The sequence below is a fragment of the Taudactylus pleione genome, unplaced genomic scaffold (assembly GCF_031769625.1).
Source record: "Taudactylus pleione unplaced genomic scaffold, aTauple2 ptg000541l, whole genome shotgun sequence".
Taxonomy (NCBI): domain Eukaryota; kingdom Metazoa; phylum Chordata; class Amphibia; order Anura; family Myobatrachidae; genus Taudactylus; species Taudactylus pleione.
Window position 1 is genome coordinate 2,830,574 of NW_028284943.1, and position 72,089 is coordinate 2,902,662.

At 44.8% G+C, this 72,089-nt stretch overlaps 1 protein-coding gene and 1 pseudogene across 2 annotated transcripts; one reads left to right on the forward strand and one right to left on the reverse strand.

Moving 5' to 3' along the window:
* Nucleotides 1-11,784: 11,784 nt before the first annotated feature.
* Nucleotides 11,785-30,656, reverse strand: TXLNA (taxilin alpha). Of its 2 annotated transcripts, none has more exons than XM_088451225.1 (11): nucleotides 30,556-30,656; nucleotides 30,070-30,258; nucleotides 29,218-29,421; nucleotides 24,505-24,596; nucleotides 24,243-24,413; nucleotides 22,738-22,932; nucleotides 22,287-22,406; nucleotides 15,792-15,866; nucleotides 15,473-15,565; nucleotides 15,280-15,375; nucleotides 11,785-14,006 (listed from the first exon to the last, which is right to left on the reverse strand). In XM_088451225.1, exons 2-11 carry the CDS (start codon nucleotides 30,233-30,235, stop codon nucleotides 13,725-13,727), a joined length of 1,494 nt encoding a protein of 497 aa, XP_088307351.1. In that variant the 5' UTR covers nucleotides 30,236-30,258; nucleotides 30,556-30,656; the 3' UTR covers nucleotides 11,785-13,724. The 2 variants fall into 2 exon arrangements, with proteins under 2 accessions (XP_088307351.1, XP_088307349.1); XM_088451223.1 differs by having other exon boundaries at nucleotides 29,218-29,514.
* Nucleotides 30,657-38,428: 7,772 nt separating this feature from the next.
* On the forward strand, nucleotides 38,429-38,527 carry LOC148500889 (U6 spliceosomal RNA; annotated as a pseudogene).
* Nucleotides 38,528-72,089: the final 33,562 nt, after the last annotated feature.

Consider the following 72,089-nt stretch of genomic DNA (forward strand, 5'->3'; position numbering starts at 1 on the left):
TAATCGTTCAATCGTTCATCTGACAAATCTGACAAGTCTGACAAATCTGACCGTGTGTATGCTCCAATACTCTGATGTTAAAATTAATTTAGGCTTACATTATGACATATTATTTCATGTTATTTATGGGATGGCACAAGGAGGTTCTTAATCCATCAATAATGTGTCTCTAGGAGGGGACATAAAACTACCCCTATACGCACACCGCAGATCTTGGAAGATCATGGGAAAGATGTGGGGATGCACCAATCCTATAAAGGAAGTCTTGAGGGGGAATAGGGACTTACATTATTTAAGATGTTTTCAAATAAAATTTTAATAATACATTTTATGCATGTCTAAATCTTATACATTATATGACGGTACCTTCTAGTTCAGGGTTGTAATGCAGTTCCACATTTACCTCAGTATTCACATTGTTACTACTGACCACCATCATAATTTAATTCTTCCGGTTTACCTTATCTTTACATTTTCCACATTAAAACACAGTAGGAACACACCTGACACATAAGCCAATTACTATGATGACAACCAGTATGAGGATCAGGAGTTTACCTATGCTCGCAATCATTTCCTGGACCCACTCTCCTAGACTTGAGAACCATTTCTCTGGGTTCAACCATGAAACCCATTCCTCTACCTTCTCCTCTACTTCAGCCACTGAAGCATTATGGTTCTTTCGAAATTCCCATTTTAGCTGCAGAATTTCATCCATCTTCCGGTCTATCACCTCCTTGGGATCGCTGGTATCATTTGTAATGTAAGTGCAACACTTGACTCCAAATTGGGTGGCCAAAGTTACGCAATACCCTCTGGTGACAGCTGTTAAATAATTTAACACTAGTCTATGTTGAACCAGTTCTTTCTTGTATGCTTGCAATTCCGTACCTGTATACCTGAATGTGTCATCATACATCTCAGTGATATTATCTATCAATTTAGCAAGGTCTTGGATATATCTGAAATTGAATATACCCCGAGCGATCCTGGTGGGATCCAGTGCTACCAAAACTTGAAAGCCAGTTTTCTCACTAATTAACTGAGTGGCTTTATGTACGTCACCAGGTATCATATTTCTTTTGTCTCTGTGTTCATGCTGTGTGTGAAGATATGGTGATGGTGTGTTTTTATGAATACAAAGCATTTCACCATGTGTAAGGGTCATAACCTCTGGGACTACTCTTCCCAGGAAACACAAACCTTCGGAAATCGGAGAGAGCCACTTATACGCTTTGCTTCCACATATAAAATAGACATCATCGTTGAGAACATAAGGAATAGTATGCATCATGATCATCAAACACATTTCCCTCACAAATGATCCTATCTCAGGTTCTCCCACCTGGCAAATACATGTTTCTGGTTGTATAACCTTAACATAGTACCCTTCTGATATTCTACCAATCATTTCTTTGGTGTTACTCAGTGTATATTTATACTGGAAGTGTCTTCCACCTGACCTAATTTTGCGTAACAGTTCATAAATCATAGGCTCACGGTCAGCTCTTTTTGAGAAGTCATCGTCTGGTTATTCCCAGTCACTTCCCAACTTCCTGGTTCATTGGAGTTGGTGATGTTTAAACATATAAGTGTTTTATCTGACTGGTACTAGTGGAGTTTAAAATGGGGTGGTTTGGTATTAAGAAATTTTCCATCCAGTGTCTTCCCTTTTTGCAATTCTAAAATTTCAGAGATATTTAATGGGAATGGCACTAATCCTACATTATGCTGTCCTTGGGGCACATGAGAGCACACCCAACAGTCGGCTTGGTTAAAAATTTTGCCCACCATGGTGTGATAATCCTCTAAAGGATACCCACCCCAATACTGGTTATACTTAGAGATGCATCCAACAGTGTCAACCTCATTGACTACAGACCCACAGAACTCACACATACAATAATCCTCAGACGACAGACCTTCACGCTGTCTCCGAGTATCCAAAATAGCAGATCTCTTAACAATTACAGTACTAAGATTGGTGAAACACTCCCCTGATTGGCATAGCACTCCTCCTTTCGACTCCACTCCATCAATACTGCCATTAGCTCCCATCTCCTCTATCGATCCCCCGTCACAGAAACCAGAGATCCCCGAACAAACCAGGGTGATGGAAACTCTGGAAGAGAATACAAAAATGAACACAGCAGACCAGTCCATTGCCGTAGCAAGGACCTGCAAATTTCTTTAGTTCAGATATTTCACTGCAACCTTTTAACCCTCCTGGAACAAGCTCGCGATCGACAGGTCCACGTTATCAGCCTCGTCTCCGCCTTGTTTCTCCACCGGTTGGTTGACCTTCTTGCAGTGAGTGGAATGGACCCAGGTATCTCTCTCGGCCACCTTCTAAGATGTGGTACTTGTCAGCAACACCTGATACAGACCTTCCCAACGATCAGTCAAACAACCTGAACGCAAGAAATTTCTGATCATTACATATCCTCCAGGTTCAATATCATGACAGTTTGTTTCAGGCATATCATGGGACAACAATTTCAGTTTCTGCTGTTGCTGTTTTAACTGTTTACTCATTGTTATAAGATACCTTACAGTTACCTCGTTGTTACCTTTCAAATCTTCCTGCGGACTTATAATCAAATGAGGTTGTCTACCAAACAATATTTCAAAGGGGGACAGATTTAGAGGGGGTCTAGGAGTGGTCCTTATGCTATGTAGGACCAACGGTAATGATTCTGACCATCCTAGTCCAGACTCTACCATGATCTTACTTAATTTATTTTTAATAGTACCATTCATCCTCTCCACCTTGGCACTGGATTGCGGTTGGTAGGGGGTGTGAAGTCGACTATTAATACCCATCAGTTTACACATATTTTGAAAAACATCACCTGTGAAATGAGTACCCCTGTCACTCTCGATAATTTTAGGGATACCGTATCTGCACACAAACTCCTGAACATTTTTGGCAGTGAACGCAGCAGTATTAGTGGCAACTGGGTATGCCTCAACCCAATTGGAAAACACATCAGTGCACATTAATATATACTTGAGATTCCTGCAGGGTGGCAATTGGATGAAATCAATTTGTATTACCTGGAAAGGTCCGTCAGTTGGAGGAGTGTGGGATGGTTCGGTAGGGATCATTTCCCCAATGTTTTTCCTCAAGCGGGTCAGACAGGACATTGCTCTCTTTTCCGCTTGAGAAGAAAAAGCCGGTGCGCACCAGTATGCTCTCACCAATTTACACATACCTTGCTTTCCCAGATGAGTCAGACCATGCACTGTCTCAGCCAGGCTTGGGTAATATGTCTTGGGAGCCACTGGCTTACCTTGTCCGTCTCTCCAGAGTCCAGAGGACTCTTGCCCACATCCCTTGGACCTCCAGACTGACTTTTCCTGGATAGAACACAAATTTTAGATCTCAATTAATTTCAGCATATCAATTGTTTGAAAAGTCATGATTTGTTCAGTTGGTACATTCATTTTTAACCCTGCTGCCCATTTTGCAGCTTCGTCTGCCCTGTTGTTGCCCAGTGACACCAGATCATCCTCACATGTATGGGCTTTACACTTAATTACTGCCACTGCCTTTGGCAATTGGATTGCTTTTAGTAGTCCTTTTATATGTTTGGAATGTGCAATTGGTGTGCCTACTGCTGTCATAAATTTTCTCAGACGCCATAAGGCACCGAAATCATGTATTACCCCGAAGGCGTACCTAGAGTCAGTGTAGATATTAGCAGATTTACCTTCTGCTAATTCACATGCTCTCTTTAGTGCCACCAGTTCCGCCACATGGGCCGAGTGTTGTGGGCCTAAAGGTTCGGCTTCTATAACGTCCTCGTCATTTACCACAGCATAACCTGTACCTAACTCTCCATTGTCAGTTTGTCTATGACAACTCCCATCCGTGTAAAATGTCACATCTACATTTTCTAAAGGTGTATCCCGTATGTCAGGTCTTGCAGTAAAGGTTTGATTCAGATATTCCATACAATCATGTGCATCAATATACCTGTAGAACTCACCTGTTGCCAGCGGCTCACCTCTCTCCACCCTTTGTGCATCATGTTGTACATGTGGTAAATACGTAGCTGGATTTAACGTACTGCACCTTTTGATGGTGATGTTTGCAGGTGCTATTAAGGCTAGTTTCCATTTTGTGAACCTAGCTGAGGAGACATGTCTGGTTTGGGCAGAGTTTAGCAAAGCAGATACAGCATGGGGAGTATAGACAATCATATCATGGCCTAGTACCACATCCTGACTCTTACTGACCAATAGAGTTGTTGCTGCTACACTTCTTAAACACATTGGGAGTGATCTTGCCACAGTGTCCAATTGTGCACTGTATTATGCTACGGGTCTACTGGCATCACCATGTTTTTGTGCACTGTAGTATGCTACGGGTCTACTGGCATCACCATGTTTTTGTGTGAGGACACCTTCTGCACAACCATTGGATTCCATACAATACAAATCAAAAGGTTTTTTATAATCAGGTATTCCCAATGCAGGTGGTCTTTTCAGACTATCCTTAAGATTAAGGAAAGCCTGTTCTGATTCCTCTGTGTTTACGACACGATCGGGCTTTGAGGAAGAGACTAAGTCCTGTAATGGCAAGGCCAAAATAGAAAAACCTGGGATCCACATTCTGCAGTATCCACACATTCCCAAGAAGGTACGAATTTGCTGTTGGTTTTGCGGCAGTGTCATGTTCTGTATGGCCTGGATGCTGTCATTTGTGAGATGTCGTAACCCCTGAGTTAGGCAGTGTCCCAAATATTTAACGCTGGACTGGCATGGCTTTAGTGTGTCCTTAGCAACCTTGTGTCCTGTTTCCGAGAGATGAAGCAACAAAAGTTTAGTATCATTTAAACATGACATAAACGAATCAGAACATAACAATAAATCATCCACATATTGTATTAGAACAGATCCATTGGCAGGTTGAAAAGATTGTACACAGTCGTGTCAGGCCTGGGAGAAAATACTGGGGCTGTCTATGAAACCCTGGGGAAATCGTGTCCATGTGAATTGTACACCCCTGTATGTAAAGGCGAATCAATGACAGTGAAATAGGTTGCATTGGGTGGGATCTGCATAAGAATGACAGCTGGATTTGGCACTACAGGAAATTGGCTCTCTACCACTTTATTAACCCCTCTAAGGTCTTGTACCAGCCTATAACCCCTCACACCACTCTTCTTTACAGGAAAGATGGGACTGTTGGCTACACTTGCTGTACGAACTAAAATTCCCTGCTGTAACAATTGCTCAATTATGGGATAAACCTCTAATTCTACCTCCTGTTTTAATGGGTACTGGGGAATTTTAGGAGCTTGCCTACCACTTTTTAGATTTACCATTACGGGACTTACGTTTGCCATTAATCCAGTGTCCTGTCCATCCTTGGTCCAAAGTGAATCTGGAATTTGGGATAACATTTGATCTACCTGAGATGGATTTTCACTTAAACCAGCAGAGTGATACATTATCCTTTGGGGAGTGTCCAACATATCCCTCACCTCGTGCGCAACTCTCTCTGGGATATCTAGAAATACACCATCAGGGGTAGAATATATGACACATCCCATCTTACATAAGAAATCCCTTCCCAGTAGGTTAGTAGGAGCCGCTGCTGCCAGGAGGAAAGAATGCCTTGTATGCAATGGCCAGATAGTGACCTCTGTGGATTTTGTTAAAGGATAATGTTGCACTTTACCCGTTACATCCATTGCTGGTATCGTCTCGCTGGTTACCTGTAAGTTAGCGGGAAATTTTATCACTCACCTGGTCGCCCCTGTGTCTACAAGAAAAGGATATTTAGTACCAGCTACATCAACCATCATCACCGGTTCTTCCCTAGTACTTCCCGTTAACCTGACTATCTGTAGACTACAGGTATGACCTGACCCCTAGCGTTGACTCTCACTCTCCAATACAGCATTTACGGCCACAATTGGAGCTGGTGACTGTTGTAGGTTTCCTGTACTCTGTGTATATCCCTTATGGGGATATCCAGGTACTCCTTGGTTAGGGGGTCCTACCTTCTTCACCCTACAGTTCCTACTTACATGTCCCACTTGGTTGCAGTTAAAGCACCTTCATGAGTGGGGTGGGTGAAAGGATTGCTGGTTGAGAGGAAGGGAGAGATGGTGGGTGTGGGTAAGATATTGAGGGAAATATGCTGGTTGTAGATAGTATGGGTTTTGTGGCTGTGTGTGATAAGTGGATTAGGGTTGTGTTTGAGGTGGTGCAGGATTGGTGAGGACGTGTAGCTGTGCAGGTGCATGTGTGTCTGCTGGCTGTGATGTTATAGTCATTCCTTCTAAAGCTTGAATACTAACAGCCATTAGCTTCTCGCTCTGGGTCTCTCTCTTTTTAAGGATGTTCTTATCGTGTTCAATAGCGGATTCTATGAGGGTGTCTACAGTGACTCCCCTCCAGCCAGGTTGTGAGGTCTGAACTCGGGTCTTTAGGCTCTCTTTTAGACCATCCATAAGTACAGTGACGATCATTCCCCTTTGGTGAGTGCTATCTTTAATATCCTCTAACCCAGTGTACTGGGTGATAGCCTGCAGAGCTCGGTTACAATAATCCTCTGCAGATTCACTCTCTTTTTGTTTTATGGTGAAAATTTTGCTCCAGTTAACTACTACTGGAAAATATACACCCAATTGAGTTATAATGCGGGAAATGTTACCTTGGTTAATTTCGTCTGTTAAGGGAACATCTCCATCCAATACGCAACCGTGATAAACTTTGTCACCTCGGTATTGCGTGGAAGACAAGCCCTTAACACCACTCTTTATTGGTTGGCTCGTGAGCATTACCCAAATTTTTCAAAAATCTTTGGCATTTGGCTAATTCCTTTTTAGGATCGGGGAAATTATTCATTATGGAATTTAGTTCCGCTCTTGTCCAAGGACAATGCATTGCTACCTCCCTTGTGGGCACTACACCGTTCGCATCCGCATTCCCATTCTGAACCATTATTGTCCGGATGGGATGCAGACCGGCCGCACTGCTACTTTTGACCTTGTTACCTGGCTGGGGATTTAGTCTATTACTGCTACAAATAGGGTTAACAACTTCCTCTAAGGGTGCAGTGGATGTTAACACTTCCTGTACTATCACTTATGAAGATGGCGGCACCACCTGTGCTTGTTGTGGTGGAGCATCTAACATGTGTATAGCATGGGAAATGGCAGACATAACAATAGGCTCATCATCCGCATCATAAACATTTTATTTATGATTACTTAAGAGAGGGTACAAGTTACTTGTTCCATTTTTATGTTTTTTTTCAACAACTGTACCTGTACCCCCATCCGCATAGGGCAGTGGTGGTGCGCGTGAACCACTGGCAATACCTCCCGCGGTATGCTACCTTGCTGCACGTGCGCGCTATCTTGCGTCGCGCACGCACCGCAGTTTAGCTCTGCATGTGTACACTCCAGTAACCTGCTCACGACGCTAGTTTGCCACGCATCCCCCTCACGCTGCCATAATTTTAAACACTCGTTATATTTTATTTTTTTCATTCGAGAGCACACCATACAAATGCTATCTTGGACATTGTTCAATACCTCCTTATCAAAGCTGCCAAATCTGGGAAACGGTCTAACACTCTTCATCGTCATTTTAAACCATACATCACAGTACCTAATTGCATAAGCACTGTACTTAGTATGCATAATATGGCGTGCCGACCCAAGCGGCACTTCCAACAGCGGCACATCATCTAACATCTCTACCGTTTGCTTGGCCCCAATCTGGGAGAACCCTAAGCTTTTCATTAGATTTAAACTGGTGAAAGACAGTCAAGATACTTTCACTTACCTGCGGACGATATTAACAGGATGCGCCTACACACCTATGGAAGAATAACCAGGCTGCTTCCACGCACCTAATACCTTTTTGACTACCTTTCAACTGCTAGCATGTAGGTATTCCAATAACACCTACCCTTTTCAGTGATTTCGTCCACCCTCTACCCAGTTCACAAATCACAATTTAGCCAAAACTGTGCGGTTCAATTACAATGCTCAAATAACCCTAACCGATCACTGAATACTGTAATCACACTGGGAGCTGAACTTACAACAAAGACAACAACTACACCTGCTTGTGTGTTGGAACGGTATCTACTACCGAGCTACTAGGTCGACCCTTGCGCCTAATCCTTAAGGGTCCTACAATACCCTTAACTAGGGAACAGTTGTCCCGGCCTGGCAGGCTGTAGCAGGAATTTTTTTTTTCCTGTCTACAGCAGCACAGAATATGCTGTGGGTTTATTTTTAATGGAAGGGCCTGGAGCTGCAGCTCCTCCCGCCCCATTGTTAATCCGGCCCTGCCTTTGTGTCATCTGCAAAAGGCAATCTTTCCTTTTGATACCATTTGCAATGTCCCCAACAATGATATTAAAAAACACTGGTCAAAGTACAAATCCCTGAAGTACACCACTTGTTACCTTGGCTTTCCCTCCCGAGACTGTACTCCATTTACTACAACTCTGTTTCCTGTGTTACAACCAGGTTCTTATCCATTCAACAATCCAATTCCACACTTTCAAGTTTATTTAGCAGTCTGTGATATGGTACCACCGTGTCAAAAGCCTTACTAAAGTCTAGATATGTTACATTGACTGCCCTTCCTTCATCTATTTTATTAGATACCCAGTCGAAAAAAGTCAATAAGATTTGTTTGGCATGATCTCTTGAGATCCTGTATATTGCTGGATTTGAGATATTCCACAATTCTTACTTCTAATAGTGTTTCCATCAATTCCATGCTACTGATGTAAGGCTCACTGGTCACTATTCATCTCAAGTACTTCCATACATGGCCTCTGAGGCTGTGGATGTGCAATTGTGAACTCAGCCGCAATTGAAGGCATGCCCATAAGACCTTTTTTTCTGCTAGCACATTATCTCACCTCTAGTTCCTTCTTTGATGTATGATGCTAGGGAGGAGAGATTTTCCTACTTCCGGAAGCTGTGGGAAACCGAATGTATTAAAGACCCATTTGGTAATGTTACTGATAGAGTGGCAGTGGGCATGGTCCCCGTGTTCCCTTTTCCAAGCATTATTGGGGAGTCAGAAAATGACAAGCAGTGGCGCGCAGAATGATGTACCCCCTACTGAAATAGAAAATCTTGAATTAGCTCACTGCATGCCTGATCCTGAAGTGAGAAGAGATTTTTCCTCAGAAGTTAAAATACCTTACCCAGGTTAAGGCTAGAGAGAATGTAACAGTGGTTGATGGAAACCCAGTAGAGCCTGATAGTAGGTCGTCATACACGGCAGTATCTGAAGATTTGTCGTATCAAATGTCCAAAAAGGGAGAAGATATTGTGGAACATTTGATTGTTCCTAAGGCATATAGTGCTAGACCTGGCTCATAGTCCCATACCTGCAGGACATCTAGGTGTAGACAAAAACCTCTGAGAAAATTTAGCATCGGTTTTTCTGGCCAGGGGTCCATAAAAATGTATCTGACTACTGTGCATTCTGCCCTGAGTGTCAGTACCATGCCCCCAGGCCACATTCCAGAAGTCTGCTTGTCCCATTACCCATTATAGAGGTGTCATTTCAGAGAATAGCTATGGATTTGGTTGTACCTCTAATAAAGTCTGCTCAGGATCATCAGTATATTTTGGTTGTAATGTATTACGCTACCAGATACCCGGAAGCAATACCATTGTGCAATATGTCAACAAAGACAATTGCTAAGGAACTAGTACATGTCTTTAGCAGAGTGAGAATACCTAAAAAATCCTAACTGATCCGGGTGCTCCATTTATGTCAAGAATCATGAAAGAGTATTGCTGCCTGTTATTAAGGTTATTCAGCTAAGGACCGTGTATCACCTTCAGACTCATGGCTTAGTGTAGAGGTTTAACAAAACTTTAAAGAATATGGTGGATAAAGATGGGAAAGACTGGTACTTGTTACTTGTTACCCTATATAATTAAATTTTCTGTATGGGAGACACCCAAGGGGATTGCTGGATATTACGAGAGAGACATTATTAATGCTACCCCCTTTGCATAACAATCCATCGGCTACAGAGGAGGGTTTTGTGTAGAAAATTGATTGTAATTTCTGGAACATTTTCTATTTCGGGTCCTTTTTCACTGATACAGTAAGGCTTGGGCCACCATGGAGGTAGTGGAACTGTAGCTGTAACTATCCACTCGCTACAATCCAAAGAGTAGACGTAAGGCACTTTATGAGGTGCAGCCTGTTAACACCATGCCCCCCTCCCCCCTCCAGAATTCTCTATGGAGAATTCAGTTTTTTTCAATTCAGCCTTAATACAAAGGCACAACAATTCCCTTATAATATATATACACTATATATCCCCCTCCTGTAAAACAGGCACTTTATGGGGTGTAGCCCTTTAAACACCATGCCCACCCCCTCCGGAAGTCTCTATGGAGATGATGGGTGATGTCATTTATAGAAGTCAGCATGCCAGAAAGTCCTTTATGGATTCCTGCATCACAGTTCAACAGAACTCTATTGCAGAATGGTCACATATCCTGCCCCTCAAGAAGTCCAATGACACTCAGTCAAGGTAAGCCCAATTGTTTTTTTTTTTTTTTAGGACTGAAAGAATATTTTTTGAAAAATCTGAGCCTGTCCAGGAGGAAATAAAAGCAGAGAAATGTAGAATTTAGCATTTAGGTGTCTGTGATAAGAACTAAGTTGATAGGCATAAGATGCCGTTATGTTCATATTTTAGGCTATGAATACTTATGTACATGTGATTTCTTAGTGTGCGTTTTTTATATTAAATTTGCAAAAATCTCAAAAAATCTTTTTACACGTTGTCCTTATGGGGTATTGTGTGTAGAATTTTGAGGACAAAAATTAATTTATTCCATTTTGGAATAAGGCATAACATAAAATGTGGAAAAAGTGAAGCGCTGTGAATACTTTACGGATGCACTGTATTTGATTGAAGATGAACTGAGACAAAAATTGGCTTCTGTCCTTGTAGATGTTTTGGCTATGTGTGTCTCCCTAACCGGGTGACTCTTCAAAGACCATTTTAATATAGTTGATAACAGACTTGAATTAGAAATAATCAACTCTGAGAAAATGAATTGTAATTGAAAAATGCAAAAATGGAGCCCCCACGCCACATGATCATATGAACCAGAATAAGCCATTCAACATATGACAGAGACCTGAGGAAATTTGAGCCCAAACAAGCTGGAGAGACCTTGGGCTTTACTGGAGCAGTGGTTGTCAATGTAACAGTTAAAAGTCAAAAGAAGATTAAATAAAATTGAGAAACTAAAAGTCCCAGCAAGACATGGAAGTCTATGACTGCTTGGGTCATGGCTGTATTTCTGGAAGTACAAATGCCAGCTTGCTGGGACTTGTAGTACCTCATTATTTTAATCTTGTTTTCAATTTATAACTATTACCCTGGCACTCACTACAGGGGTGGCAGGTACTGAAATTATTACAGAGCGAACCCAACCTGAAGTTGATGATGATGGTGGTGATGTATCATTATTCCAACTGCATTTGGGAGAATAGGGAATTTAAAGAGGCTCTGCAAAATACTGTGAAATAGGCACAATCACACAGGGAAGAGAACAGCTAGCTGTACTGTATTATACGCATCTGCATTCCCAATCCTGCCCTTCCTAGCAGTCCCTGGATTAAAATGGCAGTCACACCGATGGGGGGGAAACAAAAAAAAACTGCATGCATCATGTTTTAGTTCACAGAATGTTCTAATATCAAATAGTGCTGTTCAGGATAAAGCAATCTGTAGATAAAACAAAACACAACTGATGGAATAGAAAGCCAGGATTTATTTGTATTCAACGATACTACCTACATTTGTCATAATAATAATGGTGAACCAGTCTTCTTGCCTCTCTCACTGAGCAGGACAGTCTCTTTGGTACCTAAGTGCTGGGGTACATAAGTAACCACACTAGACCCTCCAAAATTTAAGTACAGACACTGGACATTAGGAGCTTTTTACCACAACCCCCATTCCACAACAAAAGAAAAAGTGAAATGTACTGTATTATAGTAAAGTAGCAGCAGTGTACTGTTTATCATTACTTTCACTATTATATGAACTCAGATAATCATTTTTTTCTTTTAAGAAATGTTTTATACCAGAGTCTTAGGATTTGTTATATTTAAATTGAGTATTAGTTAATCAGTTTTGAAGATGGGATAAGTTTTGCAGGGTTCCTCATCAGATTAGGAAGTGGACTCTCCTTGCAAGGCACAACTGCACAATAGCCACTTGTTAATAGTGTCATTACAAACGATGTGGTCTTTAAAATATGCACAAGAGTCCAATGTTTGTTGGAAATTGAAAGAAAAGATGTTGCGTTGCCTGCTATATTTGTGTGTAAAAGTCCACAGCAATGACTTGGCCTAAGCATTGCGATAATGAAACACTTCCATTTGCAGATAAAAATGATTATACACTAGGCATATAATATATTTGTGTGCAACACCACAAAGCAACGCTTGGAATAGATACATTCAGCAAATGGGAATACTGCAAAATATATTGGTGCAATACAGGAGGTTTCTCTCAACAAGAATTCAGTTTGGTGGTATTTGCAGCAGCTAACCATAATTAGTCAGGGGCATAGTAAATAATCCCCCGCAAACCGGCCACTCGGTACTGAATTTTTCCATGTTAGAATACGAAGATCACATGGTGAGTGGGCGTCAGGAAATGGTGTGCAACAAGGCTAGGAGCTAAGATATTTCAAATCAATAACAATCTGTTATGAAGTACAGTGATTTTCCCGGTGTGCAGGTAAAGTGAAATGTAATTTAATATGGTGTAATAAGCCAATAACATCTCTAATTCACAATATAAGGAAACCATTTTAAAGTGCACCAGTGTCATCTACATAAAACTGGAGACAGTAGTTTTGTGCCACAGGGAGGTCACTGGCTTCTACCAAATTGATAGGCTGCAGTTTCACTTATATAGGTAACAGGTGCACTTCAGCTGTTAACAGACTAAGGGATTTCCACAACAAATAAAACCAGGAATGTATTGAAACCCCTTTAACACTGATCCTTATGACATTGCTGAAATTGAGAATCACACACATTCAGATCCTGCATGCACTGGTAGCAGCGGAAGGACAAAACAGAATTGCAATGGGGCCTTTAACTTTGAAAAACTCTTAGAATGTTTTTTTTTTGGGGGGGGGGCTCCTCCTACATCATCTACAATGTATTCTTTTATTTAAAATAAAACTCCTCACACAACAAATTCACTTGTAGTATATGGTATTTACTGTGCTCTGCAAATGTGGGCAAGAAACATGGGCTGGCAGTCCAGTTGAATAATTGAAATGTCTACAAAACAACAAATATATGCAACAATTGCAGAGTGTAAATATTTTCCACTAAAGTTAAAAAGCCTTTTTTTATTGTTTGATTTAAATCTTTAAAATTAACTAGGACAAATTAGTGCCTGACAACACCATGTGAAACGCCTTTCTGCATGAGCTGCCTGCAGAATGGACCCGTTTCCAGGACTAGAAGTGGGAGAGGCCATGGTAAGCAAACTTTCTTTTTTAAGTTGTAATTATTCCATAACACTTGAGTATTATCCCCCATGTACAGGGAAGGCTGCAGACAAAGAAAAAAATAAAAGCATAGGTGTGTAAGGTGGTTATAAAAGTGGAAGTCCTTGTATAAAAGGAATGAGGACATTAGATGCAAAGCATTCACCCCTGTCTGTACTAATCGGTGGCAGCAGTCGGAAGAGGTGGTGGTGTTGCAATTTGCGGTACATTCTGCACACACACACCACTGCTGCTCAGTTCTACATTCTCACTACTGGTGGCTGCTGTACAGCTGATACAATCCTCTTGTGTGGTTTCTGTAGAAGCGGCTGGAGGTCCACTTAGACCTTGCACCTTCTTGTTCAGATCATTACGTTCGGTCTGTAATGCCCGGCAGAGTTTCTCTAACCTTTGGATCTTGGCCTGCAAAGCCTCTTGCTCTTTGTCACGTAAGGTTTTCTAAAACGAGAATTCAGAATATTTTTATAGTTCAATTATAGCTCACAAAAATTAGTGGTAGAGTCTCTTCACAAAGATGACATGACAGTCATTTAATTTCTAAAGGACCCTGTATTGTAAACCATGTAACTTCCAACAGTGCACTAAGCCATAGCTCATTCCCAACTTCACGCTGCACAAAGTGAAACGTGAATATAGATGATGATTGGGTGGTTTGTACCACAAGAACATTTGCAGCCCGATTTAGAGGTAGGAGCAAATCCAGCTAAAGGGTGTAAACTTGACCCTGGAAACACTGTTGCGCCTCAAAAGGGTACGAATGCACTTGTTTGCATACAAGACAAAGATTTCCTCCTTTTGCATGTTGAGCCAAGACCCCCCCCCCTCTCTCCACATATAAATGTAAATACATTAAATAGCCTTATATTAGCTACAGTTTTCCATCGAAGGATAAATACACTTCTAACTGAAAGACGTTTCTTTTATTGGTGTTCCCCTGACATACAACAGATGTATCTATTCTACATAATTGTTTCTGATGCACCAACCTGAACATAACCGTTGTCATGTCCTAGAGCAAAAAGCAAACCCACCCGGAATATAAACCTGGGGTTATGCTGGCCATACACTAGCGCGATTTCGGCCCGGTTTTAGAGGAGTCGTACGATGAATTGTGTGGAAATAGTGTAGTATTTAGGTAGGATACGATCCGATGCGCGCTCCCGCCGCTGTTCTATCGTATGATCAGATGTGCAGCCCATATTATCTATCTTAATCGTATGCAGAACGTGTGGGAAAAAAGCACCAAGTCGTGCGGCCGGGACTGCCAGGGAGTTCAAGGGAAAACGTATGATGAATCGCATCGTACTAGTGTATGGCCAGCATTAAACGGTGAAGTTGATCTTTAATTCATCATAAAGTACTTTTTTTTTTTTTTTTTTTTTTTAAAGGTTTACAAATTATGTATTATAATAATGAGAAAACTGTTTACAATCGTTAGCTTTAAAAAAATTTCTTCTAATTTTTATAACAAATTAGCTTTGCAAAACAATAGAACTTTCTACCACTAAAAAAATATTTTATTTATTATAGGCACGTTCTGGGTTTACAACTGCAGGTAAGTTTGGGCGTGAGGCGTTTATAAGCGCAGAAAGATCTGCAATATGCCCTGCAATCAGAACTCTCTCTCAAATATCTTTACTCCTAATAAGATCCTGGCATAGGTTGTAAATGTTATGTAGGTTATGTGTCCTGGACTTCATAAATGTCTCACCTCCTCAGCCATCACCAGTAGAGCCTTATTACTGCTCTCCCATCGGGACCGGTACATAGTTGTCTCCTTCTCCAACTTCTTTATCTTCTTTGTCATCTGTAAGTCAACGAGCAAATGAGAAAAGAGAAACCATATCTTACACTGATGGAATGATGAGCTGACACATTTCCCACAGCTGCTGAATAAAGGTCACCTTTTCCATTTCCTGTTTGAAGGTTGTGAAGACCTCATTGCTTTTAGAAAGTGTGTTCTGAAACTCCTCAAATTTCTCCGTGTACAGAGCCAGCTGAATGAACCAATAAAAAACACGGGATGATGCAGATTTACAATTACATAAACAGAAATGTAGCACATATCAGTACAGATTTGTCTTGGTTTCTGAGCAAGCAGATTATCATGCTCCAAGCTGGTCTAACTAGAGGCTTCATGTGTTTGACAAACACATATATGCAATTACAATTTCCCTGCAAGTGCACAAAGAAAGCTTTGACTGTGGTAAAAATGAGGATTACTTGCTGCTTGAGGTGGGTCTCTTGTTGTTTCATGAGCTCACACATTCTCTGGGATTCCACTGCTTCTTTCAGGAGCTATAGATGGAAATAAATGTGTTGATGAGAGGAGTGTGACAGTGTAAAGCATTGATAAAATGCTTTACACTTAGCGGAATACACACAAGTCATATAGTTAGATATTCACCATTCTGCCTAGCGACCATCCCATACTAAACAGCTTTTTGCTTCATCACCCCCAGCCTCAACATATTTAAGAACTTTAAAAAAGGGACCTACAAGGTGCAATTAAAATGGCCCTAATTCTTTCCCTTTTTTCACCCTTTCCTCTATAACTATATTCTTACTTCCACCCTTGACTCTGTCGCCCCAGCATTTACCATTACTCTCCGATAGCTTACACCCCAAACCTGCGCCTCTAGACTGAACTGCTATTCAAAAGATGTTCCAGCACCACAGAGACATTGGGAAATCATCCTGCTCACTGACTCTGCACTACTACAAATGTATGCTCTCCTCTTACAACTGCACGCTCTATAGATCTTCAAATCAGTCTTCTTTGAAGTCTCATCTCATCCAACTACACTAACTCAAGCCGCCATTCTGTTCCCCTTCAATTATATCCTCTGCCCTCCCCAGTGATTCAGTCTTCTCCACCTCTCGTGGCCATTGCTTTCTCTAACTTCCACTTCCTTATCTCTTCCCAATTCATCTCCCAGTTTACCCTTACTCCTCTAGACCATTGATCATCAACCTGTTTCAACTCAAGGCACACTACACACGGTTTTAAAATTGCTAAGACACACTATTCGGCGATGTGGTGTGTGTGACCAATGAAAAAACAAAACAAAACATACACATTGGCTCCCACATAAAAAAAATACATACACATTGACCCCCAATGGGATAAAACAGACTACAGTACAAGTGCGTTGAGCTGACCGTCATGGCACACTTGACAACCGCTCGCTGCACAGTGGTTGAAAAATGCTGCCCTAGACTAAGCTTTCACAGACAGTGCCAAAACCTGCACTTTTAAGGATCAAGTCAGTTTGCAAGCTCTCCTGCAGAAACAAAAGACGAGGCAGGTGAAAGGTACAAGTGGGAAAGTGTTTTGTTTCACACAGATTTATATAAATCTACCAAATCTGGTGATAATTTTTGTCGGAAACCAGTTTCCTAGTTCTGAGCACTGTCTGGATCTCAAGAATATGACCCCAATAGCCACGCCGTCAAATTCAGCTGACATAAACCGGGATGTACAAATGGACCTTAATTGAGTATACAAGGACGAAGAGGAAGGCACCATGGAGAGTCTACCAGAAGTCCCTGCAGGTCCAAGTAGCATGACCTCTGTGGCCAATCCTGAGCCACCAGGATTACGGTCAACCATTCCTGCATTATCAGCTTGAGAACCCAAAGAGACATGGAGATTGAAGGAAAGAGATAAAGAAGTCTAAAGTCCCATGGTAGTAGAGGGATCTCTGGTCTTGGATGATTAATGATCTACCTTGTGGTTTAGCAGAGATGCCATCATGTCATTGTCCGGCAAACCATACCTATTTGCTGACCAAAGAACTTCTTGTACCCCCTTGGTGATCCTGATAAGTCACAGCCATGGCATTGTCTGACTGTATTTTCACTGGAAATCCTTGCAGAAAGAACCGAGCCATGGTCAGGGCCCCTAAGCTCTAAAACACTGATTGAAATGTCTTCTATTGACTAGACCATAGTCCCTTGGATATAGACTAGCTGAACAGCTGTCCCTACCCTCTGAGACTGGCATACATGGGTCACCAGAGTGCAGTCTCAGATGGCGGAGGGTCAGTCCTGGTTGAGATTTCTCATATTCAGCCACCAGTGGAGGGAAAGACAAGCCTTTCGAGAAAGACAAATGCCCTGAGACTGGTAAAAAGGAGACCTGTTCCACTCAGAAAACAGCTTGATCTGGAGGTCCCTGGAATGGAACCATGCTGAACTGGAGGACTCCAGCAAAAGGTCGACCAAGACTTTCTGGAGAGACAAGTTAAAAATCATTTAATAATATCTTTTTATGCACAATCGTGGCTCCACATATTTGTCAATATACAGAATAAGGTCAGCGCAATCCATTACTTTCAAAATTATCTGGGAGGGAACTAGGTTGGTAATGGGACAATTGTCACTCCCAAGGATCTCAGATGATGACCACCATAAGAATTGTAAAAACTTCAAAAGGCCAAGGCCTTGAAAATGGTCATCTTGAATTGTGAATAATAAAAGATTGAGAAGTCTCCCATATGGAGATGTGAAAATAGGCATCCCTGAAGTCTGTGGACACAGGGAATTCCTCTTACTTCATCCCTGAAAACAAAGAGGATATTCTTATTTCTTACTTTGTTCTATCAGCCTCTGGAAGTGGGTAAAGTGTTCACCAGGGACTCTAAAATGTTCAGATTTGAAGAAGTACACACAGCAGCCAAAAGATCCTCCAACTGCGGAGAATAGGGAAAGAAATTCTTTTTCAGTTTCATCTTACCAGGAAAGGTCCTTGTCAGAGCCATCAATAAGGTCATCCTCAGCTTGAAATAAAGCCTCAATTTGGAACCTTCCCAAGACTGAAGGATTCCAGTCATTGGGATTATGGTAAACAGATTATGATAATGGGATCCCAAGACTTAAGGAGCTCTGAAATTCAGGATTCAAGGTGTTGCAGTGGTCAAAAGCAGTCTCTCAAGGGAATAAAAAAAACCTGTACCAAACCTTGAATAGAGTAAGCCAAACCCTGGGCCCAGGGAGGCTCAGTAGATGGATGAGGAGAGGGAAGAATGGAATCCCAATCCTCAGAGACAGCCTAGTGTTCACTCTAGCACCCTGCATCTGTTGCAAACCCGTTCTTTCCTGCCTTGGATGTCACTCTCTGCTATGGTGCTTCTAACACACTCAGCTGATGCAACAAAATACTGAGATACAGACCAGAGTGTGCTAGAAGCACCAGAGCAGAGAGCAACACTCCAGTCAGGAAAGCAGAACTGCACGGTTTGTGACAGGTGCAGAATGAACACTACACAGCCTATAAGGTGGGAACCCTGAAGGACCTTCCACAGGCTAGGAAATGGAGAGACTCAAGGAGCATACACACTAGACAATATGCTCCCTGAGCTATATCGTCTAGTGTGTCCCTGACAAGGTGTGTTCAATGTCGTTCATGACACTGAGCACACCCGCTGAACGATATAATTAACGATATCGTTCAGCGCCCGGCTCTCCCCCATTCCCAAACATGCAACCTGACGATATCGTCAGGTTGGCCTGCATGTTTGCCCGATGAACGATAATGACGAACGACCCGCGGGAACGCGCATCGTTGTTATCGTTCATCGTTTTGGTGTAAAAAATGGACAATATAGTGAAGGACTGAACGATAACGATATCGTTCAGTCGTCCACTTTATCGACCAGTGTGTACGCACCTTTACACTCAGCTGTCTATTAAAGGTTAGCCCTCAGCCAAAATTACCTGTTGCACTCGCACTGGCTCTCCACCGCACAAGCTGCACAGACACCTCCCAGTCATATCTAATCATGCTTTACATTTTCAACATGTAAACATGCTCTGCTGTTGTCTGAAAGACTCTCAGAACTATATACCTCCCAGACTTGATAATTAAATGAATTGACACAAGACACACAGGGGGCGATTCAAATGTTTTTTAGGTGTGATAATTAATGAGCGCCCAGATTGCTATTCAATTGTTCTGGGCGCTCATTAATTATCACCCTCTTCGCTGCCTATGAGACGAGGTTTAGCCGTGTAAAATGGCTAAACCAGTCTAAAATTCTGGTTAGGGTGCGCTAGCCAGGGGGTTTCACACACATTTCTGCTCGCACCCTCCTGAGTATGTGCAGAAATGCTGACGGCTATCGCGCCCTGACAGAGCAACAACTGACTTGCTCTGTCGGGAGATTTAAAAAAAAAAAAAAAAAAAGCCGCCGGCAGGACATTTGAATCGCCCCCACAGAATAGTCCTCTATTAGGAATAAGGAAGTCTGTACACCCGTCCCCCAGACACAATTAACACAGAAAAACTATCCACTTACAGGAGTACAGAGAGGGAGGAGGAGAAAATATAGGACAAGCCTGTTCCAAATTCCAGAAAAATGGTTGTAACCTTGACGTGATGCTGTCACAACTGAGCTCCACCTGGAGTATCTGAGGCAGGAAAGTCTGAAGGGCTACTTGCAGGTAAAAAAGGCACCAATAAAGAGAAGAGCACAGAGATTGCCTTCTACCGAGGGCATGGTGAACAGGAGGCAGCCAGTCTGAGAGACTGCTCCCTGGATCCTCCCATCACATAGCAAGGAGCACCTGCAGACAGCCATGGCTAGCTACACCTCCTACTCAAATGGAAACTATGTTCCCCATTAGGCTTTTAAACCTGTCTGAGAATCCGTCTGAAACCTCAGCATATAGTTTTGCCAAATGTTTACAGCAGTTTGTGGAGACACCAAGTCTTATTTGAGAGCCACTAAAAGTCTGAACCTGTGCAATAGAGGTGTTTCTAAATGTAATAAGTATCTTTACACTTAGACAACTAGCTCTCAATTTCTGGCTATTGGAATACAAGCAGTTGGAATGCAAGCTGCATTTCCCAATTGGAAAGCGCAACAGAATGTGTTAGTCCTATACAAGTAACTGTTAATAATAGTAATGTCCCGCGGTGGCGGTACAAACATAATTGCCAAACAGATGTTCGTTCCCGTCTGGAAATTTTCCAAGAGAATGCCATTTTACACCCAAAGCAGCAGAATAAACAGTATAGTATATAAGATTGGCATAAATGACGACAAATGGGATAGACAGTCAATAAACATGGAGAAGTCACTTGAATACGTACTATGTGACATAAAACAAAACATAGAAGAGATCAGAGCAGTCGTATCCCACACACACGCATGTACCCCCCCTCCCACACACACGCATGTACCCCCTGCTGTACGCTATACTCCGTGCCACACGCAGTTACACTACCATAGTGATCAGCTCTTCAGCGCCATGTAAATTTTCCTTACACTATCTTGAAGGGTCTCCTTTCCTGTCCTGGCAGTCTTGCGCTGCAGGGCTCCTTTTGTGGTTCTAGTTACAGCGAACTATGTGCAAAGTGCCGACACTTATACCGGCACTGGAACACAGGAGGAGAAGGGTGCCAAAACTAGTCTCCTCCTCCTCCTCTTTAATGAGGTGTCTGCCGCACTGACATCAATTCGATGGGGAGACACAGTGAACTCCATATCCTATATCCTGTAGCGCGTCCTGTGGGATAGTAATCTTGCTAAACCAAGTCCTTTATCGCTTACAGTGATCCCAGATTTAGCATAGTGTCAATGTGGGATAATAGAATGCGAACAAAAAACAACTAAAGTATTCTTGGTGCAATATGGGGACATGAGAAGAGAGTGTTGTGAGATTGAGATGTATATATAGTGTTCCTTCAAGGTCCGGCGAAAAAAAAATGATTTGCTAAATCATCATTAGTGGGGCTATCCAAAGGGTTCTGAAAGTGTGGGGATTTCTTAAGTTGCGTACTTTGGTGAAAAATGACCACTGAAATTTTGGTCAATGTATTTATTTATTTCGTGAAAAATGCGTTTAACGTATTGGGTCTGGTATTTCGGGAGGGCCATAAGGATGCGTCAAGTGTTTTAAATATTGCACGTGGCTGGCACAGGCGTTTTTTATTTAAGCGGTTTATAAAAAAAAAAAAAAAAAAAAAAAAAAAAAAAAAACACAACAAAAAAAAAAAACCTATCTGCGCCAGCCACGTGCAATAAATAAAACGATTGACGCATCCTTACGGCCCTCTGAAATACCAGACCCAATACATTAAACGCATTTTTCATGAAAAAAATTAATACATTTTGACCAAAATTTCAGCTGTCGTTTTTTGCCAAAGTACGCAGTTTCCGAAAAAATTTTTTGCTAAAGTATCATTAGGGGGGCTGTCCAAAGGGTTCTGAAAGAAATCCCCACACATTTACCCAAAAATAGGGGATTTGCAAACTTTTCCCCATTTCTCAAAATGGAGGAAAGTTCTCTCCATTTTTCAATAAAAAAAATCAGCGATAAATTATAGCAGGTGCTATAATATGTGCCGGTAATTGAATCCGGCCCTAAGGATCGAAATAATAATAATAATCATAATTTTCTCTCACCGGATCATACTGACTGTGACAAAAACTGATTGGCACCACATACAGGCAAGCAAATAGATTTCCCATGGCATAAGACTCCACAGGGAACCGACAGGGTCCATCTACTTTTTTTTTTTTTTTATTATTTGATGAAAAATGGAAACACACAATTTACATAGTACAAAATAATGGTTTAAATAACACAAGTAAAGAATGGAACTCAGAGCGAGTGATTATATACCCAAAGAGACAAATCAATACAATGAGCAGTTGATTCAATAAATACATAGATGAACAGGAAAAGATAAAGAATATGTGATTGACTTACAAATTCCTTTTCTCGCTGGTGACGTTCCTCCACTTCCTTTAGCATCTCCTGAGCCTGCTGTAGTTTAGCATCCACCAGCTGCTGCTGCAAGTCTTTGTGTTTAAAAACTTTATCAATGTGCTATAGAATGGAGAAGAATGTGATTAGCAGAGCGAACCAACTACACTCTATCCGCTCATAGTCAGACACCGTAAAATCATCACTGTGCTACGACAATTCATGTGCAGCCATCAAATATAAACACAGTGGATGCAGCCATTACATAATGTATAATATAACGGACTTTCTTCTTTACTCATATTCAGTATATATTTATAAAAAAAAAAAAGCATTAACTTTAATAAACTGTATGCTCCCTCATTTACCTTTTTCACACCCTTTATTTTTTTTAAAAATAACTGTAGCAGTCGCCACAATGTTTTCTTTCCTCTTCATAACTTATCATGCTCACCTCCTCCCTCAGCTCATATTGCTCAATCAGCTTCTTCAGCCTGTCCGCCAGCTCCATGTTTTCCTGCCGCAGCTTAGTATTGCGCTCATTGTGCTGCTCCATCTGTGATTGGATGTCATTGAGGGTCACCTGAAAGTGAGATGTCACCTCCTTGCGCTTCTCCTCTTCCTCACGGGCTCTTTGCACACCCTCCTCCTAAGCAGATAAAATAAGTGAGATCTAAGTGGGCATGGCACTTAATGGACATTGCCTACCTTCTATAATAGTGTTTAATACCATGATCAAAATATAATTTATGTGCTGAAACCCTAAACAATTATATACAAGTTAATATTAAATCTCACTTGCAGTCAAAACTATTGTCTGGCTAATGTGGCGTACAGCACTGCACAATGCTGTCAAACAGTTCCATTACTGACACACAGGCTTTTAAGCTGGATACAAACTAGACGATAGGTGGATAGTAGACTATCAGGTGGATTGGGCCGACATATCGTCCACGTCGGCCAGTGTGTACCCACTATGTCGCCGATGATGCGCGCTCCAATGCATCGTCAGCGTCATCCTCCGAAGGACCTGTATGCAGAACAGACGGGCGATATCGTTAGCGGGGACCATGATGCAGAATGCAGCATGACCCCTGGCCTTTGACGCCAGCATCGGTAAGTGTGTATGCACTTACCGATGTCAGCACCTCCGCCGATGTCGTACACACAAAAGTGTATAAATTGTCAAGAATGTACCCGGACTTATAGACAAATAGAGTGCGTTGTCATTATTTATTGGATGTCAACTCATCTTGTCCACCAATAGTGATCATTGGCCCTGATTCAGAGCCACTCGCAAAAAGCGAGCGCTCGCTCTGAATCAGGGCGGGCGCTTGCTTTTTAAGTCGCGGCCTCCTGGCCGCTCGCATAGCTGTGGATAACCACCCACAGCTTATGCAAGCGGCCAGGTGATGGTCGCGATGGTCAAGACCATTGCGACCATCGGGCTTGCAACGAGACCCTTACGGTAGGGTCTCGTGGCCGCAAGCCCCAGTGGACTTCCTGCTGTAATAGAGCAGGAAGTCCACCTACTGACATCACAAGTGATGTCAGTAGGGCCGCCCACGAACGGCAGGCAGCCACCCCCCCCCCCCACAAAACGGGGCGAGCTGTCGATCAACATCGACAGCCGCCCCGTTTGCTGAGAGCGCGGAGCGACTGCTTTTTGCGCTCGCTCCGGGGCTCGCGTACGCACTGGCCAACCATCGACCCGCTTGAGAGCGGGTCTGAATCAGGCCCAGGATCATCACAGCATAGTTGGTCTTGCAACGACAGTATTAGGTTTCACAGAACAGCATTATCCCTTACACCAGTGTGTACCTCAACAGTACACTAACTAAAGCATACATCTTAAATGACTACTTTCTTATGCTTATATAATGCGTATCCACACCTTTAGAATCAGCTGTGTTTAACTGCACTCATTGATGGTTGCCTTTAATATGAGCCTATACTTGCCTTTAGTGTGCGGTTGTGTCTCTGCAGCTCCCTACAAAGACTCTCCAATTTACTGCGAGCTAGGATGGCTTTGCTATGCTCATTACGGAGCTGGTCCTTTTCTTGAATAAGTTGAGTCTGTTTTTTCTGCAGAATTCTCATCTGTTTCTGAGAAGTCCTATGTTCTTCCAGCTTTGGGAAGATATTAATAAAAAAAGATTAAGTGGTATCACAGGCCATTAAATTACTACACATTCATCTTTAGATTTCTATCCCTACTCACCAGTTCTGCGTATTTCTTACACAGGGCAGTCAGTTTTTCTTCTGGGGTGCTGAGCGTGTTAAGAGTCTGCATTAGTAGCGTGATTTCCTTGCCTGGAAAACAGAGGAGCTACATCAAAAAAAATCCCCCCAAAAAAAAAAAAAAAAAATCAACAGATCGCTACAGATCACAATTTCTCAAAGACATTCAACTTGCTGAGTTGCATGCATAACCTGTTTTGCGACTGGATTTTGGGTGTTTTTTAAACTGCATAGAATATGCATCTATGAGAGATTCAGAGTTCTATGCAAAACAGTTGCATCTCCACAACTGGTTTTGTTACAGGTCGTAACTGGGCGACGACAGGGCATAAGCACATAGGAAAAATAGTCGGTATTGTGGGCTTCGCAGTCATGTGTATACAGATACCTGTCTGTTATCTTGCACCGGGTATAGGGCTGGTACAAGTGTGCACTGATAATGATACTACTCCGAAACCAAGTGTGCAGGAAGGGATATTGCAGTTGCATCTATTCGTACAACTCGGCATGCAGGCAAATATATATATAGCGCACAGTGTGCATACAACTTGCGTTAAAAGTTATTTATAAACCACTACAAGTGTTTGTAAGGGCCTTATACACTGAAGTGTCAAAAGTCATGGGATAGATGCCTAGAATCATGTAGGATCCCCTCTAGATCGGTGAAGTGCAGCAACTTGACATGGCATTGATTACACAAGTGGATGGAAGACCTCTGGAGAGATGTTGACCCATGTCATCTGGATAGCTTCCTGATATTTGTAGGTGCAGGATCTTGGGTGCGAATAACCACCACCACGTCCCATAAATGTTAGATTGGGTTCATGTTGGGCGAACATGGTGGCCACATCATTCGTTAGTATTCGCCAGAATGCTTCTCAATCCAATTCTGAAAAACTTGGGACTGATGACACAGAATATTCAAGCTATAATGCACCATCATTGTGGGGGCTCAAGAAGTCCACGAAGGGATGCAAATGGTCATCAAGCAATGCAACGGTTAGCGGGCAATGAGGTGTTCAGGCAGACCAGCGGACCCAAACCATGCCATATGAACACATCCCACACGATTATGAAACCACCACCAGCCTGTACGGTGCCTTGTTGACAACTGGGGTCCATGGCCTCATGGTGTCTGCGCCACACCCGAACCCTACCATGAGCCCGAAACAACTGTAATCGTGACTCACCGGACCACGCCACATGTTGCCAGGCCAAGGTACATTTAGCGTTATCACTAGTCCAGGTGAGGCACTGTGGGCCTGATTCAGAGCGCTCGCTCTGAATCTGGGCACTCCTACCTAAACTTGGAGCGGCCTCTTGGACGCTCGCATATCTGTGGGTTACCACCCACAGTTTATGCGAGCGTCCATGATGATGGTCGCGATGGTTGACCATCGCGACCATCGGTCTTGCGACGAGACCCTGCAGTAGGGTCTCAGTGACCTCAAGCCCTGGAGTAATTTTGGCTCTATCAGAGCCAAAATCACTCCCACTGACATCACTAGTTATGTCAGTGAGGCCGGACCCAGACGGTAGGCGTTCCCATGGCCTCCGTCTGGCAGCCACTCCCCCGGCACGCCCACCAAAGGGGGCGTGCTGTCACTCACCATCGACAGCACGCCCCCTTTGGTGCGAGACCAATAACGACGGCTACCCTGTCGTTATTCGGGTCTCGCGCATGCGCACTAGGGCACCATCGACCCGCTTGCGAACGCTCAGCGCTCGCGAGCGGGTCTGAATCAGGCCCTGCGTCCGGTGTTATAGTGTTAACAGGGGCACTCAAGTGGAGCTTCAACTTCCATACACCATGAAAGCTAAAGAACACTGCACTGACCTGCTGGATATGCATCGGGTACCTCCTGCATTGAACGTGATTTGGGCCAATGTCGCTTGCTGTTACCACTGACAATTCTGACCAGACACCGCTGGTCACGATCATTAAGCACCCGCAGTCGGCCACTGAGCTGTCCACGCTGGGCGATAGTGAGGTATTCCAGTACACACGTGACACCGTAAATCGAGGAATGTTGAATGTTTGGACAACTTCGGAAATGGAATGTCCCATCCGACGGACACCCACTATCATGCCCCGTTCGAACTCCGATAATTCACGTCACCTTGCCATGAACAACCTAGCCAGTATTCAAACTGACTTACGAGATGTCAGATTACAACTGATGCAGGTCTGGACATTTCCAAGAAGTCGCAGTACGGTGACGCCACCTACCATTACATACTGCTATCCCATGACTTTGCCACTTTAGTGTAACCTAATAAGTAAAGCCATATAGTTTTCATTAGTACCAAGCAATAGCTTTGTAGTGTTCATTCTAACAGCCTGCACCTGTCACAACCCCTGCAGTTACTCTTTTCTGCCTTGGATGTCACTCTCTGCTATGGTGCTTCTAGTAAACTCAGCTGATGTAACAAACTGCTGAGATAGACCAGAGTGTGCTAGAAGCACCAGAGCAGAGAGCGACACTCTATGCAGTTAAGAGGAAGTGCACGGGTTGACAGGAGCATAGCTAGAATGAACACTAGCTATGCATTACTGAGTAAAATACATCAAATGACTGGAGTGCTCATACTTGACTATTTTAGACCTGATGGATTCATATACAGGAAAAACCCCAATGATGTCACAGTTATGCTGGCCATACACGCTACAATTATCGGGGCGATCCGCCTGATATTGGCGGATCGCCCCGATAATTGTAGCGTGTGGGGGGGGGGGGGGCGACCGAGGGATTGCTCGGTTGGGCATGTCGGATTGTCCAGCATGCCCGTCCGATGCGATATTTCCCGGTAAACTGTCGGCCGCATCGGGCAGTGTATGCCCAGCGCAGCCGACAGACAGACATTTCCTGTGTTCCTTTCTACGGAAGGAACAGGGAAAGGTCTCCTCCCCCGGGGCGGAGCGCAGATGTCGGGCTATACACTGTGAGATTTCTCTCACAGTGTATGCCGGCGACATCTGCGGCTGGCAGCCGGCCAGATAAAATGTCTGTCGGTCTGACAGACATTTTATCTGGCTGTGTATGCCCAGCATAACTGAATGACTGCATTCTCCACTTGTTGACATAAATCAGATCTCATCACAACACAATTTAACTCCTCTGGAAATCTATTGTTGTCTTATTTAGGGATTACAGACGTCTATGGACATTTTTAATGGAGATTTATTTTCTCCACATAACACCTTGATTTGATGTATAGCGAGCAGCTTTGAATAGTCACACAATGCCATAAAACAAAGTGTATAAATTTCAGGGGAGGAGAAATCAGACAGTCTATTAACATAGGGAGCACCGAATGCTTTTACCACATAAGCTACAACCGAATGGAAAATCAGTTGCATACATAGGGTCTGATTCAGATGCAAGTAATGCCGATTTCTACTCAGATCGAGCGATTTATTGCCATTGAACATGCATGTCAGCCGCTCTGCGCACGGCCAACAATTTTATTGCACAGAGGATTGTTGCCCACACAGAGGATCCATTCACAAAGTGAGTGAGAGGTAATCAGTGTTTGGGGTAGTAATGGGGGGGTGGCTAGGCAAACACAGGCATGTCTGGCCATTTAAACGCCGTTCCATGGTCATGCATAAATTAGCCATTGAGATCTCCTTTGCAGCATGAGAGTTGTAGTGTTTGCGGCTGGTCAGACATATGTCACATATCCTGCATTGCTGCCCGATCTGCATAGATGTTACCGATGTTTACACTGTGGTACGTCGTCGGACGGCTATGATAAGGCAGCAGTGGGCGTCCCTATGCTTGGCTATACTTTCGAAGACATTAGCATATTTCAGAAACGCAAATTGAATAGTGCCGGGACCGAGCTCCCGGAGCTGTTCAATTCAGTGCGCTGTGTGGTCGGAGAATGCCGGTTATTGCGCCTTAACAAGGGTGTTAAAGGTGCGGTAACCGGCATTCTCTCACCAAAGTGCCAGGCGCACGGCTGTTAGCGCCGCGCTATGTAGAAAAACAGCCGCGCACCCGGCACTTTGGTCTGATTTCTCTTCGCATCCCCAGGGGTGTACGAAAAGAAATCCTTAGCGCGCCCAAACAGCACAGTGTATTGAATAGCTACGGGAGTCCCTCCTGTCGCTATTCAATAGCGCGTTGAATTGCATTCCCCCCATGAGAGAATGCAGTTGCGATTGCATTAGGGTACATCTCTGAATCAGGCCCATAGACTGCCCCGCCTTTGTGCAGGATATTTGTATGGTAACATAATAACCAACCTGACATTTTCCATGTTTTGATCACACTGGTATTTGTAAAAGTATGGCAGGAATGTTCATCATAGTTGATCACAGGTAGAAAATGCTTTCATTCTCGAACCTTTGTACAGTCACAGCAATATAGGTCATATGAAAGTATCTGTAAATAATGAGCAGAATGGTGTGGCTTGTTCTCTGCCTTCTTTCAATTCGCCAACCAGTCACACACAGAAAATAAGCAGAGACAAAAAGGTTCTGCATCAAAGTCAAGGCACTTTAAACCAGAAAACGGATCTCAATAAATGAGCACAGCACACCATAGCAGCTTCCAATTTACTGCATATCTAAAATCGAGGTAGGTAACAATATACATACAACAAAATAATTGACTTTGGGGAAATTGTCTGACCGATCCAGTAGCACGTTTCCATAAACTGTATTGGACATACTAAGGCCACTTACCAAGTCCCTTTGCCTTCTTTTTGTCTTGCACACGCTTCTGATCCTTATTGGTGTCATTATTATAGGTCTTCTCTTCTACACAACGTAACGTTTCCTTCTCTCCATTAACTTCTGGCACCACTGGTTCTGGTACTCCATTCCTAGTAGCCTCTGGTGGACCTCTATCTGTCTCCTCTGGCTCTGCCACTCCTTCTTGCCCAGCATCTACACAATAAGTATTTAAAATGTCTTCCAGTTGCCTGCTAAGTTCCTCAGATACATCACATGGACCAGAAGGATGACAAGGGACTACTTCACCTACAGAGATAACAAAAAAAAAAAAAAAAAAGTCTCAAATGTGTCTATATGAGTATTATTAGGAAATACTAAAAGGTTTTTAACCACTACGTGATGTGCCACTTTTTAAGCCATTTTTCATCTATGAGGGCTATACTTGTCCATTAGCCCACATGAGTTGGGTACAGGATGCCAGCGATCAGTATCTTGGCGGTCAGAATCCCGACATCCCTACAGGGTTAGGATACCGTCACCTGTCGGTAAGCAGCCTACCCCTACCCCCCCTGCAGCCTAAACCTAACCCCCTTCCTCCCGCAGCTTAGTCCTCACTCTACCCCCAATACTTACCATTGGGATGCCAGCGGTCGTGATGCTGGCGCCAGGATTCTGACTGGTGTTGGGATTCCAGTACCAGCATTCTGAGCGCTGGCATCCCGACAGCCGGGATGTCAACTGTATCCCGCCCACATCCTTGAAAGAAGTCCATCTAGAGAACGTTTAATATCCTACTGATCTGGAACACTATTATTTTCATGTAAAGTTGAATTTGACCTACTTAGATTTAATGACACTCACCTTTGCTGTCAGCGGGGGCAGACTGACATGTATCAGATACGACCTGGACCTCAGCAGCCGCCTGTGACTGATTTGTAGAGGAGACAGCGGGAAGGGATGGGCTGGAGGAGGAGGGCTGTGGTGGAAGCACGGAGTTTGTACAAGTTTGCATTTCCTGATCCTTCATTGTCTACTTCACGAGCACAGGAACTGGAAAAACAGCAACACAGACAGACATACATGACGAGAGAGAGAGAGAGAGAGAGAGAGAGAGCTGTGGCCAGGGTGAAGCTATGTATATGCAGCTGGTCACACTAGTCATGTGGATGCTGTGTTACACTATACGCTGGCAGAGTGCTAGGTATTACACATTGTACCATAGGGGGTAGCCTACATCCATTACAGAACAGCCTCACATTACAGACAGCAGCGACTAGTCAGCCTTACAGTGTACAGAGGGAAGTTGTATAACGTCTCTCCTAAATTACTACTCCCTCCCGGCCTCACCTGATCTTGTCGCCCGCAGTGTGGTAGACTCTCTCCCGGAAGCCAAAACTACAAAGCCAGGCCCCAAGCCGGAAATCCCTCATCCAATCAGATGCTGCGTTCGCAGTAATGCAACAAATCACAGCGAGGAGGAGGGGCTAACGGAAACACTCGTCCAATCAGCTTTCTGAGCTTTGTGTCCAGGTATTGGAGCTAACAGGACTGGGAGAAGGGCGGGCTCCCTGGCGCCACTTCGGCAACTACCACTCCCGGCATGCATCTGCCATGTGTCTGCGCACGACGCAGCGTCGCAGCCGCTCATTCAGAGCCAGCGAGTGCTGGAGCTGGAGGACTGTGACACTGATGTGACCTTGGGCTACTATAATGGGGTACCTCCTCTTCTCCCTCCCACACACATGTACATCTACGGAAGGGCATCTAGCTGTAACCACACAGACACACACATACTACTATAGTAACTAAGTTATTGTTGCTGAAGTGAAGTAGCAACAGTGTGACATTCAGCAATTTATGCAATACCTGTAGATTCATTTGTAAAGTCCCTTCTATTGAAACAGAAACCAGGGCATCCCTGGGATTTGTTCGGTACATTACAAAGCAAAGTTTAACTCCACAGGCCCTCCAATGTGTGCCATTCCATTCTACCAAGTACACAATACTCCACTACCCACCATTTTGTAACTGCAATCACCTGTGTTAAAACACCCATCTTCTTAAGTAACTGGTTCATCATAGAGGGCCTGATTCAGCAAGGATCGCAGTTAATAATACTCACGCAATCGGCCGATTGTTGCATTACACGTATGCATCGCAGTGCGCAAACTAGCCACTGTGATCACAGTGACCACAGATCCATCGCAGAGTGATTGACAGGAAGTGCCGTTTGTGGGTGGTGACGGGGGGTCGTAAAAACGCAAGCGTACCAGTGTGTTTCAACGCCGTTGCAGGGCCGTGCATAAATTATCCACTGCAATGCCATACTCAGCCTGATGACTCATAGCGTGCGATGAAGTTAGTAATTTCTGAGTAAGGTCAGGGCTTGTGCAAGTGTGTGTGAGGCTGCGATGGTACTCGATTGTATCGATGGTTTCGCAGTCTTGTCAAACATTACTTTTGTTCAGGATATTTGTATGATAACTTAATAACCAACCTGACATTTTCCATGTTTTGATCACACTGGTATTTGTAAAAGTATGGCAGGAATGTTCATCATAGTTGATCACAGGTAGAAAATGCTTTCATTCTCGAACCTTTGTACAGTCACAGCAATATAGGTCACATGAAAGTATCTGTAAATAATGAGCAGAATGGTGTGGCTTGTTCTCTGCCTTCTTTCAGTTCGACAACCAGGTCACACACAGAAAATAAGCAGAGACAAAAAGGTTCTGCATCAAAGTCAAGGCACTTTAAACCAGATAACGGATCTCAATAAATGAGCACAGCACACCATAGCAGCTTCCAATTTACTTCATATCTAATACTGAAGTAGGTAACAATACACATACAACAAAATAATTGACTTTGGGGAAATTATCGGACTGATCCAATAGCACGTTTCCATAAACTGTGTTGGACATACTAGGCCACTCACCAACGCCGTTGCAGAGCCGTGCATAAATTATCCACTGTGATGCCATACTAGGATCCTGGGGCACTGCTGCTGCGTACGAATTTGCAGAGAGTCACTAGGGTATGCCCAGAAAATGGTCTCAATGCGCATACGTTTTACCTACACAAATTACCATAGTACTAACTGTCATTGTCCACTGTCTGCTGAACTACTACAACTTTATCCCCAGGTCTATTTAGTGTACTTGCTCATTACTGCATTAAGACATGTAGAGGTATTCCAGTGGCAAACGCAGGATTTTGAAAGGGGGGTTTCCAAAAAAAAAAATCTAACCACAATAAATATTCCCTATATACTGTATGTATTAATGGACAGTTCGGCATTACACAAACAATGACACAGACATGCACGCACATACTGACAAAACTACACACACAGACACACACATTGACAGAGACCACTTTCACTTAAAAACATGAGTGCAGGTAAATAAGTACACCATAATTTATTAGAGATCCTTCACCCTTTCACCAGCCGGCACCCCCAACATGTGATACACACACATGCGGCTACAGGAGAGCACCGCAATAAAATCAGTGAGTGGGGGTATGGAATATTGACTTGAATGGCCTGGAATCTGGGGAACACTTAGAACCCTAAAAGCTTTAGGGATTTTTATAATGCGAAATCAATTTTAAATACTTTGTAACACTATATGGGATAAAAGAAACCATATTATATTATAGAAAGTTATCCTACCTGTGTTCATACCATCCACCTGTTCCCCATATCTATTTTATTTCCTTTTTCTTCAATGTCTCACATGTTACCTCTGCTCCTCTTCCATCACTTATTTACCCCTTGCACCTCTCATATACTGTCTGTCCCTCACTCAGGCAGCAGCAGCCATGTACTGTACACACATGGCGCCTGCATCTCACTCACCTTCCCTAGGATATTATAGGCGGCTGGGAGTGGCTCCCTACCTCCCCTGGAGTCCTGTGTAAGTGACCCTTGGGACGGGGGAGAACGGAGGAAGATTCCCCCCAGCACTGAGCACAGTCACTGATCTGGAGATGACTGCTCCTGAAAACGTGTCCAGTATTCACATGATCATCTGACAGCCGGGGCTCCGGGAGCGGGTTCCCGCACACAGTACCTGGCTGCCCCGACAGCAGTATTATGAAGGCACCCCCCACCTACGCCTTGCGGCTTCGGGACGCCACAGCGCTGGCCTTGAAGTTGACAGTGTGTGACATGCGCTCTCATCAGATCACGGTGCCCCGGCCTATGGGGACTGACTGGGAGGGGCTTGCACGCTGCAGCTCCCCCTACAGTCAGCCCAGGCAGTGTGTCTTTACCGGAAAAAAATTTTTTCTAGGTACTCGGAAACTCTCCCCCTGCGTGCGCGGGTGTATTCTATTCTGGTCCTAAAAGAACTATATAGCTTGATCTTAGAGGGAGAGTCATTAGACTTTGACAATACCAGACTTTACAGATATCCCAAAGGAATGCAAAGGCTCCTCTCTCTGCAAAAGTCATCACAGCATTAAATGTTCATAACAAGATTTCAACAAAACCCCAGCCACCAGACTCGGTAATATTCAATGAAGCCTCTTTTAGCAAGATATTGTGGGTTTTACCCTGGTCGCTGGGCTACTCACAACACCAGAAGAAGTATTGATTTGATGAATCACATTAACAAAATGTTTAGTCCTTGTGGGCCATCCGTGTCTTTTCCTTTGGGTGCCCAGATCTCACCGCTTTCCTCCTGCTCCTGTTTCACCTCTGATATTGGCCATAGCTTCTCGACCGCCTCCATATTCTGGATGCCCACGCATCACCTCTGGCTCGGACCTGGTGTCTCCAGTAACCTGGTGCTTACATTCCTGCTCCCGGATCAGGGCTCTGACGATCTGCATGTTGTGTGGCAGTCTGTTTCAGCATCCCGCTGCTAGCTGCGTGCCGACATCTGTGACAGATAGCTACTTATCCTAAATGCCCCTGCTGTGACTCCTCACCTGTGGCTTCCCTCAACTGAAGTCCTCCAAGGTACTGGTATCTCTATCAGACGGGTTACTTGCCCTGGTGAGCCTGTGGTACCCCAATAACCCTCACCCTCTCCCACTTAATATGCACTCTATATGATCCTTTTCTATGTTCTTTTACTGACCACAGCCATCTCTGTCACCTTATTCTACTGGGTATGCACCTCCTCACTCTTTCTCACCTCATACTTTGTTTGCTGGACTGAGATATATGTGACGGCACTGCTCCACACGTACAGAGTGTTTCTTTCTAGACCTTTATCTCTGCTACATTCATAGTGCAGCTCACATGCCACCCTAGTTCTCACTGTGGACAGTCTCCTTTCTTGTATAGACTCATCCCTCCCATCTCCAACCATGGGAGATAGAACTCTCAAGCTAAAAAAATAAATGTGAGTAAAATTTCTCAAGAAAAAAATGGTATCTCCCAAGACACGTCATCTTCACCTCCAGGCCTTGCTGTCTCTGACAGGTCTTGCTGGCCTGCTCCAAAGATTATATTCAAGCCTTAAAATCACTTATTACAGTCCTTAAAGAATCTCCTGAAATTAAACTTGACAAGGCAGTGTCCTCGATTAAGTCTGACATTTCTTCCCTCGCTGCGAGAACCAAGTAACAAGAGTGTTGCCAGGAAACCATCCACAAGTTTTAACAGGAGCTAATAGAGACCTTGATAACATCACAAATGAGTTGGAAGAACTTAAATCAAAGTACGAGGACCTTGAAAATCGTGAGAGGTGCAATAACACCAGCATTCGAAACCTCATTCAATCTGTTACCGCAAATCGTTTGGAATCCTACAAAGGCCTGTTTGTATCTCTGCTTCTTGACCTCAGCTCTTGCTCTATTCCATTCAAAAGAGCTCACTGAGCTCTACGCCTCAAGCCACATGACAAGAAGCCTCCTTGTGATGTTGTCATCTGCTTCATGATCTTCAAGAACAAAGACCAGATCTTGTCTCCTACATGTGTTCTATGAAAACTGCGAACTTCAACTATTTCAAGATTTGTCTCCACTGGCTATTGCTAAATGGGGTAAACACACTCGCTGCCTCTGTTACCGGGGTTTAGAATACAAGTGTGGCTTTCCATTCAAGCTGATTGTGGACCTAACTGGCCAGATTGTCATCATTTGTGATCTGAATGAAGACAAAGACTTGTTTTCCCACCTGGAGGAATCTGTCCCTGCTCCACTGGAGTGATCCGGTTTCTCCGTGCTCCAGCACACCTATGTATCGCTAAGTTTGTTCTTTGCTGTCCCCTCCTTATTATACTCCCGATGCTGAGACTACTCCTTCTCTCTGATTTTTTGATAAATGCTGCTCCTTTCTACTGTTCTGAGTATATATGTTTTAACCTCCACTTGTTTTATCGATCGGTTCATCACATCCGAGTATTTGTTTTATTGTAATTTCTAGTGTATAATCTTTGAGTTGCATGCAATGGCCCGGGCAGAATTAAACCTCTGTAATTTACCCACCTCTTTCTTTTATTGGGAAACTACTGGCTTCGCTCTCATACTACCCCTGTACCTGTTCACCCATAGTAGTCCCTCCCCTACTTTTTTAATTTTTTTTCATTACCTCACACTTTTAATTTCTACCACCTTCTGCTCAGGCTTGTTTTTTTTGTTTTTTTTCATGAGCAACCTATTTGTGCTTATGCACAACCCTTTTTAGATTCCCCTTCAGTTCTCACTAAGTGGAGACCACTCATCTTTGCGCTCTGGATTGTTCCAACAAGTTAACAGTAAGTCCATTAAAGGAATCGTCCTCCTGTTATGGTAATTCTCCGGTATTTATCCTTCATCCACTAGGGGACACTGGAGTACATAGACAGTGGGGTATAGACGGTGCTGAATGTGAGCTGGCACTTTAAGAATTAAAAAGAGTGACTAGTTCCTCCCCCTCTATACCTCCCTACAAGCTCCAGTCTTAGTTTGTGCCTCGATGGGAGCTGACGTGTTTTTCACACTCTCCTCAAGGGGTTTAATACTTAACAAAGCGCTGCTGCGCTGAAGAAATGAACAAAACTGCATGCAGTTCTTTACTTTGAAAGGAACAGACAGGCAGCAGCTACACTGCCTATCTGCACCGTTGGATGCTGCCGGGGGGGACCCACTCGCAACTGCATGCAGTTCGCCTGTTGTCCCCGACTTCTTTGGAAGTTAGCCATAAATCAAGGTCTCCATAGGAGGTCCTGCATGCCGCTGCTTGCAGCGCGCATAGCGTACCTCCATTAGTCAGCCGCGCACCGGCAGCTACAGTAGTCTTGTGAGTATTGCTTGGCTCCCCGTCTAGTGGGGTGGCCAGGTTAAAATTAATAGCGGCATGTAGTGCAGTAAGTATGCTGAGGAGAGACAGCCAGCAGTAAGGCTGACACTGCTCTCTCTCTGTTACTGGTATAAGTACCATCTATAGCCTCTCCTCTCTGCTCCGATTAGCGGGGCAGCCAAAACACAGACTGCATGTTCCCATGTTAATAAAACGCTAGCAGTAGGTAGTATAGCGAAACAGGCGCGCAGATTTACTAAGTTTGGGCGCCATAGCGGGGGAATCGGAGCCTAACATTGGTATCCTGCTTCCTCCTCTCGGCCATCAGCACTTCCCTCGGGGGTGTGGCGGCCATTAACACTGCTAACAGGTAGTGTCAGTTATAGACCATGGGTTTGAGTCTTACCTAGTGTTTTAACATAGAAAGACTACTGCATTTTACCTCAAGACCTGGGTTCAGATCCCAATCAGGTCTAACAGCAGTCTTATTTTCATTGGAGAGAGGCTTTACTTACTGCAATACTACTACTACAGGAAACTGACTGCCTACCTGAGACTGTAAGTAAGGGTTTAGGCTGGTAGGAGAGAAATTAAGGCAAACATTGTTTACTTACATGCCCAGCGTTTTATAGCATTGCTAGAAGCGCTATTTGGACTCTCTCCTGCCTCTTTATATGTCAGTTTCTCCTTTTGACCTTGTTCACTACACTTTACTGTTGTTTGTATGGAGTCTGTATGTATCATGACTAAATAGTACTCTAATGTGTCCCAAAAGTTATTACCTGCAAATTGTCTGAATTACAAGGGCAGTCATTTAACTCTCTAACGTGTGACACTCCTGCAAGTCAGGAACGTCAGATCCACCGTCTTTTACGGCACAGTTTTCCATGTGCTCCGGTATGGGGTTCCCGTGTTCAGTACCCGGCATCTCTACGTTAACTGGCAGGAGTAACTATGACTCTCTTAAGGTAGCCAAATGCCTTGTCATCTAATTAGTGACGCGCATGAATAGATGGACGAGATTCCCACTGTCAATACCTACTATCTAGCGAAACCACAGCCAAGGGAACGGGCTTGGCGGAATCAGTGGGGAAAGAAGACCCTGGTTAATTGTGTGAAGTTAGTTTATTCTTCACGTGCTTTAAAGACAGTACCTGACGTATTAAAATTTATGTCCCATTTTTCTGCTGTGCTGGAGACCCTCTGGGATCTCCGCGACACAGGTCTCTAAGGACTGTTTGCAGGCAGCACAGAAAGTGTGATGGTTGTCGTTTCTGCCTCGCAGCACTGGGGTTGTGGGTTCGATTGCCGCTTGGACCCTGTCTGTGTGGAGTTTGTGTGTTTTCCCTGTGCTTGCGTGGGTTTCCTCCGGGTATCCAATCCGCCAGCTGTTGTATTTCTAAAGAATATATGACAAGCTTTTGCTTGCAGAAAGATGTCCCTGCGGTTATTATCTTTTTATCCTTGGCATAGGTAATCTAGTGAGGAGCCCTAGTGGCTCAACTGTTAAGGTCAGTACTCCTGTGACAACAGTATATACTCCCCCTACAGTTCTCTTTCTACAAAGCTACGCAGCCAGCATCTGAGGCCACGCTTTTCAAATAGAGTGTTCTCAAGCCCATTTATATTCAGGTCTCTGCACCCTGCGAGTTTATATTTCTGTAAGCTATATCGAAGCGGAGGGGTCTCCAAGTCAACGGTTTTAAAAATATACAGCATAGGCAAGAAAACTGCAGATATTGCCTGAAGGCATGAGAGAGTGACGTCAAAAGTCGTTGCCAATATTTTCAGATCTGTTGTCAGCGCGTAGGACGCTATAGTTTAAACTATGACAGAATGTAAGAACACTATGTAGGCTCTTTCAGTCAGGGGAAGAGCACTGATTGACAACTAGAATGGTTTTCTCAAGTTAAGGGAGGTAAATCCTCTTATATTCCGTCTGCGACTCCTTCACCACAAAAAAGATTAAAAAAAGTCGCAAAAGTGTTTGCTTTGGCAGCACATATACTAAAATTGGAACGATACAGAGCAGTGCCCCTGCGCAAGGATGACATGCAGATTTATGAAGTGCTCAATATTTTAACAACGACAGGAATATCGTTTCACAGAAAAGTATATCCTAGCTACAGTGGTAGTCCAGGTTCCCAGACATCAGAATGGACTTTTCATGGGTCCGAAGCCTTACAGCTTGGTCAGACCTACTCCGAGCTTGTAGAATCTCAAGTGAAGATAGTCCCTTTAGTCGGGAATTGTGGAACTAAAGGATAGAGATTTATGATATCTGGGGATATCAAGGATGACTTTCTTCAGATCCCTATCAGACAGCCTCACCAGGCGTTTTTGACATTCGTATTTCGTATTCTCATTCCGGACTCAGAGCTTACTCTTGGGCTTATCATCAGTCCCTAAGTTAACATAGGGAATCAGTATTATCCATTACCTGAACGTTCTTCTGCTGAAGGCAGATTCCAGGGACCAATTACTGCAGAAAGTCTCAGTAATTTACTTCCGTCTCAATTGTCAGGGTGTGGATTCTGAATTTTCCCAGGTCTCATCGGCAACAGGCGCCGAGGCTACAGTTTTCTGGGTATGCTCATGGACATCTTCTGTCAGTAAGTGTTCCTTCAGCAGGAAGGCGCAACATCCATTCAGTTAGTGAGGACAGTGGCGTTTGTCTCCTGGAAAACTTGCAGCATTCGAGGCCATTACTTACGGATGTTTCCCCTCTGGGGTTTTTTCAGCTAAACCTTTTTTTATTTCTTTAGTGGACAGGATCCCATCTTTTCCTTTAATAATGAGTAAGGTTAAGTTTCAGAACTCGGATATTCCTTCTCTAGGGGTTGGAATTAGTACTCCTACTGGAGGGTAGAAGTTTCAAGGGAAGGAGTGGATTCTTCTCTCCACAGACGCGAGTCTGAGAGGATGGAAGACTGTGATTCAGGAAGATCACTTACAAGACCGCTAACCAGTACAGGTAGCGAGTCGGCCGGCAAAGATTAAATTGCGGCCAGTGTTCTCTGCTTTTCTTAAGACAGATCTCCTGTGGCAGGGCCGAGCAGTCAGAGTCCAGTCGGATTACTCCATGACCGTGGCATACATCACAGACAAGGCGGCACCAGAGGTCGGGCGGCTATGCAGACAATGAGCCGGATTCTATCCTGGGTGTAAAGGTTTGCAATGGCAATCCTCATTCCAGGCGTAGCAGATTGGAGGCGGTCTGCCTCAGCTGGCAGGTCATGCATTCAGGGGAATGAGCTCTACATCCACAGCTGTTGCAAAGGCTAGTACTACGGTGAGGTCTTCCACAGGTTGACCTCCATAGCATCAATACTGAACCATAATCTGTCTCTCTTTTGCACTAGGACAGGATACTTGGAGGAAGTGACAATGGACGCGCTGTTATCACAGTGGCTTTTCCAATTTGTCTACCAGTTTCCTCTTCTCCCTCGGAGTCTATCGGACTGGAGAAGGCCAAGCTTCTATTAGTAGCTCCGGCTTAGCCTCACAGAGCTTGGTATTCCAACCTTCAACATCTACTCATCAACGATCTGTGGGCTCTACTTATGAAAGAGGATCTCTTAATATACAGTCCTTGAATCTATCCAGACTTACAGTGGTTACGCTTGACAGCGTGGCTGTTAAAAGACCATCTTGCGTCCTAACAGGATTCCATCCAGGGTACTCCCTACTATGTTTAGAGCTCGGTAGATAGTTGCTTCTCGACATTACCACCGTATTTGATAGATTTATATTTCGGGCTCTAACTGTATTCTTCCAAGAAAAAGCTGGCCTCGATTCCGGAAGTAGTCTTTGCTTCAAATGATTATTCCGTTACAGTCACACTTTCTTCCTCCTACGGATCCAAGGAATTTTGATATAGTACTTTCCTTCTCACAGTCTCCTCTGTTCGTACCGTTGGAGTAGGAGGACTTATTATACCTTTTGTAAAAGGTATAAACTTCTTCTCACACTGGTCTAAGCCAGGAGGATGACAGAACTGGGAACTCTATCTGGTCATTCTTGCTATTTCAAAGGTTAGAGTGGAACTCCGTTCTTACATTTTCTTCCTAAGGTGGTTCGGTTTTCTACAGCAACCTCCCTATTATGGTTGCATTTCTTCCACAGGCTTCACCTTGTGTCTAGTTTTTCTTTTGGAAGTTATTAAAGCTCTTCGTATCTCTGTAGAGAGGACGGTAGCCATACGTGGAACAGACATTTTTCCTGTTTTTTGTATTATGTTTTAGGTCCTCGCTAGCCAGTTTCCAGACGGTCACTCGTCTACTGGTTTTGTCTGACCTTCAGACAGGTGGCTATGGCATCATCTAGGGTGAATACCTTATTGAACTCGTGATCTAACAGCTCCTACCACAGCCTAATGTTATAGGGCCTCTGGTTTTTATCACAGAGCATTCCTCTCGCTCAGTGGGTTTCTCGTGAGCGGCTGATAGCGGGGTTTTTACAATGGTGTTTGCCGAGCGGCTACTTGGTCTGGTTGGCATACCTTTGGTAATTTTATAGATTTGACTTGTTTGCTGCCTCTGCAGCGCAGTAAGGCCTGCCTGTTTTGCAGGGTTCTCAGCGCTTCCCGTCCGTATTGGGAGCTCAGGGACGTCCCCACTGTCTATGTACTCCAGTGTCCCCTAGTGGATGAAGGAGAAAACAGGATTTTGGTACTTACCGATAAATCCCTTTCTCCGATTCCATAGGGGACACTGGACGCCCACCCTGCGCTGTTCCTTCCTGCCAGGGTTGTGGTCATGTTATATTATAACTGTGACCAGACGCCTTTCGCCTAGGCCGTCCCTGGTCACGGGTTAGCGCTTTTGAACTCCCACTCACCGTCAGTGACCGCCTGTCACTGACTCCGCCCACTGCGCTGTGGGCGTGTAACGATGCTGCCACCACCAAACTCTACCATCGGCGTTTGGAACCGCTTTTTACGTACAATCAGGCTCCTGCCTAGGCAGCTGGAACCACTTCTGCTGCGTATGCGTTGACCAACTGCGGACACACCTCCTGTTTGGTGTCGGCTGTTCCCACCTGATCCCTCGCAATGGACCAGATCTGCACGGTAGCTTGGCAGAGGGCTTGAACTTGGAGACACGGAGCTCTTACCCAGAACAGCAGGAGAACGGAATAGCGTTTTGCGCAATTCTGTTGGTCGCAGGATACAGATGTAATAGAATTTAAAGGCAAAGGTGTTTATTGCTCTCAGTCTTAAAAAAGACCCTCCCTTCGGATTGAAGGGGAATTTCAGCATACAATACAAGATGTTACAGCAATTCTTCTCCACACAGGATTCACAAGGATGTACAATATTACCAGGCACAAGCCCTTCTTTTATGCCACTCTAATACACATTTCCGCAGGGGGTAAGCCCGCCCTGTGGTTTCCAACCAATCATCATAAGTGCATGACCTGTGCATGTGCTAGCCACATGCACGTTTAACATTGTCCCTTATGGCAAGGGGGAGTGGTGACTCCCCTGTGCCTGGGCTCAACCTCTGAGCTGGGCAACGCCCATGGCTCCGCTCCATCTGGACACAGCCTGGGAAGATAAGGATGTCCCTCCGAAAACAGACTTCCAGGAATCGGCTAAGGGACCAAGCTTGCTACTCTTGCCCGAATCTGAGCTCCAGAAGTGGGCAAGCAGGGTCCCTGGCAGAGACTCCTGGCCACGGAGGAAAGTCCGTTTGGAGCTCGGTGGAAATTCTTAGCTGGCTGCATTAGCCAGCTCCCTATGCACCTCCTCATCCCACTTCCAGGCATGAGGCCGCATAGGAGGATACTTTATTTCCCTGGACGGGCTGGAAGATCCAGCAGCCCACTGAGGACTCTGGATCCCCCTAGCCGTCCAGGGAAATCACAGGTAAGTGCAATTTACTTTAAATAATACCCTTAGAATACATTTTAAATACATTTATATTGGTTATTTTACTGTGCTCAGCGCTGGGCTCCCTTATCTCTGCAGCCCTGGACTGCAGGGTTCAGTGCTGGGGCTCTCTCAGCGCTGGGAGCTACCAGGAGATAAATCTCCTGAGCACCGCAGCCACAGGACTCTGCTGCGAGCGCTCTGTACTGCCCCCACACAACCCTGCTGCACTGGGAGCCGGCTTCTCCGCTCTCCCAGCGTGTGGCCTCTCCTCTAGCACTCCCGACCCCCAGCGTGCTGCTACCACAGTTCTCCCCTCGGTGCAGTGCACCGAGGGTTAAACTGCTGGCCACGCTGCCCGATGAGACTGGAGAGCCGGGAGCTAGGCTCCCTGCCTCCAGGAATCAGCGCGCCGCATCCATTTGGGAGGCTGGGTCGCTGGAGCAGCAGGAGCCTCCGCTCCTGGTCTCCAGCTTGGAGCCGCAGAGCGTCTCCCATGCCCCTGCCCTTCCCCATGCACACCAGGGGTTAAGTCCCTGTGCCGCTTGTGCCTTTGCAGTCCAGGACAAGCTTGTCCCGGCTGCAAAGGTGTCCTGCCGCTCTGGAGTGCTGGTAGCCTGGGAGACCTGCTCCCATCCCCAGCGGACAGTGTACAGTCGGAGCGCCGGGAGCGGAACTCCCCGGCTGGAAGCGCTGAGCGGCTTAACACTAAGCGCCACGGCCGCCGGTGCCAGTTTCCGGCAGCAGCGGCGCTAAGAGCCGGTCCCCAGCGGGCACACACTAGGCTGCCGTGGTCCCTCCCTGGACCGCGGCAGCTACACAGACTTTCCCGGCGGTAGCACCGGCAGCATTAAACACTCGGCGCCTAGCGCCAGTGACATATTTAAAAGATGGCGCCTAGCACCGATAATACAATTAAATGTGGCGCCTAGCGCCCATAGTTCATTTTAAAAAAATGGCGCCGCAGCACAGGGGGTTCACCCCTTCAGTGCCACGGCAACCTTTAACCACGTATGGCCCGGCCTCCGTCCACAATAACTATTAGAGATCTGTTGATGTCTCTGTTTCTGTTTTTCAACCTTTAGCCACCCGGGGATGTGAATATGAGGAGAATATGGTGGTCTATGAAGATCTTCTCCTGGCTTTATATGGTCCCAACTCCTGTAAGAATCACCCAGATGTGAATGAGGATAAATCTTGTGTGGAGTTTCTTACATGTGTGCTTACTTGTAAGGGCGATGTATGAGCACATAAAGGTATCGTTATCTTCAGAAACCTCGAACTGCGGTCCTTAACAGAATGTGGGGACTTTCAAGTCTTGATAGGACAAGGTAAAAGAAAAGACCGTCATCCAATACCATGAAAATAAAAACGTATGAAAAATGAAGCAGTAAGCCCATACCATCATGTAGTAATATTATGCAGATTCCTATTGCCCTGCAGAAGATGGACCTGGGTCAGTAAGGGCAAATGGATAGCATATAGAATGGATTGAATACTGCATACAATAGGTGAAGCGACACTCTCCAATGCATTTCGGCACGCTGCGGCGACTTTTTCACGATGAGTGTTCTTTCACTTCCTGATGCAAGCTCTGTTTTTAGTTCTTTGATTTATGGCTGTCTTTATACTGTATGTTTTCCCCTTGAAGCCCCTATCTATCCCACTCTATACATAACTTATTTTTACTTAACCTCCTGCTACTACCGCATACACCTCCTCATGTAATTCATTCTTATGGCTGTCCATTGTATCTGCTCACTCACTTTCCTCTTTGGTCATTTTCTCCTTTCATCCTTTATATCTACATTCGGGACCGATTTGACCAGTTCCCTATGCCCACGCTCTCCTTTTCTCTCTTCCCCTTTCCTTCTAGCCATACGCCCAACCCAATATAAAATTTCCATAACCACATCTCTTCCCTTTATCCTGAGGTTTCCTTGACCTCTCAGTAGACACCAAGGTCCTATTTGTTGACTACTCTTGGCCTCCCATTGCCTTTGTATAGAGTACTCTCCTCTCACCCTATTTACCCTCCTACGTTCCTGTCTTCTACCGTGCCTGTACCTATTTTGTCCTCTCTTCTTCAACTCCCTACCCCCTGAGTGAGTCAATGATGATCGATGCCCTCTTTCTCTTTATCGTCCTGATTCAATATGCCTTTCTCAACTGTCACTTTGAATTTTAAAGAGCTCAACTTCACCCCAAAAATGCCCCTCTTGTGTCAAATTAGGTTATTTGGATATCACTTTTGCTACTCTTTACACCCCAATCACAAATCAAGTAGTTTTTGTAACCACACCTTGGCTACACTATTGGTGCTTGTGACACTGCTTCAAGACCGCAGAAAATATGGAAGGCTGTCACATGACAGGAGAGCAAGGCCAAGAACCTCATGTTGTAGCTGCCGCCAGCAGTCATCATGATGATGCAAGGCCGTCAACTTCCTCGTCCTCTATGAAGGCCCATGCCTCAGGGCTTAAGTCACGCAATGGATATGGTAAAACTACTTTTACTGTAGTAAAGAAAAAAAAATCGAATGGCAAGTTGCCTTTAGATAAACAAAAAATTGGCAATATGCCATTCACTACAAGAAGTGACAAGGAAAGGATAAGGCCCTGGCCTTTATTTATGATGACTGCTGGTTCTGATAGCCCTTCTGCTTGTAGTAGTGGTGGTGGTACCATTAAAAAATTTAAAGTTTTTAAGAAGAGTAAGATAGCTCCGGAAAAACCAACTGTGTGCTCTGAGAAATTCGAAATCGCAAATCCCAGAGGAGAGTGCAAGTGTGTCCCCGGTTGCCATGTGTGAGCCAGACCTAAATACTAGTGTACTGGAGGATCCTCCAAGTTCCAACATTTGTGTGCCCTCTGTAAATGTGGGGAAGGGCAGTCAACATCTTGCAGACATAGTCAGTGAGGATGCTTCTCGGGAATTGCACATGGAGGAGGAGGATATTTTGGTAGTTGAAGGCGCTAAGGATAATGAAGATGTTGGTAATGAGGATGTCCTTTGTGTTAGTAAGGCAACAGCTGTTGCCCATGGATTGAAAGAGCCAAAGCCGATTGTTGTCATGCCGGGGCAAGAGACAAAAAAAATCCACTTCTCACATGTGGAATTATTTCAACCCCAATCCAGACAACAGTTGTCAAACCATATGTAACCATTGCCAAGCAAGAGTGAGTAGAGGGAGGGACCTAAACCACCTAGGAACCTCCTCCTTGTTACATCACTTGGAGCGCATTCATCAAATATCAAAGTGTATGTCGCCAAGTTCCAAAACTCAAAATGTAACAAGTTCAGTGTCACCTACCTGCTCCCTCTCTGTGGGATCCAAGCGCCTTAAATCTCCAACACCTGCATCATCAACATCCTCATTTATCATTGGGAGTAGTCCTTCTGCATCCAATGTTGTTATTCGAAGCATGATTGACTCCTCTCCTATCTGTGATTCCTCAAAAGGATCCTTGATGACTACGCCTGTTGCTGTGAATGGATTTTCATCCCAGGAGGGGACCAGGAGGAAGACTACTTGTAGCATATCCTCCAAAAAACAATTAACTGTCAAACAATCGTTTGCAAGGGCAAACAAGTATGACAGCAATCACCCAGTTGCACAGCAGATTACTGACACCATAACAGCTATGCTGGTATTAGATGTGCGTCCAGTATCCGCCATTACTGCAGTGGGTTTTCAACAGTTAATTAAGGTCCTGTGTCCTCGCTACCAGATCCCTTCTAGATTCCACTTTGCTAGAACAGCAATTCCAAGTCTCTACAAGGACATTAAAAAAAACCTTATTAATGTCCTCAGAAATGCCATTGTACCCACTGTCCACTTGACCACTGATATGTGAACAAGTGGGACAGGGCAAACTAAGGATTACATGACTGTGACAGCCCACTGGGTAGGTGTATTGCCTGCAACAGCAGCACCAATATCTACCAAAAGACAGCTGATACAGAGGCAGGCTACTGTTTGTATAACTGATTTCACTAAGAGGCATACCACTGAGAACCTCTTAGAAAAACTTTAGGAAATCATTGCTAAATGGCTTACCCCACTTGGACTCTCCTCGGGATTTGTGATTTCAGACAATGCCACCAATATTGTGAGAGCATTACATGTGGGTGACTTCCAACACGTCCCATGTTTTGCTCACACAGTTAATTTGGTGGTGCAACATTTTTTTAAATATAACGGGCGTGCAGGAGATGCTCTCTGTGGCACGCAAAATATCTGGACATTTTAGACATTCGGCAACCGCTTGTCGAAGATTGCATGACCAGCAGGTACTGTTAAATTTGCCCTGCCATCAGCTGAAGCAAGAGGTAGTAACTCGGTGGAATTCTACCCTCTATATGCTTCAGCGGATGGAGGAACAGCAAAAGGCCATCCAGGGCTATACAATGGCCTATGACATAGGCCGTTGAGGGGGATTGCACCTTACTCAAGCGCAGTGGAGAATAATTTCTGTGTTGTGCAAGGTTCTCAAACCCTTTGAACTTGCCACACGTGAAGTTAGTTCAGACACTGCCAGCTTGAGTCAGGTCATTCCCTTCATCAGACTTTTGCAAAAACAGCTGGAGGAACTGAAACAGAGCAATTGCGCAAGGTATGTCGGACTAGTGGATCAAGCCCTTGATTCACTTCACCAGGATCCAAGAGTCGTCAATCTATTGAAATCTGAAAAATATATTTTGGCGACCATTCTGGATCCTAGGTTTAAGTCCTACCTTGTGAGTTTTTTTCCAACAGACCGAAATTAAAACTATGCAAAGAGCTGTTGGTAAAAAAAATTGTCACCAGCATCTCCTCCTTCAGTTTCTGCAGCTGCCGGGAAAAAACTCAATTTTCCTTATTTCCTTACAGAATGCCTGCTGGTCATGCAGATTGTTCACCAAACAATTACATTGGTCGGGCCTGAGAGAACTGTCTACTAGTGACATATCTATCGTGACTACGTGTGATACGGTCTCTATTCACAGAATTGTGGAGGACTATTTCAGAGATAACATCCTACTAGGAATATCAGACAGTCTCTTTCAGTACTGGCAGGAAATAGAGGCATTTGGCTTTGCATTAATTACGTTGCCCACCCTCCAGTGTGTACTTCAAAAGAGCTTTCAGTGCAGCTGGCAACCTTGTCAGTGATCGGCGTAGGAGGTTACCTCCTCAAAATATGGAAAAAATAATGTTCATTAAAATGAATTACAAATTCTGCGAGGAAGACCTCTACCAACAATTACATAAAAAAATTACAGAGGCGTCTATGGTGGATTCCAGCGGGGACAAATTAATATTGTGTGAAGAAAGGATGTACACACTGATGCGGACGACAACTATGACAACTTGTAATGTAAAGCCAGTTTGTGTATGGGATCATTTTCATTTCCATGTCCAATGCACATTGGCAGTTTGTTTTATGGGGGTCCAAACAAACCAATCATTTCAGCCACATTTGGCAGTCCTTGTCACTAAAATTATTGGTTTGTTAAATTGTGAATGTCCTGTTTCGTATACAACATAAGGTGGGTGGGAGGGCCCAAGGACTATTCCATCTTGCACCTTTTTCCTTTCCATTATTTTAAATTAATGTTATGGTTGGTTTAGGAACCATTGATTTGATTTTAAATTAATTTATTATTAATTTTACAGCCAGGGGCTGCACCATTAATTTATTTTTAATATTAATTATTCAGTCTGGGGCTGCACCAATGAATTGTTTTTTTATTTATTCATTTTATAGCCAGGGGCTGCACCAATGAATTGTTTTTTAATTAATTTATTATCTATGTTACAGCCAGGGGCTGCATCAACTGTCAACTATCAATTCTTCAATCCTCAAGGGTATCCCAACCATCATCTTTGCACAGTCCTCAACTCTATTAATAGTTATATCAATCAGTTTTGAGCCAGCAAGCTGGATGCAACCTTTTGGCCCTTTAACTAGATGAAAAAAATCAATATTGTGAGGTGGTCAAAAATTTACTGGAAACGAGTGGCAATAAATGTTATTGAGGTTATTAATACTGTAGGAACAAAAAAAGCCAATTTTATGTGATTTTAGCTTTTTTATTTTTTAAGAAAAAATCCAGATCCAAAACCCGAAAACAAAACACGGATATGAGGTTTTGGCAAAACCAATCCAGATCCAAAACTAGGGGAGATCCAGATCCAAAACATGGGGGTCGACACACATCCCTACTCTAAACCCGTCAAGGCCTCCTACTGTTAGGTGGTAATGTCAATGCTGTGCTTGATTTGCTTTTAGACAGATCCCTTCCCACTGGTGTCTCTGGCTCTCGTATAATTTTTCCACTTTAGGAAAGCTGGTCTCTTTTATTTTTGATGAGCCCTTTTACTTGTCCACACAAAGTTTACTCCAGAATAGCTATGATTCTTAGCTCTAACTATTTCTAAACAACAATTCTGCTGAATGCTTGGTCATATCGCTGTGTGGTTACTTTTCTTTTTGAACTTCTAGACCAGTGTCTTTCAACCATTTTCAACTCGAGGTACCCTACGTAAGATTTTAAAATTGCCACTGCACATCATCCAACGATACTGCGTGCGCAACCTATGAAAAAACATACATATTGGCTCCCACATTAAAAAAACACACCCATTGGTCTCCCAAGGAATAAAACACACTACATTGGGCCACGACTTGTATCTCTGTAGCAGTTTACCCTCTCATGACGCTGTTGTTCTGGTTCCCTCAGTTGCTAGGCGATCTGCACGCTTCAGGAGGTCACATGTTATCCATAGCACAGCGTGATTGGTTTGTCTTCCTATTTGTACATGCTGGTGTTTTGCTGCCTCGCTGACTATAGCGTTCCTGGAGGTCCTCTCAGCTCAGCCACTATGTCAGCATTCTGTATCACCTCGTGGAAGGTTATTCCAGTGGTATTACCTTGCTACCGGCTCTCCTACAGCTCTCTAGCCGCATTAGCAGCTTCCGTGCTGCCTCCGGCTCTCCAGCCTCTCCAATAGTTCCTTAGCCGCATCTGCAGCTTCTGTGCTGATGCTGACTCTCAAAGCTGTACCATAGAACACAGACTTGTATACCAGCTCTCTAAGCCGCAGTACTCAAACTTGTGTTCTGGTTCTCTAAGCATCATCAATTGTTTACTTTCTTTCTGCTACCGGCTCCAAGCTGCACCATCGGCTTACTATTCACATCAACTGTGTACCTTCTGTTACCGGCTCCAATCCGCACCATCGGCTCTCAAAGCGCATCTATTGTGTACTATCTTCTGTTACCGGTTCCAAGCCACACCATCAGCTCTCAAAGCCGCATCAATTGTGTACTATCTTCTGTACTGGCTCCTAGCCGCACCATCGGCTCTCAAAGCTGCATCAATTGTGTACTATCTTCTGTACTGGCTCCTAGCCACACCACCGGCTCTCAAAGCCGCATCAATTGTGTACTAACTTCTGTACCGGCTCCAAGCTGCACCATTGGCTCTCAAAGCCGCAGCGATTCTGTACTATCCTCTGTTACCGGGCCCAAGCTGCACCATTGGCTCTCAAAGTCGCATCAATTGTTATTATCTTCTGTACCGGCCCCTAGCTTCACCATCAGCTCTCAAAGCCACATCAATTGTTACTCTCTTCTGCATCCAGCTCCAAGCCGCACAATCGGCTCTCAAAGCCGCATCGATTGTGTACTATCCTCTGTTACCTTCTCCAAGCTGTACCATCGGCTCGCAAAGCCACATCGATTGTTACTCGCTACCCCAAGTTATAAGCCAAGACGCCCACCTAAATACCGGTGAACGTATCCTAGTTCTTAGGGAACAACGGGCGGTTATTAATGGAAGACCTCACTAGTCTGTGTTCTAGGTGGTTCAAAGGAGCAGGCTTTGGAATTTATAACAGGACTCCACAGGAATAAACATAACATTGACCTCCACAGGAATAAAATACACAACATTGGCCTCCACAGGAATAAAACGCACATCCATTGGCCCCAGAGCAATAACACACATACATTGGGCCCGGTGGTGTATCTAGGGGTCCGAGCACCCAGGCAAAGTAAGGGACTAGTGCGCCCCCCCCCCCTGATATTTTCAGAATAATTACACTCTTTCAAGGGGAAGGGGTCACTGGGTGCAGCCTTACAGTCCCTGCTCTGGTTCACTTCCCTGTCTGTGTTATTCTGCTCCCCCTCCTCCATATCTATGTGATAGTGCTCCCCCCTCATCTTTGTTATTGTGTCCTCTCCTTTCTATCTGTGTTCTGCTACCCCCTCCTCCCCATCTGTGTTGGTGTCCCCCCCCCTTTCCATCTGTTATTATGCTACCCACCCTTCCTTATCTGTGTTGTGTCCCCCGTCCTCCCCATCTGTGTTGTTGTGCTCCCCCCTTTCTCCTCATCTATGTTATTGTGCACCTTCCCTTCTCCCCATCCTTGCTATTGTGCTCCTCCCCATCGGTGTCTGTTATTCTGCACTCTCTCCTCCCCATCAGTGTCTGTTCTGCTCTCTCTGCCCCTCCTCCCCATCATTTTCTGTTATTCTCTTTCCCCCTCTCCTCCCCATCTGTGTCCGTTATTGTGTGTCCCCCCTTCACTTACCAGCTTCTCCCTTCACATGTCCCATTTTCTCTGCTCCTCCCCTGTCACAGCACTCTCGGAAGTGGATAGATTCCCCCAGCACTCCACGGCTGGGTGACTGGCAGGGCGGCTGGGCAGACAGGCAACGCGGTGTGCGTGACCTGTGATGTCAGACCGCCGCGTCTAGGCACGGCCCGGGCACGTCTGAGCCTCCCAGAGGAGCTCTGTGGCAGCACTGCCTGGTCCGTTCTATAATGTGACTGGCGGCTTTTGCGCCGCGGCACACTACACAACTGCCTGCGACACACTAGTTGAAAACCGCTGTTCTAGACTCTCCGACGTAGGCCGGAGACTGATCGAGACCCTTCTAAAGATCCCTCAATTTCAATCTAAAATAATGCAGTGTATAAATAATTTTGTTTCCACCAACACCCAGAGCACCTATGTCTGGGAAGCCCACAAATCCATAGTCAGAGGGAAGATAATTAGCTATGCCTCTCACCATAACAAACTTCACAAACAGAAACTTAAAGATCTCACAAACGTCACAAGTTGAATAGACCCATAAACTTCACCCTACGAACAGGAACTATCGTCTCCTGTAGTCAGTCCATCACAAGCTCAACCTTCTCTAATCCGTAAAGACTGAAAACTTGTTTCTGTTCTTGTCGTTCCTCTCACCACTGAATCCCATTGTTCCTTCATGTAAATCACTACTACCCCGAGTTATAAGCCCAGGCGACCTCCTAAGTACCAGTGAACGTATCCTAGTTCTAAGGGAACAATGGGCGGTTATTGGCGGAAGACCTCGCTAGCCTGGGTTCTAGGGGGTTCACGCGGAGCAGGCTTTGGAATTGATAACATTATAGTCGGCCACCAAAAGAAGTATTAGAGAGCAATCATGGAACAGGAGCAGAATCCTGCCCAGGTGCTTACTGCACAAATTCAAGTCCTTACTTAGAAGGTCCAAGAACTCTCCCTACGAGTTGAAGAGTGCCGGCTGGTCTCCCACTGTTTCAGTTCCTCTTAAACAGCCTAAAATGAATTTGCCGGATCGATTTTCTGGAGATCGCCAGCAGTTCCTCAACTTCCGTGAAAGCTGTAAGTTATACATCAGGCTTCATCCCGTATCCTCAGGGACAGAATCGCAGCGAGTGGACTGGTTATTTCCCTACTCCAGGGGGGACCCACAAACTTTAGCATTTGGGTTACCCTCAACCCATGCAGCGTTACAGTCCGTGCCTTTTTTACTGCCATTGGGTTTATTGTATGACGATCCTGATAGGCCTGCCTCCAAATTGAGTTCCTCCAAGCAGAGTCAGAAGGCAGCGGAAGATTAGGCAAGGCTTAAATGTTCCAAGGGGAGTTCCATTTTGATCTGGCTCCTATTTCCTCCAAAAATTCAGTGTTAGTCCCTGTGGCCATCTAACTCCTTAAATCTTCTTTGACCACTTTGGCGTTCCTGGATAGCAGGGCGGCTGGTCATTTTATGGATTTTCATTTCTTTCAGGCACTAGATGTACCTGCTATTCCTCTGGATCAGGATATCCCTGTCTGCGGATTGGATGGGGGTTTGATCCCTTGTGGTCATGTCAAATTTAAAACACCTCTCCGTTTGTCAGTTGGTATTCTACACTCAGAGGTTATTTCTTTTATCTACTCCAGTGCCCTCTAGCCTCGCTCTTGGTCTTCCGTGGCTTAGGGATCACAAACCCATAATTGATTGGTCTTCTGGAGAGATAATTAGATGGAGCCTTGCCTGTCAGACTCATTGCCTGGCTATTCCAGTTTGATCAATTCAGCCTGTGATTGCCGAAGTTCCTCCAGCCATTCCACTCCAGTACCGTGATTATGCCAATGTCTTCTCCAAGCAACTAGCAGATGTCCTTCCTCTACATCGGCCCTATGACTGTGCCATCAACTTGGTTCTAGGTGCTAAACTACCTAAAGGTCTGTTGTATTCTCTATCATTACCGGAGGACAAGGCGATGAGAGATTACATAAAGGACACTTTGGCTAAGGGGTTCATCCGCCCCTCTAAGTCACCAGTGGGGGCTGGCTTTTTCTTCGTGGAAAAGAAGGATGGATCCCTTCATCCCTGTATTGACTATAGAGACCTTATTAACAGCACCCTCAAAAACTCATATCCGTTACCTCTCAACTCGATACTGTTCAACCAGCTTCGCCAACATTTTCTCCAAAGTCAACCTTCAAGGGACATACAACTTGATTTGAAACACGAGTGGGGATGAGTGGAAGACGGCCTTCAGTACTCACTTGGGACATTACGTTCAGCCTATCCAACAGTCTTCCAGGACCTTTTCAATTACATCCTTCGAGAGTTTCTGGGGAAGTTTGTTGTGGTATATCTCGTCTAGTTCTTCAAAATCTTCGAGAGAACCACCTATATGCCAAACTGGAGAAGTGTGATTTTGATGTCAAGGATTTTCGATGGATCCTTGTAAAGTCGAGGCCATACTGAAGTGGGTCCTGCCAACTTCCCTCAAAGCAATTCAACGTTTCCTCTGCTTTTCTAATTATTTACACAGGTTCATTGAGTCTTTCTCCACCTAAGTGGAATTGACCAAGAAAGGAGTGGATACCCAAAATTGGTCAGTTAAAGCGATCCTGTCCTTAGAAGCCCTCAAGGTCGCATTCGCTCAGGCACTGGTACACCGACACCCTGATCCAGACCTTCAATTCGTGGACGCCTTTGAAGTGGGAGACCTGGAGCCATTTTGTCGCAGAAAGATCCTGCTGATGATAAATTGCACCCCTGTGCTTTCTTTTTGCGCAAATTCTCATCTGCAGAGCACAACTATTACGTGGGGAATCGGGAGTTGCTCATAATTAAATGGGCCTTCGAGGATTGGAGGCACTGGCTGGAAGGGGCCAAACACCGGATCACGTTTCTTACCGATCATAAGAACCTTTCTTACATCCAGTCTGCAAAGAGGTTGAATTCCCGGCAAGCACGCTGGGCATTATTTTTCACCCGGTTCAACTTTGTCATTTCCTTCCGTCCTGGTTCAAAAAATATCAAAGCTGACATTCTCTCCAGGAGCTTTGAACCGGTACAACTCATTCCCAATTATGACGAACCTATTCTTCCTGACACCTTCTTCCACTGTGCTATTACCCGAAATTTGGCAGAACTCATTCGGCCCTGTCAGTCAGAGGCACCTCCCGAGAAACCTGCTAGTCTTCTTTTTGTTTCAGAGAGATTCAGAAGGTCAGTTTTACTGGATTTTCACGCTCATTGAGCTTTTGATTACCCAAGCATCTGTAAGACCTTGGAACTGCTCTCCCGCTCGGTCTGGTGGCCTTCCTTGACCAAAGATGTGCTTGAGTTTATTCTGGCAAGTGAGGGCTGTGCCCAAAATGAAACACCTTGAACAGCTCCTTCAGGTCTATTGCTTCCTCTCTCCATACCGAAGATACCCTGGACTCACATCGCCATGGATTTTATAGTTGATCTGCCAGTAACTGCTCGATGCTCCGTGATCTGGACGGTGGTGGATCGTTTTAGTAAAATGGCGCACTTTATTCCTTTGAGTAAGCTACCCTCTGCCAAAGAACTTGGTCTGTTTATCCAACATATCTTCCGCCTGCATGGTTTACCCAGGGATATTGTTTCGGATCGTGGGACACAGTTTGTGGCACAGTTCTGGAGGGCTTTCTGTGCTTCTTGGGCATTGACCTGAGCATTTCTTCTTTGTACCATCCACAATCCAATGGGCAAACTGAGTGGGTCAGCCAGTGTCGGGAACAATATTTATGCTGTTATGTTTCCAAGTGTCATAACGACTGGGTGTCTTATCTGCCACTTGCTGAATTCACGTTTAAGTAGTGCCATTTAGCATCTTCAGTTTCCCCATTTTTCTGTGTCACAAGCCAGCATCCCAGAGCCAATTCATTAGATTCCAGTTTGTCGGTGTCGCTTTCTGTCTCTCGACTCCCTCGCATTTGGATCAAGGTCCATCAAAGCCTTCGAAAGGTCTCACTTTGTTCCAAGAAGTCTGCTGATAAGCATCGGAGGTCGTGTAGTTTTAAGAAAGCTGATTTGGTGTGGCTCTCTACTAGGAGCATTAAGCTTCACCAGCCTACTCAGACGTTGGGTCCGATGTTCATTGGCCCGTTCCGAATAATTTCTCAGGTGAATCTGTTAGCTATCAAACTTTATTAACCCAAGTCTCTCCGCATCAATAACACCTTTCATTGTTCAAAACAGTCTTCAGCTCAGTCAAGTTTAAGCCTAAGTTTACATCTAGGCCTGCTTCACTTGTGGTTCACGATCAACGTGAATTTGTGGTGGAAAAGATCTTGGACTCTAAGATTTCCAGGGGTCGTCTGCATTTCTTGGGCCTCTTGGTCTGGAGGAGCACTCCTTGGTTCCTGAAAGTGCTCTACATGCTCCCAGGCTGAAGAGACTTTTCTGAGAATTTCCGTACAAACCGGGTCCTGGGGTTCTTCAACCCCGCGTCAAGGGGGGGTACTGTTACAAGTCGCGGACACAACTTGTCTATCTTTCTAGCAGTTTACCTTCTCATGACACTGTTGTTCCAGTTTCCGCAGTTGCTAGATGATTTGCACGCCTCAGGAGGTCACATGTTATCCATAGCAGAGCGTGATTGGTTTGTCTTCCTATTTGTACATGCTGGCCTTTTGCCGCCTCGCCGACTATAGCGTTCCTGTAGGTCCTCTCGGCTCAGCCGCTACGTTAGGATTCTGTATCACTTTGTGGAAGGTTATTCCAGTGATATTACCTTGCTACCAGCTCTCCAATGGCTCCTTAACCGCATCAGCAGCATCCATGCTGCCATAGGCTCTCCTGCCTCTCCTATGGCTCCTTAGCCACACCAGCAGCTTTCGTGCTGTCTCCAGCCTCTCCAACTGCACCCTAGCCGCATTTGCAGCATCCGTGCTGCCACCAGCTCTCCAGCCTCTCCAACAGCTCCCTAGCTGCATCAGCAGCTTCCGTGCTGCTGCCGGCTCTCAAAGCTGTACCATAGAACTCAGACTTGTGTACCAGCTCTCTAAGCCGCAGTACACAAACTTGTGTACCGACTCTCATGGACGCAGTACACTAATTTGTGTACCAACTCTTATGGATGCAGTTCACTAATTTGTAAACACTCTAAGCAGTATCAATTGTTTACTTTCTTTCTGCTACCGACCGACTCCAAGTCACACCATCGGCTTACTAACCACATCAACTGGGTACCTTCTTCTGTTACCGGCTCCAAGCCGCACCATCGGCTCTCGAAGCCGCATCAATTGTGTACTATCCTCTTTTACCGGCTCCAAGCAGCACCATTGGCTCTCAAAGCTGCATCAATTGTGTAAATTCTTCCATACTGGCTCCAAGCCACACCATCGGCTCTGAAAGCCGCCTCAATTGTTACTATTTTCTGTCCTGGCTCCAAGCCACACCATCGGCTCTCAAAGCCGCATCATTTGTTACTCTTTTCTGCATCCAGCTCCAAGCCGCACCATCGGCTCTCAAAGCCACATCGATTGTGTACTATCCTCTGTTACCGGTTCCAAGCCGCACCATTGGCTCTCAAAGCTGCATAGATTGTTACTTCTGCAACCGGCTCCAAGCCGCACGATTGGCTATCAAGGCCTCATCAATTGTGTACTTTCTTCTGCTACCGGCTCCAAGCTGCACCATTCGCTTCAGAGCCACACCATCGGTTCACTAAGTTGAACCTTCGACTCCCAAGTCTACCTGACCTGTTTCTGTTCCTGTCGTTCCTCTCACCTTTGAATCCCATTGTTTTTTCGTTTGAATCACTACCCCGAGTTATAAGCCCAGGCGGCCACCTAAGTACCGGTGAACGTACCCTAGTTCTAAGGGAACAACAGGTGGTTGTTATTGGCAGAAGACCTCGCTAGCCTGGGTTCTAGGGGTTCACACAGAGCAGGCTTTGGAATTTATAACAGGCCTCCACAGGTATAAAACACACATTGGCCTCCACAGGAATAAAACACACAACATTGGCCTCCACAGGAATAAAACGCACATCCATTGGCCTCCACAGGAATAAAACGCACATCCATTGGACCCAGAGAATAAAACACACATACATTAGCCCCTGTATCTAGGGGTCCGAGCACCCCTGGCAAAGTAAGGGACTGACGCGTCCCCCCATATTTTCACAATAATTACACTCTTCAAAGGGGAAGGGGTCACTGGGTGCAGCCGTACAGTCCCTGCTCTGGTTCACTTCCCTGTGTGTGTTATTCTGCTCCCCCTCCTCCCCATCTGTGTTATTGCCCCCTCTTCTCCCCATCTGTGTGATAGTGCTCCCACCTCCTCATCTGTTATTGTGTCCTCCCCTTCTTTCCATCTGTGTTATTCTGCTACCCCCCTTCCTCATCTGTGTTATTGTGTCCCCCCTCCTCCCCATCTGTGTTATTCTGCTACCCACCCTTTCTCATCTGTGTTATTGTGTCCCCCCTCCTCTCCATCTGTGTTGTTGTGCTCTCCCCATTCTCATCTATGTTATTGTGCACCTTCCCATCTCTCCATCTGTGCTATTGTGCTCCCCCCTCATCCCCATCTGTATTTGTTATTCCGCACTCCCTCCCCCTCCTCCCCATCAGTGTCTGTTCTGCTCTCTCTCCCCCCTCCTCCCCATCATTGTCTGTTATTATCTCTCCCCCCCTCCTCCCCATCTGTGTCTGATATTGTGTCCCCCCCCTTCACTTACCAGCTTCTCCCTTCACATGTTCTCGACTCCACTGTCACAGCACTCTCGGAAGTGGATAGATCCCCCAGCACTCTCTGTGGGTCTTTGAAGGGTGGCTGTGTGACTGGCAGGGTGGCTGGGCAGGTGTGATTTCATGCCGCCGCGTATAGGCACGGCACGGGTGCTTCTGAGCCTCCCAGAGGAGCTCAGCGGCAGCACTGCCCAGTCCATTCTATAATGTGACTGGCAACTCTTGCGCTGCGGCACACTAATTGAAAACCCCTGTTCTAGACTCTCCGACATGTAGGCCGGAGACTGAACGAGACCCATCTAAAGATCCCTCAATTTCAGTCTAAAATAATGCAGTGTATAAATAATTTTGTTTCCACCAACACCCAGAGCACTCTTGTCTGGGAAGCCCACAAAGCTGTAGTCAGAGGGAAGATAATTAGCTATGCCTCTCACCATAACAAACTTCACAAACAGAAACTTAAAGATATCACAAACGTCACAAGTTGAATAGACCCATAAACTTCACCCTACGAACAGGAACTATCGTCTCCTGTTGTCAGTCCATCACAAGCTCAACCTTCTCTAATCCGTAAAGACTGAAAAGTCTCTCAGTTGGTTGAACCAAAGCTACTACAAAAAAAGTAACAAAGCAGACACTATGCTTGCAAACAGTTTCGTACAGGCTCTTTTAATATTCCTTTGGTTAGCGGTACCCATTTCATCCCACAAAACAATAACTCAGCGATTAATTACATTTTTGAGTCTTACTACCGAACACCGTGGCACACTAGTGTGCCTCAAGCTGTTGTCAAGTGTACCGCGGGCGGTCAGCTCAGCGCACTTGTACTGTAGTGTGTTTTATTCCTGTGGATGCCAATGTAGTGTGTTTTATTCCTGTGGAGGCCAATATGTGTATAATTTTATGTGGGAGCCGATGTTTATGTTTTTTCATTGGTCACGCACACTGCACAGGTGGATAGTGTGCCTTGGCAATTTTAAAATCTTGTGTAGTGTGCCTCGAGTTGAAAAGGTTGAAAGCCACTGCTCTATAGTATCTGCAACCAAGGCCCACCAGGTTCTGATTCCCTTCCTGCTGTTACCTTTCATCCTGCTGTGTCTTGACTCCCACCATGTGCTCCACATTATGTAGTCCCATTACTGAGAAAAATGTCCTGGATGCTATTAAAGCACAAAAGCCCCCTGAAGAGATCTTTTCCAAATTGTTGACCAGTAGATGAAACCTCCTGCTCCCCTCACTCTAGATGCACTGATGACATTATTTATTATATCAATATACTCAAGCTTCCAGCTCTTGTGCTTTCTCTGGATGTGAAAAAAGCCTATGACAGAACCACCTGGCCTTTTATGACTGAAATGCTACTAAAATGTGGCTTCAAAGGAAAATTTTTACAAGCCAAAATGGTTTTCTACCACAACCCTTCTGCCTCTGTCCTGTGTGGTGGGATTTTCTCTGATTGATACAATATTGCAAATGGCACCACGCACCCTCCACTTCCAATTCAATTATTTTGTTAGGCTACCCATGCCGGTGGCAGACACATTTGTGCTTGCCGCCTCCTGAGGTGGCGAGCAGAAATGTGCAAGAGGTCGGTACTTTGGGTGCCCAAAATGTAGTTTGGGCACTCAAAGCAGTACTTTAGTTGAGTTTAGCCATTTTTCGTGGGTAAACCCAGTGCTGATGGGCACACACACGGTACGGGTGTCTGAATGGAGCAACAATTAAATTGCTCAGTTGGGCACCCAGTAGTAAAGGCATCTGATAAAGATATATCGCCCCCAAAGAATTGTTCGCATTCGGTGAAGTTTCTGGTTACAAAATTAATAATACTAAATCTGACGCACTCCCATTCCACCTACCAGACTCCCACAAAGGGTATGCCAACTCAACTTTGACTTGAACAAGCATGGGAAACAGATCTAAATCACTCGCTAGGGCCATACATCTGGGACAAGCTCCTTTTCAATACTCTAGTCTTTCAGCATTGCCATAAAGGAAAACTCTTTAAAACTGCTTTCCAGATGGTATCTGGTACCTGAAGGGTTACACGAAATGTACCCCACTGTTTCTGCCCTTTGCTAGAGACAGTTGGTCAGATTGCCACCTTTTATCGTATTTGGTGGTCATGTCCTAAAATCATCTATTTTTGTTCCATGATCAACTCCCTCATAATGGGTGTATCAGGACTTGCTGAACCCCTTGACCTGCTACATCTTTTGTTATTCCTCTCACACAGTAACTTCCCTAAACACACCAATAAACTCATTCTTCATGTTGCATGCTCAGCACGGAGCACAATTGGAAACTGCCTGATCCCCCCACAAGACAAGAGGTTGTGAATCGGATCTGTCTTGTTCCTCAAATAGAATACATTACTGGGCTTCTCAATAACACAATTGATAAGTACCAAACAGTTTGGACCCCCTGTTTTTCTCACTGCACAGTACTAATTCATAGTACCAATTAACCAGTCATAGTCATTCTTTAACCTCCAAGTATTTCCCCTCCGTGACTTACTCCCCCACCACCTTCCCTAACCCATTTATTCCTTCTTCTCTCCACTCTTCGCACCATAATTCCCTTATGCCCATCCCGCTTACATGTCTGCCTATACACTTATTCACTATTTCTTTGTTCTGTCCATTTACTGTTTCTTTTTTTAGTCTGTTTACCTTAGGCATCGTTTATCTGCTGTATCGTCATTACTACTAATCTGTTTTACAATTGGTACATTTGAAACAAATTGTTGTCAAACGTGTTTTTGATCATTGTGATGTTTCTTTCATTTAGACACGTTTGTCTTTTGAAAAATAAAGAGGCACAACATTTTTTCGGGGAGTTTCTTTAGAGATTGCACAGCAGACATTCTGGGGCTGAACTGCATGCAAGTCTAGTATGTGTACAGATTGCGTGATCTTCAGCAACTACACGTGCATTGTAGCCTGCATACACAGCTTTCAGTAACTACTGGCGAGTGAGAGTCGTACATATCTCTGCTGTATCTCTGCTTGCAGCTTATAGGGTGTACCTGGGCGGTAACGGAATGTATGCATGTAGGATAAGTGTTCCGTGGGTATAGACAGAATTGCAGACTATTCAAAGGAGAGCATACAAAGAGATTTGATCTATATCATATGGATCTCTTGCACCATGAATAGTGCTGGTGCTGATAGTGATGACCGCTACTTTCACAGGCGGATGGATAGGGACGGTGCAGCTGCATAGATGTAGCAACCTCTGAATACAGGTGAAGATCTGCATTTATTTCTTAGTCAGGAAGGCAGCCAACTTGCATGTGACTTTGAGACAGCCCCTCTGTCTACCTCAAGATAAATACATTACCCCAGTAGAGCGGATCAGTTTTTTCATAGGCAGTAGAAATCTCTGATACAAGATGTTATGGTAATATTCAGAAGTCATCCATAGGCCCTTAACAAGCTAAAGATTTCCTTAGACCAGTCCACAAACCTGAATGGATCAGATGTTCACTAATATTGTTTCCTATTAGTCGCTATTTCCGCTGCAAGTCGCTTAAGAAAGAATTGCTTTCCAGTCCAATCTTGTGGTTCCAAAGCACAAAAAGTTATTCATGTAAAAACTAACACGATGTAAGATTTAACAACTAGAGTAAAAAGCAATGAAAATAGTACAAGCCGATACATACGCATGCGCACTGGTCCCAGCATACAGTCATCAATCCAGACGTCTGCGGTGGCAAGAAGATGTGTATACATTGGGATCAGGACACAGCTTATATACCTTACAGAGTTCAGAGTTAACAAAGGGACTAGTTGACAAGTTTCCATTGGTTCTTGCTTCTGTATAATCTGGTCATTGGTCGGTTCATACGGTGTCATCAGGGGTATGCCTCAATCCTACAACGGTCACATTGTGTAGTTTCCCGCCGAACAACTGGTTAATACTGGCTACAACACCACATGCAAGTTATAACATTCTAACCAATAACCCGCTATAATCCATAACTAGCAAACTCAAGATGCGAATCCTTCGCCGATAGAAACAGATGTCTGCAAATAACAGGGATTTAGTATTATACCAAACATGACATGTCCACTGTATTCTAAACCTTAGATCTGGTTTAAGTACATATGACATCATAATTATTAACAAACAAAACCTCTAATAACTTCTGGTTATTAACTAATGTGTAGAAACCCTTTTATATGTATGCGTTCGCATATGTGCATCTGTGTATTGAAATAGCAAATGTGCGTAGGTATGTATGTGAACACAGATATGAGCGTCTATGTGTACGTATGTGGATACACATACGAGGGTCTATGTGTATGCATATATGTATATGTGTGTTGTGGAATCACATTTGTGCAAAATGGATTGCGACGACACAAAGTAGCGTAGTAACACATAGTCAGACCACAGACGATTAGATCGTCAGATAATAATTGCAAGCGATCATATCCAATTTTCTACTTCAGGGTCCATAGGGTAGCCACAGGATACCTTGGGGTATAGGCGATGGCGGCAGACATCCAGGCACCACAGAGTTAAATTCTCAGCCTCCCAGGATGCACTGGGGTCCCTCTCCTATACCCGCCCCCGAGCCTCAGGCCACTCAGTTTTCGTTGATGCCTGGCCGGACCAGTCGCACCGTACAGAGGGGGGTCTTTTCAAGGCCCCTGAAGATTTCTTCGCAGCTGTGGCTGCACAACTAGAGTGCTCCAGCATAGGACAGTCAGTATTGACGTCCATGCTGTCACTCCTACACCCCGCCGGTACCAGAACGCCGGTACCGATCCGGGGATGCTGGTTGGTAGATGGGGTCACAGCTAGCGGTGACCCCGGCTACCTGGACTGTGGCCGGATGCATGGGGGACAAGGTAAGCGGCAGGGTCCCGCGGTGGGCACCCGCCGGTAACACAGTCCTTTTTGGTCCCCAGGCAGGGGGCTCCCTGGGGATCGGCTGCGCGTGGGGCCAGGTACTGATCCTGCGCCTTCCACTAGACTCCAGGGACAGCGGACCGCAGCATGTGCGGTACAGCGCGGCGTCCCAGGGGTTAATAGCAGGCCAGGGGAGAACGCCTTCCCTGTCTCACAGCCGGCGTCTCCCCCGCTGCACAGTGCCATTCCACAGCGGTCTGAGCGGGCTGTGTCAGCGCTCCTCCCCCGGGCCCGCCTCCTCTCTGCTCCTCAGTGGCCATTTGCTCACTACATGTGCTGGGAATGACAAACGCTGCTGGAAGCCTTTACAGGTGCCATTGCGGTCCGGGTCCCCCGCATACCTCTCCTTCAATTAAGGTCAGTGTATGCAGCACTGTTTCCTACCAGGCTCTGGTCTGTGTAGTTGATCGCAGTGCTTGTAATGCAGGATGTTATCTGTGCATTGTATGTGACTTAAATGCTAGCGCTGTTTGCCTGTACTTTCATTTCTGACTGTCAGCCTTTTTCCTATCCCTGTTCTTCTGCTACAGCCCTTGCGGTGCGGTGTTGCAGGGTGTTTATTACCTCACAGTAAACGTGGTTTTTCTGTGTGGGAGGTCACATACGCTCCGTTCACAATCCTCATGTCTGAAAGTGAACGAGGATATCCTCTTCCAGCTATAATGTACTGATATCATGTGCAGTTAGCGGAGGGATATGTAGACGCTGAGGGTTTATGGAGGGCATGTTGTATTATATATCACGCCCCATTTCTGTCACTGTGCCTGCACAAAAAGGGACCGCCCTCAGCTGGCTAAGATGCTTACAGCCCTTGTGGGCAACGCTCCCTGCGTTTCCCCATAGGAGTTATCGCAGCGAGTGGTGGTCTCATCACATGCAGGGGTCCCTGGTCAGTTGATGGTACCCCAGTGTATCCTGTTTTTCGCCCCCCCCAGGTCTCGCAGGAGCCTGTGTGGGTGAATTTATTGTCCAAATGGTATAGCACCTTTCGGGTCTCAGACGGGTAAGGACATGACGTCTGATGACGGTGACATTATTGACTTTTTCAGACACGAGCCCCTTAGTGCAAAGGAGGCGTAGTCTGGGTCTAAAGTCTATATACCTGGCCTTATATGGGCAGTCCGTGCGGCTTTGGTTATTACATATACCCCGTGGCTAAATCCAACTATGCCTTCTTGAAGGATAAGGGTGTTGCCACTGTAATTCCTCTATCTGGTCAGGTGGATCATTTAGAGGAGGCGTGGAAAATCCGGGTAAGCGGTTCCAGCCTCAAAAACGGTTGACCTTTTGCATACCCCTTTGCGGATAATTATTTTTCCGAATGGGAGTTACCGTTACGGGTAGATTCTCATGTTACACGCCTAGTGAGGAGTGTTACGTGGCCCATGCCCTCCAGGTCCTCCTTGAAGGAGGTTACACATTGCAAGGTGCAAATATATCTAAAATCCAATTATTCCCTTGCTGGAGGGGCTTCCAGGCCGGCTATGGCCGTGTGCTGGGGGGCCAGAGCCATGGTAACTGGATCTCTGCACACTGACTCTCCAGCAGAGCAGGTGGATAGTGGCAAATTCTCAGAGACTTAGCCACGTTCATAATAAAACAGTCTTACATATAGCCTACTCCTTTCCAGAATCTCCTCGGCAGCAGTAGCGGCTCGGCAGCAGTAGCGGCTCGCCGCTCCCTGTGGTTGCGCTCTTGGAAAGCGGACGCAGATTCCATTTGGGATGCTTTGCCTTTTATGGGACAGGTCCTGTTTGGCCCTCATCTGGACACAATTGTGGCCCCGCAGGCAGCAGCTACGTCTGCCTGTCTGCCATCGGCTACAGTCCCATCGGGGTCTGGGGTTTTGTCTTTTCGGCCCTGTGAGGCCAGGGTAAGTCTAAAATATAGCTTTCCAAGACAGTCAGTAGCCAGGAAATCTGCTCAGCCATAAGAACAGGCTTGGATTACAAGACGTCCTACTCCCAAGTTGGACTATAAGCCTTCAGCCTCAGGGGACGGGCCTCCTCTCGGGGGACCCCAGAGTTGGAGGCCGGCTTCTCCAGTTCGCCCAGTGCTGGTGTCTGACCTCCACGGACACTGGGGTAAGAGAAGTATTTTCTTGAATGTATGTCCTCTCCCGGTAAAAGCCTCCCAGATGGTTTTTCATTACAGGTCTTCTGTCAATTCAAGACAAGGCCCTGTAATTTTTGAGGGTGTTACACTCTATGCTCCAGGCAGGAGTTATAGTACCTATTCCGTTGCCCCAATGGGGAACGAGGTATTACTCCATCCTCTTTCTGGTACGGAAACCCAATGGGTCTTACCTGGACATCCTCAACCTCGAATCCTTCAACAAATTCTTAAGGGTTCCTTGGTTCAGGAGGGGGACCCTGCATTCCATCACTCAATGGAGCCTGGGAATTTTGTGGTGTCGTTGGATATATTCAGGGTGACTACCTGAATGTCCCTATTTTCTTCGAACACCAGTGTTTTTCCTCAGGTTTGCAGTGGTCGATAAGCATTTCCAGTTTTACCAGGGTCATGGCAGTTATGGCAGCCCACCTGCAAATGCAGGGGGTCCGCTTGTTACCCAATCCGGGCGACCTCCTGGTGTTACCAGAGTCTCCAGAGATACTTCAGTGCCATCTGCAATGGACAATATCTGTGTTGCTAAGTTAGGGCTGACTGATACACTGGAAATGGTCCTCTCTGATTCTTCACAGAGGATGCTCCATAAGGTGTCGCTGTTCGACATGGTGGAGAGTACCCAGTGTCACTCTAGAAAAATTGATCCTCTCCGGATGGGATGGGTTGCCCCATAGGATAAAGTCAATAGTGCTTTCCCCGAAGGTTTGTCTTTCTCTGGCCTGGTGGCTGCGGAAAGCTTACCTAAACAAGGGGCACCCCCTTTGGGATTGCGCACTGGGTCCTTCTGACAACGGACGCCAGTATCCGTGGCTGGGAAGCAGTGACGGGTCCACACTTGTTCCAGGGCAGGTGGACACCAGTAGTTTTTGCGCTTCCCATAAACATCTGAGAACTCTAAGCAGTATTCACGGTTCTCCAGCATGCAGGACAGGTCCTCCACGGAAATACCGTGCAGGTACGGTCTGACAATGCCATCATGATGGCTTATGTAAACCACCTAGGTGGTTCCCGAAGTCGGGCGACACTAACAGCGGTGTCCCGAATTCTGGCTTGGGTGGAAGGCTATATCCCTGCCGTCATCGGCAGTGTTCATTCAGAAATCCCCAGATAGAAAGCAGGCTTTCCCAGCCGTCAGGACGCGCATTCAGGGAAATGTCCCCTTCATCAGGAGGTGTTCAATCTCCTGGTGAACAAGTGGAGCCTTTCAGAGATGAGACTCCTATGGTAGACGTATGTTGGTCCAGTGGACCTTCTAAGTTGTGTACCTCGTCCCTCCGTTATCCCTTCTTCCAGTAATAGCAAGAAGGAGGCGCGCTCCTGCTGATAGCTCGTGCGTGGGCCAGACAGCACTATTACTCAGATCTTTGGAGTGTTTCAGTTAACACTCCGAAGCTGTTACCTCTACGACCAGACCTGTTGTCTCAGGATCCTGGCTGATACCCAGACCTGGGTTGTCTGTCCTTGCCGGTGTGGCGGTGGAGACTGCCCTCTTAAGGTCTAGGAGTTTTTCCAGCTCTATAGTTAACAGGGCCTATGTCCATGCTAAGAGCTCGGAAGATTTTATCTGCAAGAATTTACCATCAGGTATGGCATACTTTCTTTCAGCTGTGTTGCCCTACAGGCTCTGCTCCTCGGGTATTCCGGTTATCCAGAGTGTTGGCTTTCCTACAGGTGGGCTTAGATAACGGTCTTCGCCTTGCTTACCTGACGGTGCAGGTTTCTGCCCTGTTGGTTTCATCGTAGGATTGCTACTCTGATGTCCGCACCTTTGTGCAGGGTATACATTATATTCAGCATCCCTTTGTTCCTCCTGTGGCTCCTTGGGATTTGGCTGTGGTCTTTAGGGCTCTCTGAGGACCGCCATTTGATCCACTGGGCTCAGTGGACTTCAAATGGCTTATGGCTAGGAATGTATTCATTCTGGCCATTGATTTGGCCGGTAGGATCTCAGAATAGGGGGCTCTGTCATGTAGACCTCCCTCTTTCTCATCTTTCCTAGGAACAGGGCAGTGCTTCGCACTTGCCCCGGTTTTGTACCTACGGTGGTGTCTAGTTTCCACATCAATGAGGAAATTATAGCACCTGCCTTTACTTCCCCAGTCCTTTCTGCTGGTGAGGCCTCTTTGGATGTGGTACGGGCTCTAAGAATTTAAGTTGACCGTACCAGTCCATTTAAGAAATCAGACTCTCGGTTTTGTCCTTTCTGGTTTCCATAAAATGGGTTGGCCTGCCACTGCGCTAGCTTTGGCAGGATGGATTCACAGGTCTTCCTGTTCCATCCTCTTTTAAAGCTCTTCCACTAGGTCTGTGGTTCCTTCGTGGGCAGCTCGACGTGGCGGTTCAGCGGTGATTGGCAGCCACGTGGTCATCTGTCCATATTTTTGTAAGGTATTATGTTTTTGATACCTTCGCCTCTCAGGATGCTTCCTTCGGGCGGCGGATTCTCCTTACAGCACAGGAGCATCCCCACCCTTAAAGGATACTGCTTTGGGACATCCCCAAGGTATCCTGTGGATACCCAATGGACCCTGAAGTAGCAAATATGAAATATGGTAAGAACTTACCTTTGTTATCTCTATTTCTACGAAGTCCATAGGGTTCCACAGGACTCCCGCCCTGTCGCACCTGTACTGCAGATGGGCTTTAATCTGGTCACCGGTTTCTCCGTCTCCTTCTGGTGAGAATGTGATTCTTGTGTGTTCCAGACTTTCTTCTCTCTCTTTTTTGCTCCTGCTCCGGCCTATGGCTTGTTACGAAAATGAGTGGCCTGAGGCTCGGGGGCGGGGTATAGGAGAGGGACCCCAGTGCATCCTGGGAGGCTGAGAATTTAACTCTGTGGTGCCTGGATGTCTGCCACCATTGCCTATACCCCAAGGTATCCTGTGGAACCCTATGGACTTCGTAGAAATAGAGATAACAAAGGTAAGTTCTTACCATATCTCATATTATTTGACTTTGACAGTCCACCCTTTGATAGCAAACATAAAACTATCACATTCTATTCAACCTTATTAGTCATGCATAATAAATGAGTATTCAATGTTCCAAATGGTATGACACAACTCGGTCATTGAGCCGCTAATAATGCATTTCAGGAAAGGGTAAAACAACCCTTAAATGTCATCTCCGGATCTATAGAGGACCATTGGTAGGATGTGGGTCCTCATCGAACCTATAAAGGAAGTTTGGGGGGGAATTGAGACTACATTATCTGTGATGTTTTAACGGAACATTTACAATACATTCTATTATACATGACCAAACTTATTCACGTGTTATTATCTGATGGCACATTCAATTTCAGGATTGTAATGCAGTTCTTTATCAACCTTAGTACCTATACCACCACCACTCAACACCATCATGATTTCATTTTCACGGTTTACCTTGGTGATACAATTTCCACCCTTTGCCACAGTAAGAACACATCTGACACATAAACCAATTACTAAAATGACAACAAGTATAAGAATAAGGAGCTTACCTATACTAGCAACCATTTCTTGTACCCACTCTCCCAAACTGGCAAACCATTTGACAGGGTTTAACCATGAGAACCATTTCTCTACCTTTACCTCAGTCTCATACAAGGAAGTATTATGGTCCTTCTGAAATTCCCACTTCAGTTGTAGGATTTCATCCATTTTCTGGTCTATCACCTCTTTGGGGTCCTTAGTATTATTGGTGGTGTACGTGCAACACTTGACACCAAATTGGGTGGCTAAAGTCACACAATATCCACCAGTAACAGCTGTCAGGTAGTTTAACACTAGCCTATGTTGTACCAATTCCTTTTTATAAGCCTGTAGCTCCTTACCAGTATACTTGAAAGTGTCATCATACATCTCGGTGATGTTGTCTATTAATTTAGCCAGGTCTTGGATGTATCTAAAATTTAAAGTTCTCCGAGTGATCCTGGTGGGATCTAATGCTACCAAAATTTGGAAGCCAGTTGTTTCACTAATGAACTGCGTGGCTATATGTTCTTCACCAGGGATCATATTTCTTTTGTCACTATGTTCATACTGTGTGTGTATGTATGAAGGTGGTGCGGTTTTATGGATACCAATTATTTCATCATGCGTAAGAGTCATAACCTCTGGGACCACCCTTCCAAGATAACATAAACCTTCAGAGTTCAGAGAGAGCCACTTGTATGCTTTCCTTCCACATATAAAATACACATCATCTGGGAGAACGTAAGGAACAGAATGCATCATTATCATTGAACACATTATTCTAACAAAGAATCCTGCCCCTCTTTCTCTCATTTGCATGTATGAATACCTAATGAACTGTATACCTAAATGTCGCTATTTAGCGTAAGTCGCACAAGAAATAATAGCTTTCCAGACTTTGAGTGTGGTTCCAAAGCACAAAAAGTTATTATTCATATAAAAAGCATTTAGTTACACGTTGTGATCTAAATACAATTAGTGCAAAAGATTATACATAAACAAGGTACAGTCCATACATACGAAAGGTGCTCTGGATCCAGATTTCTGGCATCAAAGGTGAAGCCTCCGTCAAAAGAAAAAATATGATGACTAACTACTGAAATTAGAGCACCTGAATATATACCCTTACAGAGAGTAGGCAATACAATAGAAACGAGTTAGCATAATCCCATTGGTTCTTCTTCTTGGTTCTTCTGTCATAGGTCAGTTTGTACAATGGTAGTTCAGCCCTCCAATGGCTCTTTGTGTGTGTTTTAACTAATCAATAGACATTGCATACAAAGTACATTCTAACACTTAATTCTCTATAATCCATAACTTGCAGACACATATTGCGATCTCCTTGCTGATGGAACCAGATTTCTGCAAATAGACAGCGGTTTAGAATGGTACCAAACATGGTCTGCTTATCATGTACTAAACCTTAGATATCAAATACATTTTACATCATAATTAATAACTTTAATATAAACCATAATGTGCAGGAACCTTTTATGAGTGCGTGTATATTTATGATTATATGTAAGTATGCGTTTTGTGTCTACATACAGCGTAAAAGGTGCACTGTGTGCAGGGTTTGTGTTACAGCACAAAACATGCACTGTGTGTGTTTCTATTTATAATTGCAACTGTATATATATGTGTGCACGCATTGTGGATACCCTTGTGATCGTTTAAGTGTATATATATATATATACCAATATATTAATATATATACATAACTTCAAACAGTAATAGTACTTCTGTCTGAACTAAAATAATGACAGACAATGGAGTTTGTCCTATTCACAGGTGGAGCAAGCTTTGGGAAGAAGTCTGATAACTAACAAAAGGCTTTACTATGTTTATTCAGAATACACTTGTCAGTCCCTCTTAACCACATCAGCATGGGACACAAGGCCTACAATTTCTAACAATAGCTAAATGTCTGACAATTGTTTCTAAATCCACATTCAGAACACTCTCCCTGAGAATACCAGTGTCTGTGTTATACTTCAATTGCCACAGACATACTGTTTCTATATGCGAAGTAAACACTCACAGTATCTTTGTGTATTCCAATTACTTGTCCTAGTCCCAGACATGTCCACAAGACTTGTTTGTCAGCACTGAATATATAAAGTCAAATATATGTGAATTCATGATTATGTAAAGACTTTAACAGTGTGCAGTAACACGGCAGATGTGCACAACACTAAAATAGCGCCTTGCATAATAATATTATACTGACTGCGCCAGATGGCATCACTCAAATATTATTTTTACAATTTAGGTCTCAGCCAACCATCCGGCTTTGACACATGGTACATGTTTCTGTTTGTATAATATTTGCACAGTATCCTAATGATACTCTGTCAACCATTACCTTGTCATAACTACGCGTGTACCTATACCGGAAGTGTCTCCCATTTGCAATAATACTGCATACAAGTTCAGAATAGATAGGCTCAATATCAGCTCTGTGTGAAAAGGTCATTGTCTGATTGTTCCAGATCACCTCCCAATTTCCTGGTTTTCTGATATTTGTGAGATTGAAGCATACCAGGGATCTATCTACATGGTACTGGTGGAGCTTAAGACTAGGGGGCTAGATATATTAAATTTCTTGTCCACTGGTCTTCCCCATGTAATTCAAGTACCTCTGCTAACTTTAATGGGTATGGCACTAATCCCAAATTACTCTGTCCTTGAGGTACTTGTGAGCAAACCCAACATTCTGTTTGGTTTAAGACCTTACCCACTAAGGAATGGTAATCCTCTAAAGGATGCCCGCCCATATACAGATTACTCTTGAACTGGCATCGTTGGATGCATTTCTCATCAACTAGGGATCCACAATACTCACAAATACATTATTCCTCAGACAATAACCCCTCACACTGTCTCCGAGTTACATGGCTAACAGATCTCTTAACAATTCCTAAACTGAGTTTGACCATAGGTTGCCCTGATTGTTTTATTGCTCTCTCCTCTGACTCCACTCCATCGACATCACTATCGGCCTCCCTCTCCGTTATCTGTCCTCCATCACAGAAATAGGAAATCCTGAAACAAATAAGGATGAGAAGAACCCTGGAATAAAATAAAGACACAGATACAGATCGCCACTCAATTGCTGGAATAATAATCTGCACACGTCTCTGGCTCAGGTGTTTCCCTGCAGTTTTTAGTTCTCCTGGAACAGGCTCGCAATCAACAGGTCCACGTTGTCTGTCTCGACTTCGCCCTGTACCTCCTTCGGGTGGTTGACCCTTCTGCAATGAGTGGAATGGACCCAGGTATCTCTTTCCGCTACCCCCAAAGATGTGGCACTGGTCATCAAGCCCTGGCAAGGGCCTTCCTAACGATCTGTTAAACAACATTTTCAATGAGAATCTCCAAAGAAAGAAAATATCCCTAGTCTGGGAAATTCAACAATTTCCAACCTTAAAATACCCATGTAACACCCCCCCCTTTTCTCCTGACAATAATCTGTGTATTAATTGTTGAGGAGAATCAGAGAAGTCTTGGGCGCTTTGATCTACTTTAACCCGCATTCCGATGTTCTGAGAAAATAGAAAGAAATGTTAGTATACATAATACAGGCATGTCAATATGTAACTAATTCCTATCTATTCTAAACATACAAAACTGTTAATAGATATACCCAATTCATTTAGTAATAACAGAAAATCATCCTATGGAACCTGTTTAAATATAAGACCATTTTAAAACAACCTTAAATGTAATTTTTCATTAAAAACCCTTAGTAAAATAAATGTATAAACTGCTGTATTGTAAGGATTTTTCAGACGTACATACAAACTCCACACAGAAAATTCTCATACACAGCACATACAAACTGCACACAGGTAAGTACATACAAACTCTACACAGGAAACCAAGATCGTGTTACAGCACAAATACATCAAACTTCTGTATTGCAGCCATGTGTGGGTTCAGTACACAGATCCCTGTTTTCTGAGATTGTGTGTAAAC

Coding starts and splice junctions, on each gene's coding strand:
- TXLNA (XM_088451223.1), bottom strand. CDS start 30,235: ATGAAGGATCAGGAAATGCAAACTTGTACAAACTCCGTGCTTCCACCA. Junction 22,933..24,242: donor GACACAACCGCACACTAAAG/GCAAGTATAGGC, acceptor TTATCTGCTTAG/GAGGAGGGTGTGCAAAGAGC. Junction 15,376..15,472: donor TCAAACAGGAAATGGAAAAG/GTGACCTTTATT, acceptor GTTGACTTACAG/ATGACAAAGAAGATAAAGAA.